The 71,696-nt window shown below is 47.8% G+C and overlaps 1 protein-coding gene across 1 annotated transcript; it reads left to right on the top strand.

The window, feature by feature from the left end:
- Window positions 1-16,005: 16,005 nt before the first annotated feature.
- Window positions 16,006-54,266, top strand: LOC137212397 (heparan sulfate glucosamine 3-O-sulfotransferase 3B1). The gene is made up of 2 exons (XM_067715748.1): window positions 16,006-17,333; window positions 50,574-54,266. Exons 1-2 carry the CDS (start codon window positions 16,777-16,779, stop codon window positions 51,190-51,192), a joined length of 1,176 nt encoding a protein of 391 aa, XP_067571849.1. The 5' UTR covers window positions 16,006-16,776; the 3' UTR covers window positions 51,193-54,266.
- The last annotated feature ends 17,430 nt before the right edge of the window (window positions 54,267-71,696 follow it).

The following is a 71,696-nucleotide window of genomic DNA, read 5'->3' as shown; positions in this document are numbered from 1 at the left end:
AATCATGCATTTAGGAGGCAGACAGATCCAAGTCTGAATTCGGGTCTGCCCCCGGGCAGGGGTCTGTTGCCACCTCTACGAGTTCCCATCTGTGATGCGGTACGATTCCCGCCATTTCCGAAGTTGGTGAGGCAGGCTCGGGGACGGGACTGGAGAAAGTAATTCACGCGCTTTGCTCTGTACTGTGCTGCCCCGCTGAACTGTCTGACGAATGATTTTCCTGAATTGCCCAGCTGTTCTGGCCTCGAGCAGACACAGCCCACGGCTCTGAAGTAGAGCAAGATTGGAAACAGAACGATGATGCTTCCGCGTGTGGGGTACGGGCGTGCGCGCGGTTTGCCCTGCAGGGTGTCTGGCTCTGTTTTCCCACCGCCTCCCTCCTCGCAGGTCCTTTCTGTTTCTGTTTCGACGCCTGAGTTCATCTTCACCCAACAGTGCCTCCTATAGGGGACCCCGGTCTTCTACTCACCCTGCTTCCTCCTGAAATCTGTACTGGGCGTTCAATACGTCATACTTCTGTCCTCGTTTTTCAGGGGTGAGCATGTACAGTTCACGGCGTCAAACAGCATCTGCTACAGCATCTGAACTTGTGTATGGAGGTGAATCGTCGTCCGTTCCACTTTCCTTTCCTCTGCACGTGCCCCTGAGTTCTCCTGGTCCCTCCTTCCTGCAGGAGCTATGACTTAGGGCCAAATCAGCCCTGACTTCCGCCCCATTTGTATCAGCGTCCTAGGGCTGCTGTCACGAGTTGCCACACACCGGGGGGCTTAAAAGCAACAGAGATGTGTTCTCTCGCGGTTCTAAAGGTCTGAAGTCTGAGGTCGGTCGGTATCAAGGGCTGAAATCAGGGTGTCTACAGGAGTAAGCCCCCTCCGAAGCTCCTAGGGGAGAACCCTTCCCTCCTTCCTCCAGCTGCTTGTGGCTCCTGGTGTTCGTTGGTTTATGGCTTCATGACCATCACACTCCAGTCTCGGCCTCCTTTCTCACACAGCCCTCTCCCGTGTGTGCGTGTGTGCGTGTGTGTGTGTGTGACATCTCCCCCACCCCCGACCTCTCTCCTAGAAGGACATGTACATCCTTAGCCAGATCCCACCCAGATAATCCGGGTTAGCCCACCCATCTCAACATCCTTAACTTAGTCACATCTTTTGCTATGTAATAGTCACAGCCTCTGGGGAGTAGGGCCTGGTATCTTTGGGGGACATTTTTCAGTGTCATTATCAGCACCTAAAACTCCAGCCATTCATCTGTTCAATACTTGCTGGATAATCCCTGCCCACAGCCCCTTCCCACGAGAGCTCAGCTCCCCCCGAGACCATCTCAACCCTGTGTTTATCCCTCTTTTTCTCTTCACATCCCCTGCCGTCATCCTCATGGACAACAGCATCCGTTTTTAATGAACTGGTGACTCCCTTTGATCTGACAGCCCTCAGCCTCCCCACCGGCTTGAGCCCCAGCCTCACACCCCACCTCCACCTGCCAGCAGGCCTGCGTCCCTAGGTCCCCTGTTCCCTCCACACGGGTCTGCAGCAGGAGCTGGACGGGACACACGGTTGCTCACCTCGAATCTCTGCAGCGGCCCTCTTCCTTTCCCGGTCTTTTTGTGGACAGCCCCATCGGTGTGTTCGTTGGTATGTGTTTCCTAGAGCTGCTGTAACAAATGAGCACAGACTGGGTGGCTTCAAGCAGCGAAGTTTATCCTCTCGCAGCCCTGGAGGTCCCAGCGTGGGCAGGCCTGGCTGGCTCCCGAGCCTCCGGTGGAGGATGGGCCCCTGGCCTCCTTCAGCTTCTGGGGATCCCTCAGCTCGTGGCAGCAAAACTCCAGGCTCTGCCTCTGTCTTCACTGGCCTCTCTTCCATGTCATCCTCTTCTAAGGACACTTGTCATTGGATTTAGGGCCCGCCCTGATCCAAGACGATCTCAACTCAGAATCCTTACCTTAATTACATCTGTAGAGACCCTTTATTCAAATAGAGTTGCATCACAAATTCCAGGTGGACATACCTTTTGGGAGACCACCACTCAGACCCCTGCACCTCTCCAGCTTCCAAACCTGAAAAACACAGCATGCTGCCGGGCGCGGGGGCCGCTTGCTGTAGCCAACAAAGGGCCAGGTGATGCGGTCTGGGACTCCTGAAGAAATAACTCCCAACTGATGGACCTTGACCAGTGGGGGACAAGAGAAGGAGGAAACCCCCTGCAGTGGTAGATGAACCCCCGTCCCATCCTGTGGACCTCCTTCCACTCTTCTGAAGAAGGCTAGTGAAAAAAAAAGATAAAATCAAATAAAAATAAAGAAGGCTAACGAGCCAGCCTGCCTACCTCTTCCAAGCTCTTCTCCAAGTCGCCCACAAAGTACAGCCTCTCCTCTCTCCTTCCCTGGCCTCACTTCCCGTGGCCGCTGGTCTGCACCCTGTGGGCTTGTGCCTCTCCAGTAGATTGTTAGCATGTTGCTGCTCGCCTCATGCCTTGTTTTCCAGAGGAATGAAGCTGCGACTCTGTACAGCTGTGCCCTGAGTTCCCTTCGAAGGGGCTGGGGTTAGGATGTTAGCTGTGGGCTTTATGTATATAGCCTCTATCATGTTGAAGAAGCTCCTTTCTATTCTTAGTTGATTGTGTGCTTTTTATCATGAAACTATGTGGAATTCTGTCAAATGTTTTTTCTACATCAATTGAGATGATCATGAGTGTTTTTAAAATTTTTTCCTTCATTATATATATATATATATATTTAACATCTTCATTGGAGTGTAATTGCTTTACAATGGTGTGTTAGTTTCTGCTATATAACAAAGTGAATCAGCTCTACATATACATATATCCCCACATCTCTTCCCTCTTGCGTCTTCCTCCCTCCCACCCTCCCTATCCCACCCCTCTAGGTGGTCACAAAGCACCGAGCTGATCTCCCTGTGCTATGCGGCTGCTTCCCACTAGCTATCTATTTTACGTTTGGTAGTGTATATATGTCCATGCCACTCTCTCACTTTGTCCCAGCTTACCCTTCCCCCTCCCTGTGTCCTCAAGTCCATTCTCTAGTAGATCTGCGTCTTTATTCCCGTCCTGCCCCTAGGTTCTTCATGACCATTTTTTTTTTTTTTTTGGATTCCATATATATGTGTTAGCGTACGGTATTTGTTTTTCTCTTTCTGACTTACTTCACTCAGTATGACAGACTCTAGGTCTATCCACCTCACTACAAATAACTCAATTTCGTTTCTTTTTATGGCTGAGTAATATTCCACTGTATATATGTGCCACATCTTCTTTATCCATTCATCTGTCGATGGACACTTAGGTTGCTTCCATGTCCTGGCTATTGTAAATAGAGCTGCAGTGAACATTTTGGTACATGACTCTTTTTGAATTATGGTTTTCTCAGAGTATATGCCCAGCAGTGGGATTGCTGGGTCGTATGGTAGTTCTATCTTTAGTTTTCCTTCATTATATCAATGGAATGTGTTACACTGATTAATTTTCATATTTTGAACCACGCTTGCATTTCAGGAATAAATGCTGCTTGGTCATGGTGTATAATCCTTTCAATATACTGCTAAATTCACTTGCTGTTATTTTATTGAGGATTTTTGCATCAGTATTAATAAGGGATAATTTCACTGCATCCTGTACATTTTGGTGTTTTTTTTTCATTTGTTTCAAGGTATCTTTAAGTTTCCCTTATGATTTAACCTTTGACCCAGTGGTTGTTGAGAATGTGCTGTTTAATTTCTACATATTTGTGAAATTTCCTATTTTGCTTCTACCGTTGATTTCTAGTTTCATTCCATTGTGTCCAGAAAAGATACTTTGCATGAATTCAGTCTTTTAAAATTTATTAAGATTTGTTTTGTGACCTAACATACAGTCTATCCTAAGAATGTTCCACATGCTCTTGAGAAAAATGTGTATTCTGCTGCTGTTGAGTAGGGTATTCTGTATGTCTATTAAGTCCAGTTGGTTTATATTGTTGTTCAAATCCTCTATTTCCATATTTATTGATCATCTGTCTGATGATTCTATCCATTATTGAAAGTGGGGTATTGAAGTCTCCAACTATCACTATATAACCCTCTTTACTTCTGTTGATATTTGCTTTATAAATTTTGGGGGGAGGGTGTCTGTTGTTCAATGCACATATGATTTTAATTGTTATATCATCTTGATGAATTGACCCTTTTATCAATATATAATGTCCTCCTTTGTCTCTTATAACAGTTTTTAAACTTAAAGTCTGTTTTGTCTGATGGTAGTATATCACTATCTCTTTTGGTTTAGCTATTTGCATAGAATATCTTCATTCTTTCACTGTCAACTCATTTGTGTCTTTAGATCTAAAGTGAGGCTCTTCTGGACAACACATAGTTGGATAACGTTTTCTTTATCCACTCTGCCAATATCTGCTTTTTGAAGGTCTAATCCATTTACATTTAATGTAATTACTTATAAGGAAGGACATCTGCCATTTTGCTATTTGTGTTCTGTATGTCTTATAGATTTTTTGGTCCCTCACTTCCTCCGTTGCTACCTTCTTTTATGTTTAGTTGATTTTTTCATAGTGACACACTTTGATTTCTTTCTTACTTACTTTTGTGTATATTTATAGATCTTTTCTTCATGGTTACTATGATACATTTAAAATCTTAAAGTTATAACAATCTAATTTTAATTGCTATCAACTTAACTTCAGTAGCACACACTCTGCTCTTATACAGCTCCTTACCCACCTCTTTAATGTTGTTGTTGTTACAAACTACATCTTTATACACTGTGTGTCCAACATCATATTACTTTGATTTTTATGCCTTTGTCTTTTAAAACATGTAGAAAATAACAATAATACTGGCTCCTATATTTGCCCATGTATTTACTTTTATCAAAGATCTTCATTTGTTTATCCAGCTTTAAGTGGCTCTCCAGCATCCTCTCATTTCAACCTGAAAGAGTCCCTTTATTATTTCTTGTAGGGCAAGCCTGAATTCACCAAAACAAACTTTCTCTGGAATTACCCAATGGGATCTAATTGCTTGAATCATTACTTAGGTAGTACCTGTGTTTATACTCAGGAGTCCTTGAGGCCAAAGACAGATGGAAGGTCATGAAATGCTGCCTTCAAAGGTCAATAATTCCTTCCTGGGTGGGGCAAAGGCTCACCAAGGTCTCTTCTGGATCTCTGCTCCTCTGGTGCCAAGTCTGTGCAGGAATCATTCAGGCTTCCTCGGTTGCTTTAGGAAATAACTGTTTGTTTCTGAGCCACCAGATAGGAGGCCTGGGGAGGGGGAAGAGATTCCTTGTGTACAGCTGTCTCAGTTTCCAACCGAATTCCCCCTGTGTATCCATGTATTAAATTAATCTGTCCTTTTCACTTTTATAATGAATAGATACCTTTATAATATCTACACTTAAAGCTATCAGGATGGTCCTGGAGATTGTGAGCTGTATGAAGGCATGGACTGCATTTCTGTTACTAGCACAGGGCCTAGCCACAGGGGTAGCTCAAGAAAGGACAAATAAATGCATGAATAGATGTGAATCAGCGAAGGCTTTGAGCTAGTGAAAAATCCAGAAACTCACTTACTTTATAATCTAGGGGCTCCAAAGCAGACCACAGACTGACGTTACAGAGTATTTAAGTGGCCATTAAGTAAGCTATTACTCTAATGCAGTAACCCAACGTGCTTAATTACTTTAATTACTTTGAGCAGCAAGAATTCGTTGGCCACCGACTATCAGTCTGGGATGGTGCCTGGCGCCAGGGCAGGGTTGGAGGAGGGTTTACACGAAGTGGGAGAGTTGGTGTATGGATGGTGATGTGTATAAATAGGGGAACATGAGCCATGCGCAGGCGGTCTGGGCGTCTCCCCAAAGGCGGCTGGATTGGGAGGCTCTTGCGTGGTGGGGAGGGCGGCAGTGGGGATCAAGCTCTGTCTGGCCCCTTTTGCTGTGGTTTAGATGACCTTCGCTTTGCTGAAAATCAGTGCTCGCGTCTGTAAACAAGAGTCAGAAGTCCTCTTGCTCTCAGGAGCTCTCTGGAAGGAACAGGGGTTTGTAAAGTTCAGAGGTTGGCAGTTGGATTTCCTCCGTCTGAACTACCTGTGTTTGGCTCAGATATTAATGACCCCCAAGGCCATTCTTAAATTTTATTTCAAACATGTAACTTTTTAAATCTCCTCACATATAAAATGCAGGCAATTTCACATCAAGATCCAGTTTTCTAGCTTTGCTGGGAAAAATCGGGAGATCTGGCAACAGCGCCCCACTAGCCCAGAGTGGCGTCTGCTGCTTTCCTGTTCACTCAGCCTCTCAGTCCTTTCTAACCTGGCCAGGCTTGGTCTAAACTATCGGCCAAGTTTCAGGACGGGTATCTGAACAGGAGCGGTTCACGTGATTCTCATGAGGGAATGCCCGTGGGGGTGGAGGGCGGGAGAGTGCATCTGAGTGTGTTTTCAGCCCCAGAGGTTCGGAAGGTGCCCCCTCTCCGCTTCTTCATCTGAGAATCACGGGCCATCGTGAGCTACAGGACAGAGGAGAGCAGTGGGGCAAGGGAGAGGGCTGTGACACTCATTTATTTACATGTGATGAGGAGAGCTAGCATCCCTTTAATGCCAGCACGGGTCTGGCATTGCTCTCAGCCCTGACAGCATTACCAACCCATTTTACAGACGGAAACTGAGGCACAGAGACATTAGTAACTTTTCAAAGAGCCCTAGGATGGCAGGTGACAGAACCAGACTGCCTTGTCCAGATGAAATCAGAGTTGAGTGAGGTGCACACAACCGAGAACCACGGAAAGTCTTCGAGTGGAAGAGTGACAGGTAGAAATCAGTGTCGGTGAGCGCAGTTAATCAAGGTGGGCAGAGCAGAGCCTGCAGGTTAAACACTCATTGAACTGATGGTCAAACAATTTCCACAAAGAGCTTTTACTCCAGAACAGTGTGTTACTTTCAGCCTACTGGTAACCTCCTCGGGACACAGTCTTAGGGAAACCAAGTAAGAGGCAGCTCTGGGTTTTAAAAACCAACCTCATTTCTTAGGTAGATTCACCTTTGTGCTGTTGCACCTTTCAGATGGATACGGGATTGAAAGTCTGATACTGGCCCCTGGAATTTTGAGAGGTGGGCAGACCGCTGTGGAGACAAAGCCCACCTTCAATGTCATAACTAATTGTCATGGGTGGCCAGTGGAAGTCAGCATCACTATTTTATACTCATACTCTTACTTCACAAAAAGTACCAGGCGTTCCTATTTCAAACAGGTTTCCCAAAGGCTCAAAGTTAAGAAATTCATCAAGCGCTAATGGAAGTCAACAGGAAACCCATCTTCCTCCTAAGGCCAGTTTTTCCAGTAATGCACTTAGCAAAGCCAGGGAAATGGCCGGTGGCGTTTATGACAACGGGAAACTCACTTATCTCTTACTTCAGCCTCTTTGTGGACTGTTGGGAATTGGAGATGAGGAATAGGTTATGGAGGTGATCTCCAGAGGGAGAAAGTGAAAAGTGGAAAAGAAGGGCTGGAAATGGAAGAGGAGAAGGCGTCCATAGTGAAGTGGATGTGACATTAGAGTCCACACGACACTGTAGTCAGTTACTTCCCGCCACTTGAAGAGGGACCGGTTTGAAATACCTGAGAGCTGTACACAGACCTTTGGGAGATAAATTATAAGAAGCACTGGTGCCCCCAGATACCTCTGAAGATTTTCTCTTCAATTAAAACAGGATTCCTCTCTAGCCAATAAGTAAGGAGGATCTGGTTCAAAGGCTCTCAGGCTGCCACCTGCTACTTCAAAAGCGCTTTCAATCCCCTGAGCAATTGACTATAGGACGTTTGCACTCCTGGGTGCCGTTTCTACCATTTTCTAGACATGCTGTCTCTCTCTTTTTTTTTTTTTTTTTTTTTTTTTTTTTTGCGGCACGCGGGCCTCTCACTGTCGTGGCCTCTCCCGTTGCGGAGCACAGGCTCCGGACGCGCAGGCTCAGCGGCCGTGGCTCGCGGGCCCAGCTGCTCCATGGCATGTGGGATCTTCCCGGACCGGGGCACGAACCCGCGTCCCCTGCATCGGCAGGAGGACTCTCAACCACTGCGCCCCCAGGGCAGCCCCATGCTGTCTCTCTCTGCCTGAAGGAAGGAGCAGTCTGTGAAGGTGGGCTTCAGTACAGACCTGATGCATATCTGTCAGCCTTTACGGCTGTGATGGTAGAAGTGGGACAAAAAAACAAAAAAGGTCCTGTTTTGATGGTTGAAAAATACAAATAGGTCAGGATTTTAAGGGCATTGATAAGGAATCTGGATTTGGGTTCTACGTTTAATATTAAACGTTGAAGTGACTGAAAATTCCCCATCTGTGTTGCGGCAGGTACTCTGCCATCCTATAAACAGGGCCTATAAACTACAAAAAGGTTATCCTAGAAACGTGTAAAAGTACTCTAAAGCACGCTAATTATTAGAGAAATGCAAATTAAAAAGAAAAAAACACAGTGAGCTCACCCATTAGGATGGCCGCTATCAGAAAAAATAAAATAACAAGTGTTGACAAGGGTGTGGAAAAAGTGGAACTCTTGTGCCCTGCTGGTAGGAATGTAAAATGGAATAGCTGCCATGGAACACGGGGTGGCGGTTCCTCAAAAAGTGAAACGAGAGAATTACCGTAGGATCCAGGAATTCCTCTTCTGGGTAGATATCCAGAAAAATTGATAGGAGGGTCTTGAAGAAATACGGGTACACCCTTGCTCGTAGCAGCATCATTCATAATAGCCCAAAGGTGGAAGCAACTCCACTGTCCATTGATGGATAAACAGATAAACAAAATGTGGTTTATACAATGGAATATTATCCATCCTTAAAAAGGAAAGAAATTCTGACACATGGTACAACATGGATGACCCTTGAAGACATAATCTGAGTTAAATAAGCCAGACACCAAAGGTCAAATACTGTATGATTCTGCTTAAATAGGTACCTACAGTAGTCAAATTCACAGAAAGACAAAGTAGAATGGTGGTTGCCAGGGGCCGGGGAGGGGGAAGAGGGAGTCATTATTTAATGGGAGCAGAGTTTCGGTTTTGCAAGATGAAACGATTTCAGGAGATCGGCTGCATAGCAGTGTCAATGTAGCTGACACTACTGAACTGTACATTAGGAAATTGTTAAGATGTAAAGCTTACGTTATGTATTTTTACCACAATTCAAAATAAAAAGAGAACAAAACAAAAAAAATACCCTAAGGCAATCTGCTCCAAGGGTTCCATAAAGTGTATCTATTTTCTCTTCCCAAAACAATGGGAATTTGCTGAAATTTTCACCAATAACACCTAGCACCTTTGTAGAAATAACCTCATTCTCACTGAGGTGGAATTTAATCGTTGCCAAACTTGTACAATGTGTCAGGCACGTTATTAGACACCTTATATGCATTTTAATTCAGTCCTTACAGACTAATTCATTTATTCGACAAATACACATTGAAAGCCTACCCGGGGCCCAATGCCAGGTGTTCAGTGATAAACAAAGCAAGTATGTTCTTAGCCAAGGGCGGTGGGGTGTACAGTGATACAGTGAATGAACAAACAAAATAACGACAACAGTTATAAATTACTGAAAGTGCCGGGAAGAAACAAAGTGGAGCTGGGCTCGAAGAAGACCTACTTTTGATAAAATGATCAGACAAGGGCTCTGAAGGTGTGATATTTAAACCGAAAACTAAGGATTAGTAGGAGCCCAGTCATGCAAAAAGGAGGGAAAGAGCCAGTATAAGGAGAGGAATCGGCGTGCGCAAAGGGCACGTGATGGGCGTGGGAGGGGGGACTTGGGATATTGAAGAAGTTGATAAAGGCCGGTGTGGCTGGGCTGTCATGGTCATTGGAGTGTAGAACAAGGTGAGCTGGAAGGTCAGCAGAGCTGCAGCAGGTGGGGTTTGTAAGCTGCGGTAAAGGGTGAGGGTTTGATATGCGTGTTGGGGAAACGCTGGTGGCTTGTGAGCAGTGTCAAGGAAGACCCAATGGTCACCCCAATCTAACGCCGCTTAGACCTCATGGAAAATTCAGACAGAAGCATGTCCACTGGATTTGACCTCCGGGGGAAGCAGGGTGTCTTCGTCAGCTCGAGCTGCCGTGACAAAATCCTATACGCTGGTTGGCTTCAACGACAGACATTGTTTTCTCACCATCCTGGAACTGTGAGAGTTCTGGAACAGGCCGGGAAGTCCAAGATCAAGATGACGGGCGATTCAGTGGCTGGTGAAGATTCTCTCCCTGCCTTGCAGACGGCCACCTGCTGCCATGTCCCCACTTGGTGGGAGTGGGAGTGGGAAGGAGGAAAGGGGGAGTGTGTGTGAGCCCTCTGATGTCTGTTCTTCTTGACAACATGAAATAAAGTATACACTAGTTAATTTTTTTTTAACTTGGAAAGGGTGAAAGCAAATATAAGTGTGTTAATTATTTCTCAAAGCAAGGAGTCAATAAATACTGTCTAGAAGTAAGATATGTAGTTTAGAAAGTTATTTTATTTTCTTCTTAACTTTAGCAGAATCTTTTAGGAAACTGTACTCCCAGGGATAAAGAGACATTTATTACTTCAATAATTCCTTCATTTTCAAATGGAAGTTATCTATAGTTAGCATTTTTAAAAACTCACACACACACACACACACACACACACACACACACACACTGACATGGAATGATCACCCATATCATGGCATTACTATTTACTTAATGCTCCCATTTGAAAAAAAAAAGACACAGTAATATATACTCGTTTACTTGTATTTGCATAAAATGTTTAGCAACAGTGGTTGCCTTTGGAGAGAGAAACTGGAGGATCTGGGTTAGAGAGTCATACTCTACTCTGTATTTCTTACAGATTTTTCAGTGTATGCATAAGCTGTTCATTGTTTAAAAAAAAAAAGATGGGACTTCTCTGGTGGTCCAGTGGGTAAGACTCCGTGTTCCCAATGCAGGGGGCCCAGGTTCCATCCCTGGTCAGGTAACTAGATCCCACATGCATGCCACAACTAAGAGTTCACATGCCGCAACTAAGACCTGATGCAACCGAATAAATAAATATTTTTAGAAAAGAATAACTGGCATTATAAAGTATATACACACTGTGTATATACATATATAGGAGTGTGTTTGGATACTGATTTGAACCATACCATAGGGAGGGAGGGACACAGGTCAGGTCGGGTTCCTGGGCGATGCCCTTGGGACCAACACCTGTAGAAGGAAGAGGAGGGGGAAGGCTTGGGCAGGGGCTGATCCCAGCTGTGACACGGGCCCCTCGTCCTCTGCCAACTGGGCAGGAAGCCCTCAGAGATGCCGGGAGCCTGCTGGGACGACCAGGCCTTTTCTCCCTGCTCCGTCATTGGATGGGGCCCTCCTGGAAAGGGGCGTGACTTCCGGCCCTCAGTCTGGAGGTGCTGACAGCTGGAGGCCGTGTGCTGACAGCACTCCCGCAGCTGGGGCAACACGTCCTTCACTAACGGGGTCTGGCTGGCACATCCGTGTCCACACCGCAGAGACTGGTGTCAGGGACAAGGAGACGGGAGGGGAGAAGGGCTGAGGTCCAGAGCAGTACTGGGGGTCACTGTGTGTCAGGCTGGCCCGCAGCTTCTTCCACTGCAACGAGAGGGAAGAAGGAGGGGTAGGAAGGAGTTGGGTGAGTGCTAATGTGTGTGGATGTCTGGTGGTAGGAAGGTGTAGACAATCCCCGTCAGCATCTACGTTCTCAAAGAGGCTTTGAAATGCTGGAGGGATCAAAGGTAAGAAACACTGTCTCAGGAGCTGGGGAAGTGGGCCTCCTGGGGACATTTAGGAGAGTTGCGCCCTTATGTGCCCGTGGAAGGCTGTGGTGGGGAAGTTGAAGCAGGACCAACCATCCCTAAGGCACCATCTCTTCCCGCAACTCAGCAGCTCAGGCCCAGAAGGTTGAAGGCAGGATTGGCCTTGCATTTCCACGGCCAGGAGAGCTTAGGGGAGGAAGAGGGGGCTGAAGGCTTCTGTAGGAGAGGAGCTCAGGCTCAGAAGAGGTGTGGAACTTATTCAAAGTCACACAGCCGGTAAGTGGTTGGGAACCAGATGAGAGAAAGTAATGCAGCCCTGGCGTACCAAAGTCAGAGTCCTGGCAGGAAAGACAGTGCACACTCCCGCTGGGTAATGTGGCAGCTACTTAAAAGATGCTGGAGGGGAGAACACAGGGAGGGCATGTGCCTTGACGCTGGAAAGGGGAGGTGTCGTCACCCCCCTAGGCCCGCAGAGGCCAGGCGGACAGCCATTCCAGAACCTGGTGACAGCAAGGCTGTGTGGGAGGACTTCCCAGCAGGAGCTGTGTCTTGCCGGACAGGAAGCCACCAGCCTCTGATGACCCAGCGGAGAGGGATCCTGGGGCATAAATACCTGTTCTGCAGTCTCCCCACCACGCCCTGCCCCTTGGCCGAGGGCCAGGGAAGCTGTGGGCCCAGAGCAGGGGGCCACGAGGGCCAGGGAGCCGGAATCAGCACACGACCTTGACTCCTCTGGACACCAGCCACCAAAGCAATCTGGGCACCAAACTTCTTTTATCCATAAGACAAGAGCCATCATCCCTCTTCTGTGATGTGCAGAGGGCTCCTCTTAGACGGCCACGCGCCTGCGACGTCGCGAGGCGATGTGTCCAACTAAGCCCGGTGGGCACACGGTCCCCGAGGTGCAGCTGGAGCGCAGCCTGGGAAAGGGTTTCCTCTCGGCGGAGCCCTCAGGCCACGCGGTGTCAGATCCCGCGTCTGCCTGGCCAGCCTGAGCTGCGGGCCCGGGCAAAGGCCCGCCTCTGGCCGGCAGCTCCCCGGAAGGAGAGGGCGGGTCCGGGGCGCGCCGGGGACAGGTTCCCTCCTCTGGGCGCTAGGGCGCCGCGACCCTCTCCCCACCGCCGCAGCCGTCGGAGCGACCCCTGCGGGCGGGCATCTGGGCGCAGTGGGGCACAGGGCGGAGCGAGCCTGCAGTCGCCAACCCGGGGCCCGCCTCGCTGCGGAGTCGTGGCGGGGGGACACGGGTTTCGGTGACGGGAACCGGGCTCCGGGCCAACAGCTCAGGCAGCCCAGGAAGTGCGACCCTTGCGGCGGGCAGCTGGGGGGCCGGCCCCCGGGGGAGCTGGAGGGTCGGTGGGCGGAGCGGCGGGGGCTCGAGCCCAGAACCAGAGAACCTTCAGGCGTAAGAGATCTTGGGCATCTTTCGGCTCAAGTATCCTACTCTACAGGCGGGGAATTTTAGGGCCAGAGAGTGACCCGACGGGGGTCGTGGGCAGCAGGACCTGGGGGAAGAGGGACAGGAGGTGGCCCGTGAGGCGGCCTGTGCGTTTCTGAGGGAGAGGGGCTGCCTGCCACGTTAACCCGACCGAGGCCCGAGGCGAGCACCCCATTAGGTAAGCGCAACAAGCCAACCGAAAGAAAACATAAACCCTACAGTTGTGCTCAAATTCAATTCGCTCCTCTGCAGGTTTCTCGAGGGCAAAACTTCTGAATAAGTTTATCCAAGGGAACCCTTTCTCCGGGTCTGGGTGGCCGCGTTGTGCTGAAGGCCAGGCTCGGGCGTGGGGCACCCCTGACTGCTGAGCCATGATTGGGGGCAGAGGCTCCAGCTGGGTTCACGGTCAGCCTCGCCACCAACTCCGCACAGGCTGGCCTCGGGTTGCGCCTCCGCAGAACCTGCAGCGGCCCCCACGCCTGGAGATTTCGGGGCGCGTCTCTGGGCTCCAGAGCGCAGCGAGCGGACCAGGCGAGTGGGCGGAAGGGTCAGAGCGCGGGGTCACTGTGCAGGTCCGCTCCGCCCGCCCCGCCCCGCCCCACGTAACGGTCCGCCGGGCGCTGCTCACTGCCGCATCACCGTGCGCGTGAGGCCGCGGAGCCCAGCTCTGCGCGCTGCCGATTGCTGGGCGGTCGGGGCCGAACGCGCTCGGGTGGCCTCGGCGGCGACTTGGCCTGGGGAGCGCTGGGCTCCGCGGAACTCTCCGGGCAATTTCCGATGCCCATGCCTTTGCTTTCTCTCTCTCCTTCCTTTCACCCCCGGAAAAAGAAGTCCTAAATAGAGCCGGCGGACTCGCTCACTCTTTTTTCTTTTACACTGGACTTTACTAACCCGCAGGACAGACACCATTTTTGTTAGGATTATCAAAAAAACAAAAAAATTTAAACCATGGCATTCACACCCAACCAGGCCTGAAGTTAGCCATGTGGGAGCTACAATTCGCCCGAACACGCACAAATCATAAACCACGATTCCCCTCCCCCCAAATCCACAGAAGTCCACAAACTCTAAGCCGCCTCAGGATAGGAGGGACTTCATTTCCCCCCGAGATAATGTGAATTTGAAGAAACCCTTCGGAGACACTAACATTTTCCCTGTCGCTTAAAAAAAAAAAAAAGTCCGTCTAAGCTAACGCTCAGAAATATATTCTCATGGTTTAGAAGTTTAAAATAAACTTATAATAAGTTAATGTAATTAAAAAGCTAACGGTAGATAAATCACTTTCGAAGGAGGAGGGGGGAAGAGGGCTGGAAAGATTTCCCTGCGAATACAAAAGGGGGAGGAGATCCTCCTCCTAAATTATTTTCCCCTCAGCCGTTCTATAAGAAGATGTCTTGGGCTTGAGAGTTACCAGGGGGCCGCGCAGAGCACAGCTGGGCGCGGGGGCCCAGTGGGGGGCCGCAGGGTCACCCAAACGCTCCCGGGTCGCCGCCCCCTCTCTCGATCAGAGATGCTCACGGCCTACGGGCTTCCTCTGTGTGCTCCCGACGGAGGGGAGCCGGGCCCGGGGCGGGACTGCGGGACTCGGGACACTACCTCGAGAGGGGACAGCGGGGGAACAGCGCAGCAGGGTGCCCGGGGCTTTGTGGTTCCGCCGCCCGCGCGGACCGGGAAGGTAGCGGGGTCAGCGCTCAGCCGGGGGCCGCGCGGGGGTCGGGATCGGAAGGAACGTTCTGTCCCGGAACCGCGCGGGGCCAGGCGTGGGAGGCCCGCTGGCCCCTCCGGGTCGCCGGCATCCAGAACTTCCTGAGTGCCACCGGGGTGACTGGAGCACCAGAGCTTCCAACCGGAACGCGGGGCAAGAATGCAGCAGAGTTCGGTCCCCGCCCCGACCGGGAGGGTCACTTTGCGGAGGAAAACCCGGGAGACAGGCTTGGAGTGGACTTGAGGTGCAACTCGGGGATCGATTTGCTCCGAGTTGACGTCTGACTTAGAAAAAAACATCGATGGTAAAAAAAAAACACCACCTAATAATTCATGTAACAGGTCAGCAAACCGAACCGTCTCCTAAATGAAGGCGAATGTTGGCTTTGATATTTATTCATGGGAAGGGAGAACATTTTCTTCACCTAACGTCCTCAACACCCTCATATCCGGACAAAACTTTCTACACGTGACTTTCACACTCACTTTTTGACCAGGAAAATTTCCCCCAGCCTTTAACTCCTTGTTAATTTCTCCCTTCTTTCTCGCGACTTTTCTTTCCTCAGCACTTTCGGAAGCGAGGAAAGAATTTTTCCTGAGGATGGTTTACACCGACCCCAGTTAACCGGCAGCTGGAGAGAGATCAACTCCTGGCAAAGAATAAGAAGGAAAGACTTAAGGCTTCCCTGGTGGCGCAGTGGTTGAGAGTCCGCCAGCCGATGCAGGGGACACGGATTCGTGCCCCGGTCCGGGAAGATCCCACATGCCGCGGAGCGGCTTGGCCCGTGAGCCATGGCCGCTGAGCCTGCGCGTCCGGAGCCTGTGCTCCGCAACGGGAGAGGCCACAACAGTGAGAGGCCCGCGTACCGAAAAAAAAAAAAAAAAAAGTTTGACAGCGATTTCCACTTAAACTTCCTAAACCGGTGCCAGTCCCGGAAGGGCCCCCCCCTCCGAATCCCGGCGTGGGGTGGGCGGGCATCTCCGGCCTGACTCTCGCTCCTCCACCGCCCTCCCTATTTCTAACACACGCACACACCACGATCCCGCCCGCGAAACATCTGGATGGGGACTCGCGTCCCCACACAGGGACAACTGCAGCCAAGGCTGGCTCCTGGGGAGCAAGTGCGGAAGTGCGCGCGGGAGCCGGGGCGCAGCGCTAGGTCTCTGCAGCATCCTTCCTTCCAGCTGCTCCTGTCACCAGCCCCCTGGCTCCGCCCCTCGGAGCCCGCCCCTTGTCTCAGCCAATAGCAACCCCCGACTGCTCTCCACTGCTCCAAACCCTTTCCACACCCCCACGTTCCGTGAGCCGGTTGGCTGTCGAACCCTCAGCGGAGCGGCTGGATTTGCATGGTGCTCCGTGTTTCTGGTAGGTGGAGCGACCCGTCACTCCCGGTGGCCGGGCCCGCCCACTCTGCCTGGGTCCCCGGCTCTCTTCCTGCGCAGTTCTACTTCGCAGCCTCCGCGGGGAAGCGCCGGGGCAGCAGTCAAGGCTCGGTTCGCAGGACCGCGGGAAGGCAGCCCCGGCGAGCGGCCGTGCAGCGCGCACCGTTTGGAGGGGCCCGGGCGCGCGAGTGAGGCGCTCTGCTGGCCCCGAGCGCGGCGTCGCAGCCCCCGACCAGCAGTTGCCGCCACCCGACTTTCGTTCCAGTTGCGGCTCCTCCGGGCAGCATGTCAAAAGCCGCCGCCGCTACAGCTGCCGCCGCCACCTGGGGAAGAGCAGCAGCAGCAGCGGCGGCCGCGGGCGCGCGGGGGCAATAAGCCGAACCACTCGGCGTACAGGGTACTCTCTCCGCGCTCACGGCTCCGGCGGGACCCGCGCCATGTGCTGAGCCATGCCCCTCGCCGCGCCCGCGGGCAGCGCATGGGGCAGCGCCTGAGCGGCAGCCGATCCTGCCTCGATGTCCCCGGCCGGCTTCTGCCGCAGCCGCCGCCGCCCCCGCCACCGGTGAGAAGGAAGCTCGCACTGCTCTTCGCCATGCTCTGCATCTGGCTCTACATGTTCCTGTACTCGTGCTCCGGCTCGTGCGCCGCCGCGCCCGGGTTGCTGCTGCTGCTGGGCTCGGGGTCCCGCGCCGCCCTCGCCCCGCCGGCCCTGGCCTCAGGTCGCGACGGACCTCCCTCGAGGCTGCCGTTCCCAGCGGCGCCAGCCACCCAGTTGGCTCCTGGCGGGGAGACGGCCGAGGGCGCCGCGAGCCAGGAAGAGCAGAGTACCGAGGCGCCGGACTCCCCCAGCCCCATCTCTAGCTTCTTCAGCGGGTCGGGCAGCAAGCAGCTGCCGCAGGCCATCATCATCGGCGTGAAGAAGGGCGGCACGCGGGCGCTGCTCGAGTTCCTGCGCGTGCACCCCGACGTGCGCGCCGTGGGCGCCGAGCCCCACTTCTTCGACCGCAGCTACGACAAGGGCCTCGCCTGGTACCGGTGAGTTTCCCCGGCAGGGCCAGGGCTGGGGCCTGGGGCGCCAGCCGCGATCCCGACGGGCAGAGGAGGGAGACGTGGCATGTGCTGGTGGAAGTGACAAGGGTACAGCTTCGGACCACCGGGGTCCGGGAGGGGCCGAGCAACGACCGCGCGGTGCTGGCCTGCAGCGCGGTACGTACGGGGTGCGCTGGGCTCCGCTCTCACCACAGTCCGGAGAAACTTCTCGAGGAGCTCTGGGGGCTCAGCGGCCCACGGTGCCCAAAGATTAATCGGGCGATCTCTCCTTAAAGAAGGAGGGCAGTGACTGCGACGGTGTTCAGGGGAGCGCGCGACCCTCTAACTGTGGCCGCGGCCCAGACGAATCCAGCCAGCGTCGCTCGCATTTTATTTTTCCTCTCGGATCCGGGACGGTCTGCGCCCCGCCGGTCGCCGTCTCCGCCCCAGACCAACTTCTAGAGCAGCTTCTGCTGCCCAGATGGGGATAGGGTGAGAGCAACGCCGTCCTGCGGAGGCCAAGGGGAGTCTGTTCACCTTCCGAAGGGGGTCGGACCGGCTTGCGGCCGGGCAGCCTGGGCTCCGGAGGGTGAGCCAGCGGGCGCGTGGCGCGTGGAGCGGTGCTGGTCCCTGTCGGGCAAAGGCGCGCACTGCAGCCGGCGGGAGGCGCGCGGCTTTGAAGGCTTAGCGGCGCCTGGGGCTCGGCCCTCCCGTTTCCGCCTCCCAGGCCGGGGTGCTGAGAGAGCCAGGGCAGGGAGGCGTGTCTCCGCGGGCCCTTGACACTAAAGGGTGCAAAGAATATTCGGGGCCCATTGATTGAGAAATGTGGGTTGCCCAGAGGTCGGGGCTTCTGTAAAGTCGGTTCTACAGTCGGGTTGTGGGTTCGGTTCCAAAGGGACAGCGGCCCCTCGGGGTCATAATCACGACCCCTGCTCAAGGCTTCCCGCAGTCTTTGGGGTGAGCTGTGGGGTCGCTCGAGTTTCCGGTGAGGCGCGGGTGGGCCCGCGGTCCAGACTCGGGCCTTGGGAAATCCCGTCGCCAACCAGGGGCCAGGCCACCGGCCCCCACCCCTTCTCCCCGGTCACCATCTCCGAGCCCCGCAAACGTGACTTCCTCTAGCCCCCGGCACCCCTCCAGGCCCAGTTAGCCTCCAAGAGGGTGGAGACTTCGGAAAACAAAAGGGGAGAGTCGAACCAAACCCCATTCCCTGCCCGCAGCCCCTCTTTGGGGACCGGGAGAGCTTGGAGGATAAAAGGGGGCTGACCGAGCGGATTAAAACCGCTCTCTTCCCAGCCTCGCCCTCCCCCTCCCTTTTGTCCTAATGTTTTTATTATTGTCAGGAGTTGCCCAAGTCTCGAGGTTTAGCCAGCTGTGACAGTCACCCTTCCCACTGTCCCCGGGCCCTCGACACCGGTTGTTGCGAATTCGAGCTCTGGAGCCCGAGCCTGGGTCCACGTCCCGGCCCTGGCAGCTGGCTTGTCGCGCGGGCCTCACTGCTCTCACCTGTGCAATGGGCGGCCCGGTTCTCCGACGCGCGGGTCAGGTGCCTGCCTGGCTGGCAGATGGGGCCCTCTCTAATTGCCAGCTATTGTCATCGATCGTATTGTTGTCATTTCTGCCACCACCAATCCTCCTCCTCGGATGACGATGCCGGGGGCCGGGACGTCAGGCTGTAACTAGCGCCCGTCCAGGTAGAACCCACCGGAGGCCGGAGGCAGCCGGGGATTTTCCGAGATCAGACGTAGTGGGGGCCGGCCTGGGAGGAACTGGCAGGAAAAGAACTGAATCCTTAATGTCGGGCGGTTCTAGAAGCACCTGGGTTGGGCAGTGGAAGTCACCACAGGCAGATTCGCGCAGTCTCTTAGGCGGCCGCCCTCCACCTGCCACGTTCCTTCTGATCGACTCAACAACGCAGAATAAAGAACGAAGTCGCCCTGGAAAGGCTAGCGGCGCGCCTGCAGCGGGGAGCGCAGCCCGGGAGCTTCGGGCGGGCGGGAGCGGCGCCCGGGGCCGCTCGCATCGCGGCCCGCGAGGCGGCTGGGCTTGGGGGTGCTGGGGCTTGACCGGGCCGCGGGGAGCGGGAAGTGCATCCTCCTCCCGAGCCGCCTCCCTACCCTGATGATCCGGACTGTCTGGGCCCGGAGGCCCAGGGCCCGCGGCGGTGACCCCGCGGAGCGCGCGGCTGGAGGAGCGAACTGCAGACGCAGCGTCTCGCCCGCAGAGCTGCGATCCCGGGCAGCTCCAGCCGCGCCGGGCGTGGCCGCAGGGTTAGTGGTTTTTTGTTTTTGTTTTAAGGAAAAAAGAATAAAAGAATCTTTTCAATGCCATCTGCTTAATTACAACTTTTAAAATAATTTAGAATATTCTGGATGTCTGGGCAAATGTGTGGACTTAATTATTTTGAAGGCGGCCGTTTTAACTTGAAAAACAGACACACCGGAGAAGAAGCCTGACCCAGAAGGCTTTTCCTAAAATCCGGTGTCTAGGGAGCACCCTTCGCCCTCCTCCCCCCTCCCCCCCCCCAGAGTTCAGTCCGCGGGGCCCAGCCCAGCTGCTCGCCAGAGGTGCGCTGCTCGGCTTCATCTGTGCAATCAGGCAGCAGATTGGAGAAGGGTATAAATAGTAATTAGCCAGAGTTGCAGTTCAGAAACAAGTAGTTAAAGCAAGTCCTCGACGCTAGAAAATAGGAGACAGGAGAGACATCTTGAAGGCGTTAAACAACTACGGGCACGGATGGTTGAATCCGAGGGTCAGCGTCGTCGTCGGCTGGAGAATGAGATCTTGCCTATGTCTGAACGAGTGATTAGTAAATTTCATCGACTGATACACAGCCCGGCTCCGGGCCTAACCAGTAACCCAGGGCCTGAGCGGATTTGCTTGAAGTCTCCCCAGTTGATTGTAGTTCCTTCCACGTGGCAGAACTAGACGCCATCAGCCCCAAAGGGACGGATCGCGGTGGGATGGAGCCTATCGTGGTGGCCACGCGGAGCTGACCCGCCACTGGCCAGAGGGTGGGCGGTTTGCCGCTGCCTTCCCCCGCTGCAAAAATCAGACGGTCCATCAGCCCTGGAACCCGTGTTTGTTTTAGTCTGGGACGAAAACTCTTCCGGGTTTACTTTTCCAGTTCATCATCCAGCTCACTCTTGAATCAGGCCTCCCAAACTGAGCAGGTACTTACGAGGACCCCACGGAGTGGCTTATGAGGACTTCCGTTTAAACTGGCCCTTACCTTCTGTTGCAGGGGGTGATGGTGTCTGAGAAACGACAAACAGGTTCAGGAGAACCTCACACATACCAAGATGGAGAAACACCCACCCGGTACATTTAGGCATTCAACATTGATTTAAACTCTGAATGGTCTAAAATGAAGTATATACATTTCTTTAATAAGTTTCTCTTTTTGATTTGGCTTAAGTTTGGTAGATTTTCACAAATTTAATGACCTCAGTTTGAGATTTACTTTAGCCAAATATTGTGGAATTACTATTTTTTTGTATAGAAATATTCCTTAGACTTTACAGTGGCAGAAACTCCTTTCCCACTTTGACTCTCCTTTCCATTTTTGGTTGTACAAACTAAGCTGACACTTTAATGCTGTGGCCACATGAAAAAAAGGTGCTGTGTGTGTGTGTGTGTGTGTGTGTGTGTGTGTGTGGTTTAATCATCTTGGTAGCTAACACTTACTGAGTGTTTTCTCTATGTGCCAGGCACTGTTTCAAGTTTTACAGGATTAGCAGATTTAATCCTCATTACCATCCTGTGAAGTAGGTACTTTTACAGATGAAGAAGCACAGGCCCAGAGAGGTTAAGCTACTGGCCCAGGATCTCACAGCTAGAAAGTGGCAAAGCTGATACACCAACCCAGGCAGTCCTGCTCCAGAGGTCACTCTGGGCCATTCTCCCTTGCTTAAATGACAGAACGTGATGTTGGTCATAAATGATGAATTCAAAACTGAGTTGTTGGGGTTTCTTTGTTTTTTGGGTTTTTTTTTTTTTTTTGAGTTTTCTATTGCACCTCCAGTGATCTCAGTGAAGGTTGCTCACTTTGTCATTTACTTTAAAAGAAGACCAGCTCCAGAACAGGATAGTGAGGGCATCCAAAGTTAGTTTATAACCAGAGTGAGGATAATTACATCACTGTGGCAGTTTCCTTTCTCTGCCTGCACAGGACAGTGAGAATCAATGGAGTCATTAAAATGACAAAAATATCCTCAAGTATAAAGGCTGAGAAAACATGGCAAGGGTCCCCACCGAGAGGAAATTTATTCTCTTCTATGTGTCCTTTTTAAGGCTGGGAGACATGGGAGAATACAGGGTTAAATGAGATGTTCCAAAAGCTCTTGGAATGAATTTATTCATTTAAAAAAGTACAGTGCTTCAAATCAAGACTGAAAACTTGTATTTATTAACCAGAAGACAATTACAAAAATTACAACTAACACTTGGATAGAGCTCTTTAGAATTAGAATCTGAAACCCAGTGACTTTAGAAATCTCTGTCTCAAAAGAGAACTTTCCCTACATTTTAAATTTAACAAATGCTGAGAAAACTAATTTCTCCCCTCTTTTCCTACTCTATTTCTAAAAACTTGGTGGCAAAGACTGTTTCAGTCTTCCCTAAGGGAAATTTAAGATAAGATCTGATTGGGGATAATCCTTTTTGAAGTAATTGCATTTTTTCAGTCCAGGAGTTTAAATCAAGTATGCAGCTCACTTCAGGCTGCTGGGTGAAGATCAAAAATCTACATTTATATGCAACAATTTGAAATACAAACCATCATGTTACAAAGCTGTCAAGATTTATTAGCAAGACAGTGTACCATGTGTTGGACTCTGTTTTCAATTAGGCATCTAAATTAGACCATAAAATGGTTGATTAATCTTTTACAAGTTGAGGGGAAAATATAACATAAATTAACCTAATCATAAGTGTTTTCCCAGATGCTCTGAGTTAATAAAATCGTCAATATTAAATAGCAACCTATTTGTTTTAGGTGAATAAAACGCTGAAGTGCATGAATTAAATTACACTTATCTTCCAGATGATATGCTATTATTGAACAGGTCTCTAAAAATCAGGTTGCAGCCCATGTCTTAAAAATATATATATCAAAATAGAATACTGCAATTTGACTAAGCTACTAAACTAGATTTTTTTTTTAATGGAGCCTGATTATTGAAAATTTACAATTTAATATAGACTAATATTTATAAAGGATATTTTTCCCAGCTAAAGTTGTATTACTTGCCATTTTAAAGTGAGCTGTCACGGCTTCTGTTTTTTTCTGGTTTGGTGTGTTTATCTTTTGTCTGAAGAAAAGCTTTGAGATAGTTTGAAAAATCAATATGTCCCAAAAACCTCATTTCAAATATCTATGCTGATGTACCTTTTGGTTGAAAACGTAGAACGTAAGGTTTTCTGATTATATAAGATAAGCCTTTGAATCACTAAAATTATTTAGAATTAAAAGCACACCAGGAATTTAAAAAAAAAAAAAAAAAGATTCACCAGTCGGTTATTGTTATGAATCAGGGAAGTGGCATTTATTTAAAGCTTCAGGACTGAAATACGTGACCAAGGCTGCCTGCTCACCGCTTTCTATGTCAGTAGTTTTTCAATACTTTATGCTCTCAATTCTATGAACATGGAAATTAAGTTGATTGACAGAAACACAAAAAGTCCACTCTAAAGGCACAGCATAATGAGCGCTTCCTTTGCTGTGAATAGACTTAGTTTCCAGATAGGGTGCTACCTCTCTCTTTTAACAGTCAGTGATTTCAGACAGTAAGGGAAATTTCAGTGCTAGGCTGTCGGGATAGTCAGGAATCCCAGCAAAATGAATTCCCCAAGTATGTGGCATATTTTCAAGAGTAATGAGTACAATATGCTGCCTACCTCAAATGAAAACATTTACCATGACTGAAAAGAAATAAGATACTGATATCTTTGAAAACTATTCGGGAGTAGAGCATGAAACATTAAAAAAATATATATTTAAAAGATTACCTTGTTAGAGCTCTCCTGTTCCTCTCAAACTATACCTAAATAAAACTAACATCAAATAAAACTGGTATTAGCATATGTTCCTTTCTGATTTTAGATTTGGGGAAAAGTTTAGGATGCGAGGAGCAATTACTAGCCTACTAATATGATAATAAATACTTTTCATTCCAGCCAAGAGACTGTGTGAAAATACTGCTAGTGCTAATAATATCCCCGATTAATTTTCTCTGTACATAGATAAGGGTGACATTGGTTTCCTTTATATTATATCTGAAAGTATTCCTTTAAATATACATCTGTGACTTGAAAAATATTAAAAATAGCCTAAGTTACTGGGGCATTAAGAAAATGTGCTTCATTTTGTCATGGATGAAGCATTTTAAAATAGCAAAGTTGGAATGCAGTTTGTTGCCTCCCAAAGAGAGCTGCTTTTAAAAATTACGAGTCCAGATCTGGGGAGAGGGAGCTGGTATAAAGAGTACTGCCAGCAAGGCATTCATATTTTCTACCTGCATTTTAAAAGTATGTATGTGTGTATACACATACGTATTCACTGTGACTTTAAATTGATACATTTGTTACAGAACAGATAAACTCTTGGCATAAAATATTTTTGCCCCTAAGTACCTATAGCAAATGTGTTAAAATAAGACTCTGGTTTTGTAAATTGCGTTTCAGCCCAAGCTAGACTGTTTTGTGCCAAGGGGTCACTTTTAAACCCCTTTGACTAGATTGTGAATGATTCCATGTGCGTTCAGCAAGCAACTTGGGGGCATATGATTCAGAATCCCTGTTTTTTCCCCGGATCTTTGCCCCACAATACTTAACAGGGTTACACTTACTTAGAAACCCACAAAATGCTGAAAGATGGTTCTGGGCAATACGAAGCTTGGGGCAACAAATGGAGAGTGAAAAAAAACCGCACGTACATAGTGGGAAGAGAAGTAGAAGAAGCAGATTTTTCACGCACACTCGATTTAATGAATGGGGGCAGGAGGGAGGCACTGGTGACAGAAGTGTCCAACATGGCCCAGCAGGCGCGACGGGCCACGTGTCTGCTCTCTGGCAGCCAGAGGGGCGTCCGCGCGGACTCCCGGCTCTGTAAGGGTGGGCCACGCGCAGCCGAGGGCGCGGGACGTGCTCCGCGGCGGGCATGCCTCGGGGACCAGTCAGCACGGCCCCTGGGTCGCGTGGGACCCCCGCATCTGGTCCGAGGAGGCAGATGGCGGTGCCGCCTCGTGTCGGGGGCGGGGCCAGCGGCCTGGCTGCCCCTCCGCTCCGCGGGTCGCCAGCCGCGACCACGTGACCAGCCGAGCCCCGCGCTCCCGCCTCACCTGTTGGGCGCAGCTGGGCCTAGCATCCCGCGCTCGCAGAGGGTGATGCCGGCGGTCCCGGCCCCGCGCTGATTGGCCCTAGCAGCTGTCAGGAGACCAATGGCAGCCCGTCTGCATGATGGCCCCGCCCAGAGGGGCGGGCAGAGGGGCGCGCCCCGCCGGGGCCAGGCCCGGCTTCCCAGCTGCTGCGCATCCTGTCCGGTAGGCGAGCGGATGCTGAAACGCTCTCCAAGGCCGGCTTATCTGCTGCTCTCTGTGTCTCTTCTCTGAACATTTGCCTCTGTTGGGTGGAGCGGTGAGGACGGAGTCAGACTTTCCCGTCCCTGCAACCGTGGCGTCGGACGTGGGTCTGAATGAATGAATTCTTCAGAGCCGGACTTGGAAGCTTTGTCTTTTTAGGGCCATAGTTTGGGCGCGGAAGAGGGTGGGGTCGGTTTTCAACCGGCACGTTTCTTTTCTTTCTCCCCCTCCGCCCCTTAGCCCCCCTCCTCACCTTTTTCTCTTTTGGGGAAAGAAATATATAATCCTCAATTCACCCACTTCTATAAAGGGTACTTAAAATGCGATTCAGCAAATTCAATAGATAACCAAAAATAAGTTAGTTCCCATAATGTGACCCGTTAAGTGACGGGATGAAGAGAAAAAGTGGGAAAGAGTCCGACGGATCGGAGAGGAGGGAAAGGAAAAGCAAATAATTCTCAGCCCCCTTCCGATTCCTGAATCTCCGCTCGACTGAGACCAGGGGCCCGTCCCTCCGCAGCCCACCCCCGCTGCTCCCCTAGGGTCCTCGAAGACACGCACTCCCGGGGCGCCCGCCCTCCTTCCCTCTGCCCCTACCCAGAGTGGTAACGCATGGCTCCCCGGGCAACCTGGAAGCCGCCTTTCTGCTCCCCCAGCTTGGGGGAGGGGGCACTGACCAGCTGACCCTCCCCTAGTGCTGTCCAGGCAGAATCCCAGCTCGAAAATGCCTCTTCTCGGGGTGGGCTTTACAGGGTGGCGTTGAGAATTCTGCTGTGTATTTGGATGAGGCAGCCTTGTCCTCCGGAAGTTTTTTCGGAGGTGCAGGAGATGACCTGTCTTAAAAGGGCAGGAAGCTCACTTAAGATATTGCTTATTGCTGCAGGAGATGTTGAAGAAATGCAGGATTTGGTCCACATGGTCATTAAAGTAGTCTCCCTGGAGGAGAAGACACACCCAGCCAACAATTAGAGAACAGTAACCTCCAGATCACTCCCGGTGCCTGCCGCACCCCCCAGCGGGAAGGCGTCTCCCTCCCCATCCTCCCCTCTGGCTGGAAACCCGTCCTGGCTCAGCCCAACCATTCCTCTCACGTGTGCTGGTCCTTGGGTCCCTGATGCCCTCCATCTGACTGTTCCAGCCTCCAGACAGTATATGTTGGTGCTGCCAGTTAACACAGATACACAAAGAAATAAACATCCTGTCCCACCGAAGAGCTTTTACAGATAGATGCCCAAATGTGTGTGGTAGAGGGTAGGAGAGCAAGGTAGAGAGGTCTCATCACTTTGTCATTGATTTGAAATACTTGATGGAGGAAGGGAAAGGTGACCGTTTGAAGTCTCTTTCTGTAGTCGAAGTCATTCTTATAAGTCGTGTTGACCTTTTTTTTTTTAACCTATTCCAGCAAGGATTTGTTGAGCACTTAGCTTTTAAAAATATATAGAGTTTATTTTTTTAGAGCACTTTTAGATTCACAGCAAAATCGAAAAGACAGAGTTCCCATATACATCCTGCTTCTCACAGATACGGCTTCCCTGCTCTCAACCTAAAGCCCCAGAGCCACACACTTGTTTTTGTCTTTTTGATGAACCTGATGAACCTTTTTGATGAACCCATTGATGAACCTACACTGCTCATCACTGTCGTCCAAAATCCATAGTTTACATCAGGGTTCACGCTTGATGTTACACATTTTATGGCTTTTGACGAATATATAATGACACGTATCCATCATTATAGTGTCATACAGAAAGTATCATTGCCCTAAAAATGCCCTGTTTGAGCATTTACTTTTAGCAAGGGCTCTCCCGGGCAGCACTTGAGGTCCCAAGGAGGTTCAAGAGATGTGAACTTGTCCTTGAGGTGCCCCGTTAGTCGGTGAACTATACAGACTTCAAAGAGGTCTCAAAGCAAGCTCGGCATTGGCTAAAAATAACCATTAGTCCTCCTGAACCACTATTACATCTAAAAACCATTTTAAGGAGATGAGAGTACGTGTGATAAAACATTCAATAGTCAAAATTAAGAAATGTGATTTTGTATTTTATTTTCCGGGAACCTTCCAGAGAGAGCTAAGGAGAAGAGGGAAGGAGAGGGAATGTCAGTCACTAGGTGATGTAATAGGAAAAAAGATAGCTCCGCCTTAGCGATTGAGGCCTGTTGTGTGCAGGCCAGTGGCCAGCGTGCATTTCATCTTAGCAGTGATATTTCCTGTGTGATTTTCCACATTCTGCAGAGGAGGAAAGGGGACCTCACAGAGATGGCCAAGGTCATACAGCTGTATCTGTAGGTGGCTTAGCGTCCTGAACCCAGTGCCTCCCTGAGGGCCCTTCAAACTCTACAACATGGAGCTTCTCTCCGTGGCTGAAATGTGACAAGATGTTCCTTCCGGACCAGTTTAAGCCATGTCTTTTGTTGTTTCTTTCCTCCCCTCAAACACAGACTTTTCCATATAAAATATCCCCAAGATTATATTTTTTTCTCTCTTTTTCTGTCCCAACTTACACTCAGTGTCTGCCCCGTCTCTGTTGCAAAGATGTCTGCATTGAGGCTGGTAGTTTTCATGCCCGTCACCCCTGCACCGACCCGGGGCTCTGGCATCATGCCTGGAGCCCTTCCTCGCGCGATGAGATCTGTATATTTGATGCCCCTTTTCTGACCTCAGCTCCCTCCATCTCCTCGTCTGCCAGCCCATCTCTCCTCTCACCTGTCCCTGGAAGCCGCCCCGCCATGAGCAGGGCACTCAGATTCTTAGTTCTCAAGATGATACCGAAACCCTCTCCACTCACTTCGTATGGTCTCTTCATCTGCTGTGTCATCTGACACCCTAAACACCCTCTCCCCCCGCTGTGCAGACACCCACTTTGGTAGTGTCCACAGCAGCTTGCAGGAGAAGGTCTTATCCCAGAGCAGCCCTGGCCCACTGAGTTCCTACCCTCGCCCAGAACTCGGACCTTATAGCTCGCCAGCCCTGCTGGTCACCAGCCCTGACCCATGCCAGGAGCCCCGTGTGCTCTGGTCCTTATGAATGATGTCCTCTAACTTCAGGCATCGGTTAACATGTCTCTCCACACACGAGGGGAAACTCCAGAGAAATCGCAGCATCTGTAGGACTTCCACTGGTTCAATCACCTGTCCGTGTGGCCTTAATTTCTACTTTGCCCAAGACTTCCCTCCATCATTTCCAGGAAGTGCTGTATTCTGTCTTTTCTATATTATTTGAAGAAAATACAGACATCATATTATTTTACCTATATATCTGGCCTATATATATATATATATTTTTAGTAAAATTTTATTCACATGCCTATAAAAAAAGTGTACCAATCAGAAGTGTGCACCCTGATGAAGTTTCACAGCCTGCATCCCCGTGTAACAGGCGTTCCAGAGTCCCCAGAGCCACGCCTAAGATCCCTTCCGAATACCGTCCCTGTCCCAAGGATAACCACTGTCCTACCTTTTACCACCACGGATTGGTTTGCCTGTTGTTGGACTTAATATAAATGAAATCCTTGACTGAATATTTTTAGGGTGTTAAAAACATGCAAATTTATTGCCAATATTGACAGATTTGCAGATTTCATACAAATCAGATTTTCTGGGTTTTTCTTAATTTGTGTTTTGTATTGGAGTATAGTTGATTAACAATGTTGTGTTAGTTTCAGGCATACGGCAAAGTGATTCAGTTATATACGTGTATCTATTCTTTTTAAAAATTCTTTTCCCATTTAAGTTATTACAGAGTATTGAACAGAGTTCCCTGTGCTCTATAGTAGGTCCTTGGATTTTAAATATAGCAGGGTGTACCTGTGAATCCCAAACTCCCTAACTATCCCTCCTCCCTGCCACCCACCCGCCACCCCGATTTTCTTTTTTTGATCAGGGATCTGACAGTTCTAGGCCCGCCTTTCTCATGGCAGCAGCTGGCTGGAGCTGGAGAACAGCTGTGTCTGTGACCGGAGGCATCTTCTCTTCCTTGGACACAGTTTCCACTGTTCCTTATTGTCTCACACTTGGCCTGCTTCGCTCATTTGTCACCTGCCTGGTCCAGCTCAATGCCAGACAGTGGGGAGCTACAACCTGTCCCCCCTTCCTTCACGTATGTGCTGTTTCAGGTTTGAATTTCCTCATGGACATTCTCATCCGATGCTGGCATTAGCCTTTTTTCTACTTAGTTTTCGTTTTACACCTCTGTAGGGATCCTGGGAGAGGATGCGTGGAGGTCAGTTGGCTGGGTGCCAGTTAGAATCAGAATCACCATCATCAATGATTTTTAATGGATGCTTCTCCCATTTAAAATTTTTTTTTAGTTCTTTAACAGACTTTCCTTCCTTGTGGCCTCTTGTCGACAACCCTTAGGGTCAGCTCCTTGCTATGGACACTCTGTGACCTGGAGCAAGTCACTTTATCTCTTTGGTGTCAACACCCATACTGATCTATCCCCTGCCCAGTGAGTTCCTTGATCAGGGCCTTGGATTTCGTAGCCACGTCAAAGGACTTATAATAGCTTTAAACACGTACTCTCAGGCCTTATCTTTATCTCCTCGAGGACCCTTGGCAGGTGGTCCACAGATCACACTTTGAGAAGCACTGCCTCAAGTTTCTTCAGTGAAAGAAAGTTCTGAAAGTTTAATAGGTGATGTAGAAAAAATGGTTCCATGTTAGCACAGTAAAGGCCCTGATAAGTACTGTAACCAAAGAAAAACCCCCAAATCTGTTTAATTATGTTGAACCTAGCGTTTCCCCCGAGTACAGAATCCTCTTTTCATTCAGTGCCAACTGATAACCTGAGGAGGGGTGTTTGTCGAATGCCGGTGTGGGGCACGTTATCAGAACAGGTCTCCAAGGTCACTTGCAGTTCAAGAGTTTGACCCCTGACCCTGGGCTCTGTCTGTCCACCTTTACCCCTTGGAACAGGCTGCCCCTTCTTTTTTTTTTTGGCTGCTCGGCATGTGGAATCTTAGTTCCCGGACTAGGGATTGAATCCTCGTCCCCTGCAGTGGAAGCGCAGAGTCTTAACCACTGGACCACCAGGGAAGTCCCAGCCACCCCTTCTTATTGGGAGTTAGCTTCCTTACTTGTGCCACTGGGACATTATCTCAAATGTATTGTGTCTGCACCCCCTTTGCTCCTGGGATGATGGGTGAGAATTTCAAGCTGGGTCTTGCTACAAGCTTCTTTAGCTGGGTTTCCAGCAGGCTAATTGCTGGTTCAGCTTTCCAAGAAGATTATTATGTCTCTTTTCAAAAGTAAGCGCTCGTCACTGTGCTGTTTATACGGAGCAGGATGTCTGATGATGCTGGATGAAGGGGCAAAGCTGTTTTGCACCCTGCCTGGTCCAGGGTCGCCCCTGTGGTCCGCATGCGTGTTACAACACACCAGGCTGACTGCTCGCCCTGCACGGGATCCTGAGAAGTAACAGCAGGGCCACGAAGAAACATTGGCAGCCTTGAGCTGCAAACAAAGCCAATCGCTTTTTTCTTTTCTTAAACATGCATTTCCCCCTGTTTGTGTCGGGGCCAAGGGGGGACACTTAAAAGTGTTCTTTAGTTTTACAGCACCGGAAACGAAGGAAACTTTCAGATTAGGTGTCGCTGGGAAAGGAGATGAGTGGAACCTTTTACAGAGAGAGATGGGGGATTAGTTTACCTGTTTGTACAAAACTTAAGTTACAGGAGGATCTGGATTTCCCCTCCACGCACTCTGCTTGCTCGAACGATCTTGTTATCTCCTGACACACTTAGCAAGGACCCTTCCTCGTATTTGGCGAAATCCGAACTCCTGTTTGTGCGGCCCTCTCACCTCGCTTCTGGGTCTAGAGGTGTGTCTGGCTAAGGTGTTTCCCACGATCTGGAGGTGGACAGTTTCACACCAGAGTGGGGTCCTGGATGGTGTACTCTCGACTAGTTTTTCATTCTTATCACACTTCCTCTCCTATAAAGTTACGTAGCTTTTACCAGGACACTTAATACCCACCTTCTCTTCCTACGGGGCCTGTGAACATCAGGCAGTAACGACGCAGCCTTCTCGCCAAGTCGTGACCAGAGCGTCTAGATGGCGGTCCTAATGGGATACCGTGGAGTCTACCGTTCCTTCCTCCATGATTTAATTTCATCCACCAGACAGTCTGGAACAACTAGGATGGGCCAAGCAGTATGAAAGCACTTGGGAGAATCAGATGTTAACCCGTTGTCAGACGCCACAGAGAGCTCACGATCTTCCTCAAGGGGCCATAGTGAGAGAGAATATAGAACAAAGTGAGAAATACCATGGGAGCAGAGGAGAGGTCACTGTTGAGCTGGGCTTTGACGTATGGATAGGAGTTGGCTGGCTGATTGTCCCAGAAAGCTGATAAAAGGATTCAGGGCAGAGCAGCTCTGTGGGAAAGGCCCAGAGCAAGGCCTGGCCAAGTGATGGGGACATGCGGGGGGATGGGGAGAGGGCCCAGGAGGGCAGCTCGGAGGTGGAATGTTATGTTGAGGATGGGTCTTCAGCTCACTGGAAGATTTTTGGGGCAGCAGAGCCTCCCATACTGAAGAAATTGAGACGTGACATGAATTATGCATTTGAATCATATGAATGTATTTTTGAGGAAAAGGAACTGCTTCAGTCTTTCTAAGGCAGAGAAAGCAAGAAAATGTATAGATGGTTTTCTGGGGTGATCAACACCCAGCCCCACTGCATGGTTTCTATGAGGCTCTTGGAATTCCAGGACAAGCATGTGTCCCCATGGTGCTCAGGAGAAGGGACAGGCCACGCCTCCTCACTCGTGACAGAACCCACACACCCCTCTTCCCTGTTGCCTCTCTGGGTGACTTGAATGACTGTCCCACAGGACTCTGGGGGAAAGAGGGCCCTTCTTCCCAGGTCCCAACTGGGCTGGTAAGAACCAAATGGCCACAGCCTGCAGGCAGGGCCGCCCACCACCTCCTCGGGTCCCTAGTTCTGCTTGGGGTCGGGGAGAGCCCTGTCATTCCTCTGGGCGGGGGGGACTTCTGAGCGAGCATAGGAAGCCAGGGGAGAGAGATGCCACGTGGCCCCCACTCCCTGGGGCTGACCCTGGCTGCTGTCTGAGAATCCTGGGCAAGTTGAGAGAAGCACACTGGGTTCCTGGTTGCCAGCATCCCCAGAGCTGTTTAGTTTTAGTCCCATCACGCACCGCGGAGGAACTCAGTTAAGCTTGGGAGCCTCCCATGTTAGCTTATAGAAGAGGTGGCACTTACTGATCAGTCCCGGCTTAGAACTGCATCTCCCTTGGATCCAGGGCTGCTTCTGTTTAGAAGAAACAGATCCGAGAGGCCGAGGGGTGAGCTCAGGAGAGCCCGACTAAGAGCTCCTGGTTAGGGGGCTGCCAGTGTGAGCGGGGGTGGGCCCTGTGCACTGGCCCTGTCTCTCCCCATCTGTCCCCTCTGGTGGAATGTTCTGTCACTCGCATTTTTAGGGTTGTCTTCTTCCAGTCCCAGCTGGAAACAGAAGCACGGAACAGGCTCGTGGTTTTTTGTGCTCTGTTAGAGGAGCATTTGCCAGGGAGAAATGTGTACCAGCTTCTTCGAGCCTTCAGCTTGCATTCATTTGAAGGCCTCTGATTAAAGCCACCTCATCTTACCCCAGATGGTGTCTTTGGGAGATGTTGGTTGGGGGGGATGGGAAGTGCAAGGGCATGGCACCTATGGGCGTGTGTCCTCTGTGGTTGCTCAGCCCCCAGCTGTGTTGGGGGACGGGTCCCAGGAACTGGGGCTGTGGACCCAGCACTAGTGGACCCAGCAGTCTGGGCTGCAGGTAAAGATGCTCCCCACGTGACTGCACCATTCAGTTTCAGCGGTGTGCTTGGGTTAGTCAGTCCCACTTATTTTTATTGCACGTGACCTCCGTAGAGAATTTTCCAGCTGCTGGTTGCTTGCCAGTTACATTCTAATTTAGATTTGGTGCTGTTTTGCCTTCATAGTAAAATCCTTTGTCTTTTCTCTACTCAGTGGAGTCTATCAAGAGGATAACCTGGGGGAAACAGACATTATGGACACCCCTGGGGATTGTGTCCATTGGAAACCAGCAGTGGGGACAGAGAATTGGGACGAATCCAGTTGATTTCACTTAGCTCGTGGTGTCCCTGGATTACAATGGCCAATGATGTCAGTTTTGCTTCTTATAGTTACATATTGATTTTGTCAATTAATTGAGCAGCTGCTCTGTGCCAGGCTCTGGGGATGCAGAGATTTATTCATTTCACGATTATTATTGAGTGCCTATTTTATGAACACTGATCCTGCCCTCCTGACACTTACATTCTACTAGGGAGATGGGCAGGAGACTGATACACAAACAAACTAATAAAAATAGAAATTCTCCTGCAGTGATCAGAACCACGAAGAGAAATAAAACAGACAGAGGGGATGGAGAGTTGTGGGAGAGAGGGTGATGGGAGAAAAGGGCTATTTTAGGGCTTTTTAAAGAGGTGATGTTGGGTAGAGACCGAAAGGAAGAGAAAGGGCATCTGGGGGGCCCGGGGATGGGATCACGTCCCTGTGAGAAGTCACTGTGATCAGAGATCAAAGAAAGAGGGCAGGTTAGGGGCAGAGAAGAAGCTGTGTGTGTTCTTAGTGTAAAGGGGTGCCAGTTGGGGGTTCCGTAAATGAGGGCGGGGACAGGGCCTGGCCTACACCATGGATATTGACCACAGAGCTCGTGAGTGAAGTCGGGGGTTGAGATGGCTAAATAAAGTCGTGCGGTGCGTGATACAGGTAAAAAGAGAAGGATGCTCAAGGCAAAGAAATATTGCAGAGGAAGGAGCGATTAAATCTGTCGAAGTGGGGAAGGATCTTTCCTGGAAAGGTTTCAGAGAAGAGGTAACGCAGAACAAGGTTTTGACGGATGAATAGAAGTTCGTGTACAGACCATGTGAGGAAGGGGGAGTCTTCTTGGCAGAAGGAACACATGTGAAAAGCCAAGGAGGTTTATGTGAAAAAGTGTCGTGGACGCAGGGAAGGACCAGCAGGGGAGAAAGGAAGGCAAGTGGGACAGCGTCAGGGGGACTGAGGGCTTTGGTGAGTGAGCCTTTAACATCATGACTTCAAAGGGTAACTAGTATGGTTCATTATGCGTCTTTCCTCTCTCTCTCAAGCATTTCAACTTGGAAACGGTATTTACGAAGTGCCACTGACTAGTGTGAAATAGGAATTGCTTTTGCTGGTGATCAGAGAATATGCCCCACCCCCCAGAAAAACAGGCAAAGGCTGGGATCCTCTTGGGATGTGCTCGGGGACCCACATCCTCTAAGCTGGGTGCTTTCTGCTTGCCTGGATGGAGCCCGTCATTAGGGTAGAGCCCAATGCCGTGTAATTAGAAATTCCACTTCTCAGCTCGAGGACCTGCGCAGCAACAGCCCCTCGGATGCTGGGTTCCGACAACCTTAGAAGCTGCTCGGGGCTTGGCTGCCACAGCCAACTGGCAAGCCTGGTAATTACAAGGTGGTTTTGCAAGCACACACCTGTTCTGAAGGTGCGTGTAGGGCCTGCTGCCTCCTCACTGGAGCGTATGCCTCTGCACAGACCATCCCCAGGGATGCCGGGTGCACATGTGTGTTTATCCCCTGCCCCCATTCCCTCTCTTCACCCTCCCCCTCCTTTCTTTCTAATCTGAACATTTCTTACTGTCTCTTTCTGAATACCACATTTCTTACCATTTTGTCTCGTGAGGCCACCTCTCTGGCTGTCTTACTAGGAGTGACCCCAGTGGACTGTGCTTTTCTCTGAAAACCAGAACCAGGAAAGTCTCACCCCTTGGGCTGTGCTGTGCTTCCTACCGGTTCAGAAGAGCCACTGCACAGAAGGGCCCAGCTTGGAGGATGGAAGGATGCTGCGTGACGGGGTGGGGTTTTTCCCCAGGATCGCGCATCAGATATTTTCCACTTGACGTTCCTGGTTTACAGCCAGGCTAATTTAATTTCCAGCTGACGGGCGACTCCCCGCATGATGGTAATCTCAAATAGTTAATGGGCTAGAACAGGAGGCAGCCTATCGTGTTGATTCTTGGGGGCTCTGCTCGGTGGCTTCCCAAGACTTACTTATCAGCCTGTTCTTCTTGGTTGGAGTGGATTGTCCCGCCTGGCACAGCTTTTGTGTCTCACTGCTTCTAACGATGGATTGAGTCATGACTTCTGCCCTCTGGACGTTTAGAACCAGCTCGCTTTGCCTTCTACACACCTGGTTTGTTGAAAGGGAAGAAGGAGGGCAGAGCGGGTATAGCCTCGGGTCAGCTCCTCTGTCCGAGATACCTGAAAACACCTTGTGAGAAATTTTGATTCTTTCCATGGCCTCAGCAGGGTGGTAACAAAGCCTTTTGGGCGAGCCGTATAGAGCCGCCCTGGTCTGTGATGTTGGTCCTATAGGATGGGAGGGCGAGTGCTTTTTCTCCTGCAGGACACTGGAGTTTCGAGAGATTTCTTTACGAGACAGATACAGTTGAAAAAAATCAGGGCTAGGGCTTCCCTGGTGACGCAGTGGTTGGGAGTCCGCCTGCCGATGCGGGGGACGCGGGTTTGTGCCCCGGTCTGGGAAGATCCCACGTATCATTTGTTTCGGTAGGGTTGGGTGAAAAATGAACTCCTAAAATAAAGGCTAAAGGGCAGAAGTGCAGGGAACCAGTGAGACATTTAACTTTCACTTTCTAAATTCTCTCTCTCCATATATATATGTTTATATATATATTTATGTTTATTCCATTATAATTTTTACCCTTATAATTCCCCATTTATTTATTTATTTATTTATTCGGTACGCGGGCCTCTCACTGTTGTGGCCTCTCCCGTTGCGGAGCACAGGCTCCGGACGCGCAGGCTCAGCGGCCATGGCTCACGGGCCCAGCCGCTCCGCGGCATGTGGGATCCTCCCGGACCGGGGCACGAACCCACGTCCCCTGCATCGGCAGGCGGACTCTCAACCACTGCGCCACCAGGGAAGCCCCTATTTTTTTTTTTTATTGTCTGAAAAAGAGGGGAGATGAACGCCTCTTTAGAAGGGGGTTAGGATAATAGATGGGTCAGATGGGTCTGGGGACATGGTTGCTGTATTTGAGCATTTTAATCCTGGAGGTTCTTAGAACTGCTGAGAGCCGGGATGAACGTGACGTTGGGAGTTGAACCTTCTGAAGCCCGAGTCCTTGCTTTGTCTTGGCTGGATACTTGGGGCAACTCCATCTAACCGCCCTCAGCCTCACTCTCCTGGCTCTAAAGTGGAGCAGACGCCCCACGGAGAGCCTGGGCGCCCAGTCCTTTCTGGTGGATGAGGTGCCGCGCGCGGGTCTTAGAGTTGACCTCATAACAGCCAAAGGAGAGAGAGACGCATCTTCTGATCACAAGGAGGTCTAGTCACTCTTGCCTGGAGGCAGACTGGCTTCCCTGTTGAGCATCACAGTGGGCCGTGTCTTTGTGGCTTTACAGGACCACGTGCAGACCACTGTCATGCCAGCTCATCATATCGACGTCACTAAAACACAGAGGCGTATCCCATTTGGAGGTAGTTCAGGCAAAGCATTGTGGGGGTGAGCGAAGCTTGGGGGTCCTAACTGTGATGCTGACCTCACAGGTGGATGGAGAACACGTGTCCACCGTGCTGAGTACGCTGACTGCCTAACACACCACCTCGTCTGGGCTTCTGATGGTCGAGCAGCTGGCTGGTGGCTGGCGCCTCGCTGACGAGCCTTCTCGGGGCTCTCCACCTGGGCCCGTGGATGGCCCCCGCGGGTCTGTAATCTCCCTGAACCTGGGTACTGAGGCTCATATGCGTGTCACACACGTGCACTCCAGCACCCAGCTCTTTTCCCAAATCCTCTGTAACCCCTAAAAGTGGAAGCGCCCTGCTCTGAGGGCACAGCTCTGGGACTTGCAGCCTGTCAGTGAGGGTAACATTCTGGCATGATCATTAACAAGCCCCATTTCTGTTCTGAGTAAGAGGAAAACCCTCTCTCTTCAGAGGAAGCAGGGCCCTGGGAAAGGGGGTCCTTCCTTGGACAGACACTGTTGGTCTCGTAAAGAAATCTCTTGGAATTCCAGATTCATGGGGACAGCTTAAGGAGATGCGGTATATATGCAGTGGAACATTACTCAGCCACGAAGAAGAAGGAAATCCCGCCATTTGCGGCAACATGGATGGACCAGAGGGCGTTATGCTGAGTGAAATAAGTCAGAGAGAGAAAGACAAATACTTATGGTATCACTTATATGTGGAATCTAAAAAATAAAACAAACTAGTGAATATAACAAAACAGAAGCAGACACAGAGAACAAACTAGTGGTTCCCAGTGGGGAGAGGGGAGGGGGGAGGGGCAAGATAGGAGAAGGGGATGAAGAGGTACAAGCTACTATGTATAAAATAATCTACAAGGATATACTGTACAACACAGGAAATCTAGCCAATATTTTTTTTTTTTTTTTTTTTTTTTTGCTGTACGCAGGCCCCTCACTGTTGTGGCCTCTCCCGTTGTGGAGCACAGGCTCCAGACGCGCAGGCTCAGTGGCCATGGCTCACGGGCCCAGCCGCTCCACGGCATGTGGGATCTTCCCAGACCGGGGCACGAACCCGTGTACCCTGTATCGGCAGGCGGACTCTCAACCACTGCACCACCAGGGAAGCCCTAGCCAATATTTTATAATAACTTTAAGTGGAGTATAATCTATGAAAATACTGAATCACTATGTTGTACACCTATAACTTATATAATATTATAAATCAACTATACTTCCATTAAAAAAAAAAAGAAAAAGAATAAAAGAAGATGGTTGGGGCATCAGCTCTGGGCACCTTTATACAGTGAGTTGATTCCACGCCTCTTTTTGTTAGCTGGTCGTCCTACCTGCTTCCACGTGAGAAGTTAATCGATGTGCACTCAGCCAGCCCAGGGAAACAATGTCTTTGAAGGGGTTGGGGGGTTGATTAATTTCCCAAACGTGCTAATGGGGCAGCCGAGAGAGTGTCTCTTGTTCTCTCCTTTAGCGGGTGTTTGCTCACGGGCTTAGGGCTGCGTGTTCCCAGCCCGGGATTTGGAAGTGAATTCATTTGGGAAAGTAGCAGCTTAAAGGTCTTTATTTGGTTTTGTGGGTGAATGGAGAACAGCGCTGAGCATCTCAGGGAGAGGTGGCCATTGTTCGCGGCCCCCGGCCTCCGGCTGGCCTCCCAGGAAAGCTACCCCACCCCAGGCTGACCTGCCTGGACCCAGAAAACCTTTTCTAGCTTAGAAACTGGGGTGATGCTCACCTGCTCTCCATTTCTGCTTTTTACATACGGACACAAAAACCTAAACCCTCATTTGTTTATAACGTTTCTGGGATGAACACCGACCTTGTGTTCTGAGTCTCACCCTGAACACTGTGTGGGAAGCTACAGTTTCTGTGGATGAACTCAGAACGCCGAAGGACTCCGCCCTCAGTACATCTTGCTTAAAAACTGAAGGTCTTTCCTCATCTCAAACCTGTTACCAACGTTCTTTTTTCCTTCCGTCTGCGTGTCTTCGAATCAGCCGTTCTGTGGTTTTCACCCCAACACCGCTTTCCCACTCAGATCTGAGGAACTGCATTTATTGTGTATCTGCCCTTCTTGAACACATACTCCAGGTGGCTTGTGAATGATACCGAAAGGGCCACAAACACATAAAATGTGAGAGTAAGACAGGAGAATCGATAGCGGGGCCATAAAATGGAGCCAGGAACTGGCCTGAGAAATGTCTCTCAAATGACAGTGGACATGACCCTCAGCTCCATGACAGCCTTCACAGGCAGACACACCTCAGTTACACAAATCACTCAAACAAGCTGTTTGCTCAAAAGAAAGTATGGCTGTTCTTGGTACTAAGTTGGGGACGGGGTTATATAAAGAGGATGCTGTGGGGTAACAGCCACTGGCGTGGATAGCACTCTTATTTTTTTTGTTTAATTTATTTTACTGAAGTATAGTTGATGTACAACGTTCTGTTAATTTCTGCGGTATAGCAAAGTGACTCAGCTGTACATATCTATACATTCTTTTTCATATTCTTTTCTACTATGGTTTATCACAGGATATGGAATATAGGTCCCTGTGCTCTACAGTAGGACTTGTTATTTATCCATTCTATATATAGTAGTTTGCATCTGCTAATCCCAACCTCCCACTCCATCCCCCTCCCCTTGGCAACCACAAATCTGTTCTCTATGTCTGTGAGTCTGTTTCTGTTTCGTAGATAAGTTCATTTGTGTCATATTTCAGAGTCCACAGATTAGTGATATCATATGGTATTTGTCTTTCTTTCTGCCTTACTTCACTTAGTATGATAATCTCTAGGTCCATCCATGTTGCTGCAAATGACTTGTTTTATGGCCGAGTCCATTGTCTATTATGTACCACATCTTCTTTTGGATAGCACTCGTAAAAAGCACATGGCTAATCCAGCCTTTTTGGTAAAGGGTAATTTTCTAAAAGCAAAAGGTAAAATCAGGACTCTCATCCAGTTATAATGTTAAGGTTTATATTTCTTTAATGAGCACGTTCAGGATTTTATTTTACTTATTACTGGGTTGGCCAAAAAGTTGGTTCGGGTTTTTCCATACGATGTTACAGAAAAAACGGAATGAACTTTTTGGCCGACCCAATATTAGTGAGAACCAGACAGATGTTACCATTGGTCCAAAGGAGAAGTCAAAAGAACTTAAGTTTCCTTGACATAAAGGAGCATTGAGATGAATTACAAATAGGTGGAAACTGGCTTTTTCCATGTAGTGGGAGGTGGAAAAGGAAACCCACAGAAGTTCCACCAGAAAGCACTTATTTGCATGCCAATGGTCCAGACTTACATTGCCTTTTGCTATGTCGTTGCCTATAATTTACAGAGTTGCAGAATATCTCAAAGGCAATAAAAAGGCTAGCTCCAGATAACACACGGCACAGTTTTCCACTGGAGACATCCAGTAATCTTTTCTGCCTATTCCAAATGTCTTTACATCTTCTTGTATCAGTCCTCAGTAGCCTCATGGAATTTATCACCAGCTAAAAGCCCAGGTCTGTTTAAAATATGCTGCTGGGAAGCACAGTCTCCCCCACTCCTGATACGTCTTGAAGCCACTCACCTCCCACGTTTGATGTGGCTTCTCATTGCCTCTGAGATCAAATCCAAATTCTGTCTGGCGTTTGTTCGTTTATTCATTTACCCTTCATTCATCTAAGAGCCATGTATTTTGGCCACAGTGCAAATAAGGCAGAGCCCAGTCCTCAACCCCCTCGAAGTCTATAATAGCAGCTAGAGAAAGGTTATGCTAACGTTTGTGCGTGTGCGCGCGCACACGCATATGTGTATTTGCAGGGAGGGTGGTGGTCCTAAGAGGGGAGCAGAATTGCTAGCCCAGCCTGGGGAAGGAATGAGTGCCATAGGAATGTACTAGAAGGAGGAGGGCTCTGCTTGCCCATGGCTGGGATGAAGGGTGAAAAAGGAAGGTGGGGGACATAGCATGTCCTTAGGGAAAAGCAGGGAGACACCTGGGCAGGGAGCTTGAATGTCATGTTGAACATCATGAGAGCAGAGGGGAAAGGGGACCACTCCAGCCTGCTTTCCAATCTTTCTTGCCTTTTTTCTCACCATTCCACAAACAAACAAACAAACTTCAGTCCAAGCCCAGTGTTTCAATCACTGTCTTATGTTCTTACACTCGGGTATCTTCTGTTCTTGATATCTTCACTTCCACCCGCCCTTGGGACCAGCTCAAGGAAGCTTTAGATGTCCCAAAGGACACGATGTCTGGGCGCTTCTTTTCCACATTTCAATGCAATATGTATTGGCAAACTTCCTGGATGTGGAATTTCTCTCTAAATACACAGTAAGCCCCTGGAGGGCAAGAATCATCCCCGTGAATGATAGCTACGTGCCATTTCACTGATTCCTTAACCATCCGTGAGAGAGACTATGTCCACATTCCTGGTCCGTTTTCTTTTTGAGACCCAGGGGAGAGACATGTGGGGTATCTCACCCCACCATCATTTGATGAATGCAAATGAATTTTAATAATTTAAGCAAAATAATAAGTAAAATGACAATGAATAGACATCAGCTCGTTAGAGTCATTTCTTTTTTCTTACTGTTGTTAAAGCGACCACTTATCATTTTGAGCGAAAGTGGTTTATTACCGGCCCCAAGAGGTGGTGCATCCAAAGTTCTAAAGTAAGAGGTGCTCATGGCTGGCTTCTGTTCCACAGGTCAAATAAGGAACTTGTTCTTTGCTGTAGCTCAGCACTCAAGGTCAAGACCTTCTTTATGTGTTCGGCCTCGTAATGTAAATGTGTCACCTAATATAATGGGTAGGATGATACATAAATGTTGCTCTAGAATTAACTCCTTTGAGCATTGGGATCCTGAGATGCTCACCATTTTCAAACCTGGCCCACATGGTAATTTATGATCCCAGATTGCCCCCAGTTCTCTTTACATATTTGCATTGTGACCTCTAGTCATTGGCTCTAAGCACTGCTAGTTCACTTCCTTTCATTCATTCATTTATGTGTTCATCCAGCAGATTATTTTCCAGTGCTTCCTATGCTGGGTGTTTTGCTGGGTTTTGTTCTTGTATTTCTTTTGAAGATAAAAATCTTTACAATTCACCGTCCATATAAATACAAAACAAAACATGGCGGGCCATAAGAGTCAACCAAACATTTTGTTCTTAGAAATAGTCATTAGGGCTTAAAAATAGTTACAGGGTTAGTTTTTCACTGGGGCTAATGCAGGGTAAAAGGCTAATCTTGCTTGTAATTCTTAGCAGCCCTCTCACTACCCATTTGGTTATTTGATCTCCCTGGTGCTTACAGTTTTGTTCCCTTGTGCGAGTTGTGGAGTCGGGGGGAGGGAACGCTTTGTCTCAAGCACAGAAGAATCGCTGGAAATTTTAAGACTCACCGTCTATCAGGAAGTTCTCATAGAATTTGAACAATCTTGATGAGACGTGCTCAAGTAATACAGAACACTTGAGCAGAGCTTCAGCCGCCAAGACTTTCCATCTGTCCTATCTTTGGACATGAAACACACAAGCAAGTTGGACTTTATATAGTAATCTGTTACAGATGCACTGAGTGTTTATTTAAAAAATGGTGACCTGTGATAATGAATGGATGCGACTTTCTCCTCCTGAAAACTGGCTCTGGAAAGCTTCCGTACTTCACAAGCTGAGAATCCCCAAAAGAGTAGGAGAGAGGGCACTTTGATGGGTGTCTTTATTTTATTTTTTAAATAATTTTATTTATTTATTTTGGCCGCGTTGGGTCTTCGTTGCTGCGCACGGGCTTTCTCTAGTTGTGGTGGGCGCGGGCTACTCTTCCTTGTGGTGCGCGGGCTTCTCATCGTAGTGGCTTCTCTTGTTGCAGAGCACGGGCTCTAGCCGCACGGGCTTCAGTAGTTGTGGCACGCAGGCTCAGTAGTTGTCGTTCGCAGGCTCCAGAGTGCAGTCTCAGTAGTTGTGGCGCACGGGCTTAGTTGCTACGCGGCATGTGGGATCTTCCCGGACCAGGGCTTGAACCTGTGTCCCCTGCATTGGGAGGCGGATTCTTAACCACTGCACCACCGGGGAAGTCCTGATGGGTGTCTTCAGAGTTTCCATCGGCCTTGCCATGTCACTTCCTTTCTCTAGACACCTTCCGATCAGCTTCAAGCACTAGGTCAGACCAACTGGGAAGAAATAATTGCTACTGATTATCGGCGTGCAAATAAGAAACTGAAGGGTTTTCTTTGTCAGCAGTGTCTCCAGGTTTATACACTCCCAAGGATGTTCTCTAGAAAGCACCTCTTTTCTTCTCTAAAATGTTCTCGAGCTATTTAAAGCCTGTGATAAGGGAAGTTGTTTTGCTCTCATTTCCCTTCAGTTTAGCTTAAACTTACGTCTGGGGTTTTTATTGACCTAATTTACTTTATACTTTCTATCAACTTTTCAGTTGATAACCATAAAGTAGAGTTCTCTTTGTAAAGTCGAAGGGGAGCAGGGAGAGGGATGGGGCCATTGTCTTGGACTTAAGTCGAGGATTGACTGGGATTTCTCTCTCATCCCAAACTCCTACTGTCCCTGCAGTCAGGAGGCGGGAAGGGAATGGATTATATCAACCCTTCATTCTGTGAATCTGGTTTCCGCAGTTGGGTTGTTTCTTTTCAGCAGCCAGGGATGGACCCCTGCCCCTAAACGGGCTGTTTTACTTCAGGTAAACCTCATTCTCTGCCATGGAAAGAAAGTAAGAAAGAGAGAGAGAGAGAGAGAGAGAAGGAGGAAGGAAGGAAGGAGAGAAGGAAAGAAGGAAAGAGAGAAAGAAGGAAGGAAGCAAAGAGAGAGAGAGAGAAAGAAAGAACCCTCCAAAGTAGGATGCGTTCAATGAAACACTGCCTCATTTCCTGCTCCCCTTTGGCTTGGATCATCACATCCGTTCAGTGATGTCAACCCAAGAAGGGGAGTTTGGTTTTTCTTGGTCTCCAAGGTCCTACCAGGGAACTAAGAAGGAAGGTCCAAACATGGGATCCTTCCTAGCACAAGTGAAGAATTTCAGGAAACGGAGACTCTTTCAAATATTTGTTTTACAGGAGACTTTGAATTTAAGAACCAATGTGGAATTTCTTTTTCCTTAGCAATATTTCCCTAGAAATATCCCTACTATTTGGAGCCATAAGTCAAAGGAGATAATAAAGAGGGGACATAAGTGGGGTTCATTCCACCTTACCCATAGGAAGTGTTTTGCTGCTTTAAGAGCTTATTCACATATGAACTACATTTGAATCTCATTTTTTTTAAAGCAGGACAAATATCTCCATTTTACAAATGCAGAGAGACAGCTCAGAGATGTTAGGCAACTTGCCTGAAGACACACAGCCTGACCTTGAACCCTACTTTCCTTTCTATTCCACCAGGCACCAGGTTGCCTAACGAGTGAGTGCCTAGTTTTAGGACACCCTTGACATTGACTTCCACCTGAATTGCACTCTTGGGGTTGATCTGTACCCCCAAGGTACACTTTGAAGTACACTTTGTACCAATTCAATCATCGAATATTTATATAGGTTCTCCTTTACCAACTTGTGCCAACCTATGGCTGGCTGGAGGAGCAGGGGGTGGCATGAGGGTGGGGAGGAAGAGATGGAGATTGTAAGGGTCCCCGTATAGAATTTTAGAGCCTAAGAACCCCCTTTTAAACCAATCCATTTTTTTAATATTTATTTTGTTTATTATTTTTTATTTTTTGGCTGCGTCAAGTCTTAGTTGTGATATGCAGGCTCTTTTGTTGTGGCGCGCGGTCGCCTCTCTAGTTGTGGGCCGCAGAGCGCGTGGGCTCTGTAGTTTTTAGCACTCGGGCTCTCTAGTTGAGGCGTGAGAGCTCAGTAGTTGTGGCGCATGGGCTCAGTTGCCTCGTGGCACGTGGGATCTTAGTTCCCCGACCAGGGATCGAACCCCTGTCCCCTGCATTGGAAGGTGGATTCTTTACCACTGCACCACCAGGGAAGTCCCCCAGTCCATTAATTTTTATACACAGGAAACTGAGCCCAAAGCTTTGAGTGCTTCGTCCGAGGTCTTAGGCTCTTGTCAGTGGCAGGGCAGGAACCAGAGCCCAGGGCTTCGTGTGCCCAGTGCCCACTGGGCTTTCGCTGTGCCAGGAAGTCCCTCCCCTTGCCCTGGGAGAAGCGGGGGTGGGGGGGTGGGGGGCGGTGCTTCCCTGGTGGGGAAGTGATTTTCATCCACGCTCTGTTGACGGGCGGTGTGGAATGGCTCAGAAGCTCTGGAGTAAGGGCCTGTTTACAAACATTTGCACCTCGTTGCCCAGGGCCCAGGATAGGCAGACTTTCTTGGGATGAAGCAGGGAGCTGGGAGAGGATTTACCGGAGCCTGTGACACACACCAGTCAGTGTAACAGCCTGAGGGCTGGCCCTTTGTTGCCTGGGAGGTAACCCAGGCAGAGCTGGGGCTCCCACCGCCCCAGGGAAAAGGAGCCGGTTCCAGACGGGAAGCCCGCACTGATGAGAGTTCATCTCTGATGAGCAGGTCAGGTCTACAGAGAAGAATCTGCCGAAGCAGGAAGGGGCAGAGCTGCTTCAGCGGCAGCCTTTCCGCCTCTGCATCTGGTGCCCTACTCTCCCCTTTCTGGGTCCCCTGCTCTGCCCTGTCTGCCCAATGGCAGGGCTGATTTTACTTTTACTTTCGAGAGATTGTGCTTCCCGGAAAACTTCTTTCTATTGATGAAAAAAATTTTTTTCTTTTTCTTTTTTTTTTCAGGAAACGGGACACAGATTACTCTGATTTCACATGATTTGTGCCCGCACACAGTGAGGTCCGATAAACACGAGCAACGCCCCACAGAGCGCAGACACAAAAGGCTATTAGCTTTTAATTGAAACCCTCCCTCCACCCCCCCCCAGCCCCCCAGCCCCTTCGAGGAACAGGAACTCAGGCCTTTGTGAGGCAGGGTCTATAACAGAGGACTCTGCCAAAATGAAAGGAATCTTGAGTTGACCCAGAGGAGTGAGATGCTCTTTTGAGCCCCACCCCCTTATGGCATTCAAAGGCTTTTCATTTTCTGAGCAGTATTGAAATTCTAGGACAATGGAGGCCAAATCCTTGCAGTGGGGTTGGGGGCTGGGCAGGGAGAAAGGAGAGAGGGTTGGCCAAGGAGGGGACCCGGGGGAGTCCATCCTTTGTTATTTTTCTTCTTTCCTACCCATTACCTTAAAAAAAGAAAAAAAAAAAGAAAAAGAAAGAAAGAAAGTAAAAAGACCCAGTAAACTTTATAATGAATAATGACATCACTTCCGGGAGCCCAGCTGCTCCTGGGGACCGGAGAGACACGGAGAGCAAGACTATTTACAATTTCATTTTAAATTATTTGAAACCCTCCCAGAGGAGTTCTTTGATATGCAAACATCTCACCCAAATGGAGATAATTATTTATGGAGATGTGGCCCTTTGAAGGGGAGCTCCGATCTGGTGGGCTCAGAGACTTCCTACAAAGGAAGAAGGTTCCAGATAAGAAGGGGCTGAGCTGATCCCCATCTTCCTCCCTCCCCCCCCCACTCCTCCCCTGGGAAGAAAACTGCTTTAAAGAAGAAACTTCCCAGGGTTACAACTTACAGCTCGAGTTACAAGTCTCAGGAGCTGCCGGTGTCTCCTTGTCCACAGTCAAGTTTACAGGAAGAGCTCCTTTCTCATCCCTGGGTGTCTCATCTTTCTGTCGGGATGGAAGCTACAAGGCTGGACCTTTGTCTTTGCCCCCCTCCCCTCCCCCCGAAGTCCACTGTAATTTATAAGGTCACAAGGTAGAAAGACACTGCCCCGGGGAAGAGTTTGGGGTGGATGTTCAGGGCTGGTAGATGGGACTTCAGAAGAGGTGACAGCCGTGTGACATCGGTGGTATCGTGGTGAGCACAGCCGCCTTCAGAAGAGGTGACACCAGCTTCCCGCACACTTGTCACTACAGAAACCCCTCTGATTAAGTCTCTAATGACCCTGGGGACTCCAGAGCACCCGCTAGCTTCTGGGGACATGTGCCCTCTCCTCGCCCCCGACCCTGCCAGTGTCTGTCACCTCCGGGACTGTCGGCAGCTTTGCAGTTTGCTCCTTGGCAATGTCCCCTCCCTGTGACCCCCCAGCTGCCCTTCTGCCCTTCTCAAGTTAGCCAACTGAGTGCTTCCCTGGCCTCTGTGATGGGGAGATTGACGCACTCAACTAACCTCAGCCTAACTGCCTTCCTTGGGGACCAGGCAGGGTAGGCCAGGCCTCTGGAGGAGGAAAGGATGAGGGAGGGGCTTGGGCAGCCGAGCAGTCAGATCCCAGGAACCCAAGGGCATCCTTTCATAAAAGAAGACTTGTTATTTTTTGTTCGTTGTCTGAGTTTTTCTGGCATGTATTTTCAAGGCAGGAAGTTGGCTGTTTAGTCCCTGATCTTGCCTGTCACAGGTTAAGATGTGCTACCTTTGACAGCCCTCAGTGTTTCCTGGGAGGAAAGGGTTTTCTTTTTTCCTGAGTTGTCACAGGTGCCGTGATCCCAGCATCCCAGGGAGAGCCCTCGACTGGAGCCGCAGAGGAAGGTGAGGGTTAGGAAAGGACCCCGGTGAGCGTGCTGCACCTGCACTTGAGGCCCGGGCTGAGGGTGCAAGGGTGTGCGACCCCGTTCTTCCCAAGGAGGAAACCATCCTTCACAGACAGGAAGCCAAGGAGAGAAGGGATCGCAGCGTGGTCGGGGTTGCTGTTCTTTTTTTTTAAAAACAGATTTTATTTATTTATTTTTTAGAGCAGTTTTAGGGTCACAGCAAAATCAAGCAGAAAGATCAAAGTTCCAGAAACCGAGCACTGGCGCGTGAATTTGGGGTTCAACCACATTCCTATAGGTCTCCTGCTCCCCGCGAAGCACAGCCTTCCCCCATCAGAGTGGTCCACTGGTTACGATGAGCTTACACTGACACATCAGTCATCATCGCCCCAAGTCCATAGTTTTCATACAGCAGGGCCCACCCTTGGAGATGTCCGTTCTGTGGGCTTGACAAACGCATAATGACACGTATCCGTCATGACGGTATCACTCGGTATTTTCACTGCCCTAAAAATCTTCTGTGCTCTACCTGTTCAGCCCCACCTCTCCCTGCATCTCTGGGGATCCCAGCGTTTTTGAGCTTTGTTGCTGATACTTGCGGGTTTATCAGCTGCTCAAAAAACAGGGGGCGGGCATCCTTATTCCCCATGTGGATTTCGGACTGTGGAGGTTTATTTATTTAGTTGTTTCCAGGGTGGGGAGGAGAGGTGTAACCTTCCTAGAAATCCTGATTCTTCTGTGTGTAAAGGTTTCTCCTGGCTGCTCTGTTGTTTTTTGAATTCTCAGGGGCCGGACGTGGGCTTTGGGAGCAGCTAAAAGTGATGCAGCCTTTCGGCTTCCTGGCCGGTTACCAACCTGACCCCACAGTGGGATCGTCCTCAGAGCAGTTTGTCAGAAGGCGACCTCCTCTTCGGTGCTAATTCACAGACCAGGAGGCTGAGGCCTGGAAAGGCAGGCATGTGGCCAGGGATGTTCACCCTCATGAAAACTTGTAGCTTCTTTTTTTTTTTTTAAGCAACAGTAAATAGATCTGTGATGTCAAAATGTCTAAGTCTCTATTGACCATTTTCTCTTTTCAATCAAGATTTTCCTCCCAAGGGTATCCAAACAAGGATTTGGGCAGCCTCGGGCTATTTGTAAGGGGATTTGCCTTGTGGAAGGTGCTTGCTTTAAGCTCTTCGTTGGAAAGGGGCAGCACAAGGGGAAGATTTGGGAGTGATAGAACCGGTGATGCTGGTTGTTAAAGATTTCTATGTATGTGTCCGAAGTCATGCAACTGGACACCAAGAATGATTGTTCACTGTATGTAGGATAACAAGTAGATCTTTAGAATTAAGAAAAAAGATTGCTGTTGGAGGTCAGGAAACGTGCGGGTATTTTTTTTTTTATTGGGGTAAAGTTGATTCGCGACATTGCGTTAGTTTCAGGTTACAGCACAGTGACTCGCTTATACATATATCTGTATCTGTCTATCTATATTCTTTTTCAGATTCTTTTCCCTTATAGGTTATTACAAAATATTGAGTAGAGTTCCCTGTGCTCTGCACTAGGTCCTTGTTGGTTATCTATTTTATTTACAATAGTGTGCATAGGTGGGGTATTTCTGTAACCAAGCAAGAGGTCATTCTCCCCCAGGAGAGGGAAACAGGGGACCGGATGTTTCCCTGACTCTTCCTAGTTTTGCTCAATCCAAGGGGGAGATGGGCCCACCCCGACCCAATGTGGTTTGCCGCTTGTCCCTTCTCTGAAGTTCAAGTTCATTGACTTCCATCATCTGCTTTGTGTCAATGTCTTGGCCTCTGTTCGGCTGTAGTGCGTTGGGTTACATCCATTTCAACAACCTTCCTCTTTATTGTTGTGTAATTTGCCAGTTCAAACAATAAGTTCACTTGCTGGACCCTGGGAGGAGGCGTGCCATCTGAAGAAAGAAAAGAGGCAGAAAAAGAAAATTAAGGCAACGTTTGCTACTGGAGAACATCAGAATTATAAGGCTTTTAGAACTTCTCTGGTTCATTCAAAGTTCCTACGCGTTTAGACCCTCTGAAGACAGACCCCAAACCCACTCCATCTGCCCTGGCCCTGGAGAACTTGGCGGGTCGGGTTTCCCTCAGTCATAGCGGTATAACACTTGGATTCTGAATATTAAACCCTTTCTTGTAGAGTCAGTCTAGGTACAAATGGCTGAACACTGGAAACAGCTCGGACTTGATCAAACTCGATCTGCTTTTGAGTGAAATGCAAAATAAGTTGCGAGCCGGGCCCCTCTGTAATCCTTCGTCACGTTAGCCTGATGACACGGCTACGTTTGTCTAAGTGGTTAATGGGCAAAGTGGGTCAATCCAGCTTTAGCTTAAGCCGGGGGCAGCTGCAGGGCTGCAAGGCAGTCCTTCGGGGAGAAGCATGCTTCCTCTAACTAGCTGTGAAGGAGGAGCCCGTTGCCCTTTCTGCCTCTTGCAATAGAGTTTATATCATCATTTCCATAAATGTCTCCCTAGAGGGATTTTGGTCTCAGTAGATTAGGGATGGCTTGAAGCTGGAAGTTCAGAATGTCCTACTGAGAGGTAGATATTTGGTCAAAAATGATGTGGAAATTGTCTTTTTTCCAATTTCTGGGCCCAGGTTGGAATCAATCAGAAATCTCTATCCCGTAGCAAATGGAAGATTGTACATCTGTGACCGCTACTTAGTGTCCGATTAGGTAACACATCGCCTTCCGATGTACACACACCAACGTGTACACATGCATGTTCAGCATGGTCCTACTGTGTGCTATAAACTGTGTGCTGAACACGGTCCTAATGATCATAATAATGGAGTAGTAGCCGCAGCTAGTGAATATCGAATATATAATGTATGCCAGGCACGTTCAAAGCATATTATGATCATTAATTGTCTTAATCCTCATTAAACTCCCATAAGGTTGGTGTTATCGTCTTTATTCTTACAGCTGAGGAGAGAAGGCCAGAAAGTAAGTTGCTGAAAATGAGACACCTTATAAGTGGCCGAGCTGGGATTTGAACCCAGGCGGTCTGATGTCCAAGCCCACAGTGCTTAAATGTTAAGCTAAATGCTTTCATTTTACAAACCCCGCAACAACCAAATGCAGTGGGTGGAAATCATTCTCGTTTCACATATTCGGAGGCTGGAACTCAGGGAGCAAATCAGGCACGGTCTTACATCATTGATGCCTCTGATTTTTAGTGCTAATCACCACACAGAACTGCTTTTTGGTCCAAATGTCATGTCCTATCTTTCCTGTAGGTTATAGCAGTTTTGCCTACGTAGTTATGTTTAAATTATGCTAAGAAAGATATCATACAAGTCTCCCTGCCTATGCCAGGCACTTTTCTAAGCTGTTGAGGTGTATGAATACGTTTAATCATCACAACAACCGTAGGAGATCGGTAGTGTTATTATTTCCCATTAAGTACATCCGCGAGGAGCCAGGGGTGCACAGCCTTGCGTCTGTGCGACTTCTCCGCGATCACGGTCACACATCTAGTAAGCGGAGCAGTTAGTACCTCAACTCAGGCTCCGGGTCTGTAAGACCCTCCCTCTGCTGGGAAGGAGCTCAGTTTTCAGGCCCTAACGTGCCTTTCTGCTCCGCGCAGGGACCTGATGCCGAGGACCCTGGAGGGGCAGATCACCATGGAGAAGACGCCCAGCTACTTCGTGACGCGCGAGGCGCCCGCGCGCATCTCGGCCATGTCCAAGGACACCAAGCTCCTGGTGGTGGTGCGGGACCCGGTGACCAGGGCCGTCTCGGACTACACGCAGACGCTGTCCAAGCGGCCCGACATCCCCAGCTTCGAGAGCCTGGCCTTCAGGAACCGGACGGCGGGCCTCGTGGACCGGGCGTGGAGCGCCATCCAGATCGGCCTGTACGCCGAGCACCTGGAGCGCTGGCTGCGCCACTTCCCCGCCCGCCAGCTGCTCTTCGTGAGCGGCGAGCGGCTGGTGCGCGACCCGGCCGGCGAGCTGGGCCGCGTGCAGGACTTCCTGGGCCTCAAGCGCATCATCTCCGACAAGCACTTCTACTTCAACCAGACCAAGGGCTTCCCCTGCCTCAAGAAGGCCGAGGGCAGCGGCCGCCCTCACTGCCTGGGCAAGACCAAGGGCAGACCCCACCCCGAGATCGACGGCCAGGTCCTGCGGCGGCTGCGCGACTTCTACCGGCCGTTCAACCGCAAGTTCTACCAGATGACGGGCCACGACTTCGGCTGGGACTGATGAGACCCTCCCGCCCCGCCCCCCTCCCCACCCGGGGCTTAGGAAATATTGAGAGAGATTATATGTATGTAAAATGTACAGAAATCTATTTTATAATAATTTATTTTTAATTCATAAGCAATTAACTCACTAAGCTGCCTAGCCACGCTCTTTAGAGTCACGTAATCTGTTCACATTCCAAAGTGTTTCTAAGATTTTCTTCTCGTCTTCACAATGGATGGTGCTTCCTTTTTTTTTTTTTTTTTTCTTTCTTTCTACCCATTGTATTTAAAAAGAAGAAAAGCACAACTTGAGATTTTCGTTGTTACGGGTATGCAGCCTTCGATCGCTGTCTGGATGCACTTGCCCACCTCCTCATACGGAAGCTTCCATCTCCCCTCCTGCCTGGGCACCTCTGGGAGCTCCGAGCTGCCAGACCTTCACACAGCAGCTTCCTCGCGGACGTGCTGACACATCCGAGGGCGTAGACTCCAAACCACAGCGCTAGCTTTTCCCCCCAAGTCCGCTCAGCACGCGGGGGAATCACTACCTTGCCAGGGACATCCACGTCCTTTTAGAGTCTGCCTGTCAGGGCCCTTGACTTTACCTTTTGATTCTGAAGGATGCCCCTGCCTCATCTTCTGCCCCATCCCTGGTTCAATAACTGGCTTGAAGCGTAGGCTAATATCCGTCCCCACTTCTGCAGGTCCCGCGTCTGAGATGCTCGGGCGCTGCTTTACAAATAAAGACGATCCCTTCTAGTTTGCACGCGAGTGCATCGTGTTCCGTTCTCCAGGACGGCTCTGCTTTGACACACCAAAGAATCCCCTAGGCTAGCAGAACCCCCGGATCGAGCCAAGGGTGTCGAGACCTGAAGGGGCCGGGTTCATCCCACGCCATCTGAGTCTACCAAGGTGCCTCTAGGTGCAGAGCCAGCCCCTGTTTGATGTCTGGAACTCCCCTCCCTGGAATTCCTAGCTCATCTCAGACAACACGGTCTGTAGCCCACAGGCAAACAGCGAGAACCAGGAGAGGCTCTTGTAGAGAGACTGGGAACGCTGGCCCGTGTTGCCTGTAAGCGCTCGAGCCTGTGCCGCTGTCCCTTGTTTTAGCCAGGACCTGGCAGAAGGGGTACCAGCACTGTTGCTGCTGATGCAGAATTCTCTCCCCTACCTCTTCGTGGAGGGGGCACTGGAGGGGTCATTTGTGATGACCAGCTAGTGGCAGTTGGGTAACCGTATAGCAATATCAAAGAATTGTCATTTGTGTTATACTTTCACTAAGGAATATATGGGAAGATAGTGTCAAAATGGTTGGGTTGTGATATTTACAAAGGACACTTTGGTATGTTCTATGGGATAACTTGCTCGCCAGTGAAACAAAACACTGGTCTTTAAGGGATGTCTTATTGATAATCTGGTCTGTCTTTGCCCACAAGTTTTAGCCCCGACGTAGCTAGTTCGTGCTTAGCTGCAAAGCTAAGGTATAGGAGGATGGACGCACGGGGACTGGAGGCGGGAGCTCTGTGCATTCCTGAGATGCTGTGTGCATTTCATAGCTTTGTTACTGCCTCTACCAAGCCGTGTAGACCTGCACTTAGGGGAATGCCCATGATCATGGCATGGCTCTTCCCTCTTGCTGCTTGGGTGTCAAAGACATCTTCAGAAGGGTGCTAATTGATCGTGCATTTCTCCTATCAGAAGGCTCATTAGAAGTAACACTGGGAACACCTCTTTTCCATTATAGCATAACATCGCTTAAAGTCAAAGCCAGTCCCCACCTGCCACCTGATCCTGCCCTGTCCGCTTTCTGTCCACTCTCGTGCTCTGACACGGTGCGTGATGTCAGCTTGCAAAAAAAGTTCAGAGAAGGGTTTGCCACGAAGCAGTGGGGAAATGCACGTGAACTTTTCTCTCCCCTCCAGGGCCCTGCTTGCCTTTCTAAGCTGGACCATTTTCGATTAAGTTGTTTATTCCCTGCCTTAAAACTAAAACAGGAAATCCTCAGAGAGAAGGAGGGTCATTTAGTCATGAACACTGAAGTGAGTCAAGATTCTATTCTGGGTCAAATCCTTGAATCCAAACAGATGTCGATAATTAGCACTGAAGGACTAGAGCGCGTTTTTCTGTGGAAGACAAATAAATCAGACTTCCTGTGCATCTCTTCCGAGGAGTCTGACGGCTTACAGTTCCTGACGGCTCCTGACTCAGCATCGGCCCCAAGGTTACACCCCATCGCATGATACTTATTACAGGGCACACGTGTCTTCCTCCTGGAGAAGTCTGCACGGCCACCGACTTAACCTTTTAGCTGCTAGAAGACAAACACCATTTCTGGTTTGGCAATTTGTCCTAACGCGTTCTGGTTTTCTTCCGCATTACAGGAGAAGCTCTGATATTCATGGGGTACTTTATTCCGCTCAGTTTGTTTAAAAACAAACAAAAAGGTTAACAAAATATTTGGAGGTTGTTGTTGTTCCTGTCGAGCCCACGCTGTCTTTGAGGTGTTCGTACTTGGTAAGTGGTACCTGGAAGGGTGTTTAGGTATAGTAACTGCATCATAAACGTTTAATTGGAAGATGAAGGAAGAAAAGTTGTCTTCTTCATGGGATCCTCCTACGAAGTCATTTTGAGTGACAGGTACATTGTAGGCCTTTGGAGAAATGCAGTTTCAGATCCCACCAGGATATTTTCATGAGAAAGGAAAATGGAAGGTTCCGCTAAAGTAGAAACGCATAGTGTCTAAAAGGCTGACATGGAAGTCAATGTCCTTTTTCTTTTCAGTTGATCAAGAAAGATGGTCAGTAAAACTTCAAGGTGTGGTTAGATTTTTTTTCTCACTTTTGTAACATTAATTTATGACTGAGTTTCATTCAGCCCAGTAATCTGGAACACTGCACATTCTAGCAGTGTGTCCTCTATAACCTGGATGTTAGAATAACCAATATGTACAAAAAGAAAAAAAAATTAAATCAAGTATTTTGTCCTATGTATAACACAAATTAATTTTACACAGAGAAAGATGTTTCTAGGAAAATGAAATTCTGGTAATTCATACTATTTCTTTTTATGAACAAATAAAATATATTTTACCAACTTGTGGGTAACTCTGTGTTTTATTATATGTTGTGGATGGGTAAGGAGATGGTATTTGATTGAATAACTAATCGCATGCGTGCACACACACACAGAGGTATTCCAAAGGCACGCCGATCTTTCATATTTTAAAAGATTTGATCCAAAATCCAAATAGTCTGCAAGTATTTGGGGTAGATTTTTTGTAAATGACTCTGAAGGCTGCAAGATCAGTGAACGGGCTCCTGCCCGCTGGAGACTGTCCATGGGACCCCAAGAACACCAAGTGCTACAACTTCAGTGCCTCAGGGTCTGGCCAGGGTGGGTGTGAGGGGCTGTCCTGCGTGGACATGTGTCGCACTATGGGTGCCTTGTAGCAGGGCATTGTTGCCTGGGTGATTTGGGGAAAGGTAGCTTTCCCTTCTCACATTTTCAGTGTGTTCTCACGTCCGTCATTTGGAGTTCCTTGTCTTTGGGACGGAGTGGAAAAGGGTTTGGACAAGAGGGCATTTCCGTATCTGTTTTCTCTTGACATAGCACACCACCTGCTCCGTTACGGATTATTATTTACTACTTTAAACGTATGATTCATTCTTTTCCCTAATTTTTTTTCAATTTTCAATTGAGATGCATTTTCATTTGGTACACCTCTGGTTGCGTCTTAAAGTAGCCGACACTAAGTTGATACATGAAGGCTCAAACCCAAGAGTTCTGACTTCTTTCCTTTTCTTTTTTATAAACCACTTGATTGAGGTGGGATTGACATACAAAAAGTGTACCTATTTCGTGTATACCACTGGATGAGTTTGGTACTAATTATACACCCATGAAACCAATGCCACCATCAATGCCATAACCATATGCATCACCTTCAAAAGTTTCCTCCCACCATTTTTAATTACTTTTTTTGTGGTAAGAACATTTTACACAAGATCCACCCACTCAGCAAAATTTTAAGTATTCAACATAGTTTTGTTAACTATAGACACTGGGGTGTATGGTAGGTGTCTAGGACTTAATTCATTCTATATAACTGAAACTTTCATTCAGTTTAAAAAGGAAACATATTACAGTTTTAGGTAAAGAGCCATTATCTCTTGCCATAAAGAGGAGGTAATAATAAAAAACGTAAATACAGTGAAAACAAAGAGACGCTAGTAATTTCTAGTTATGTATAACTCAAGCCACGTTGGCCATAAGCTATCCACTGCTCCCGGCAAAGGTCACTCCTGTTGAAGCCTAGCACGCACCTGAGATACGCATCTTGCCATGAAGGCTGGAAGCGACTTGAAGAGGAAATGATTGCTCATGCTTTTTGGTGTTGAGTCCAGCCTAGCATTTTGGAAAGGCAGTGAAAAGAATGCCCCTCCAAATAGGAAGATTCCTGCTGGTCGGTCTAGAGACAAGTCACCTGTTGACACCTTGGTTTCAAAAGCCTGCAGTTTATAGAACGTGTTCTTTCAAACCTAGGAGTGTGCCACTAGGTGATATATGTGTGGGCCTTGAGTGCTGACCTGACTTTGCACCTCATCCCATCAGTTTTTTGCTTTTTCTACAGAAAGGTAATCAAATGGACCTCAAATCTACTCATTAATCTGATGGTACAGTTTAGAGCAGTACTTCTCAAGCTTGGGCAAATACTCGAATGACTGAGAGAGGTCTTAAACACTACTGAAGCTCTAACACACCTTAGACCAATTACGTTAGAATCTCTAGGGGATGAGGCCCCGACACTGGTGTATTTATAAAGCTCCCCCAGCATGGACCTTGAGGGCATTATGCTTAGTGAAATAAGTCAGACAGAGAAAGACAAATATTGTGTCATCTCACATATACATGGAATCTAAAAATGGCAAACGCAGAGGAACAGAGCAGAATGCTGGTTGCCAGGGGCTGGGAGATGGTAGAAATGGGGAGATATTGGTCAAAGGGTACAAACTTCCAGTTATAAGTGAAAAGTGTGGGTATCGGGGACTTCCCTGGTGGTCCAGTGGTTAAGACACCACGCTTCCACTGCAGGGGGCACGGGTTCAATCCCTGGTCAGGGGAACTAAGATCCCGCGGCATGGCCAAAACATAGAAAAAAAAAGAAGTTTGGGTATCTAACATATAGCACAGTGATTATAGCTTATAATACTGTACTGAGTATTTGAAAGTTGCTAAGACAGCGGATCTTAAAGGTTCTTACCGCAGAAAAAAATGGTAATTATGACACAGGATAGAGGTGGTAGCTAATACAATGGTGGTCATCAATTTGCAGTTTATTTTATTTTATTATTTTTTATTTATTTATTGTTTTGGCCGTGCCACACTGCATGACATTCAGGATCTTAGTTCCCTGACCAGGGATTGAACCCGTGCCCCCTGCAGTGGGAGCGCAGAGTCCTAACCACTGGACTGCCAGGGAAGTCCCTAATTTGCGATTTATAAACCTATCCAATCAAGATGTTGTACACCTTAAACTTACACCGTGTTATGTGTCATTTATATTTCAGTAAAGCTGAAAAAATTAAATAATAAAATGAAATTAAACAGAAAGCTCCCCAAGTGATTCTAACATGTAGCCAAGATTGAGAGCCTTGGTTCTCCAAGAGTGTGTCCTGGACCATGTCAGCATCCCCTGGGAAGTTGATAGGATAGACATGTAAATCCTCAGGCCCCATCTCAGACCTACTGAGTCAGAAACTCCGCATTTCAGAAGCTTTCCAGATGATTGTGATTCCTGCTAAAGGTTGAGAACCACCGTGTTAGGGCATAGACTTCATTTCCTTTCAAAACTGGAGAGCTTGGATTCCTATTCAGGCACCTTTTCCCCTGTCCCGTGCTCTTTACCAAGTCCATTACTAAGCAGTCACCCCTTATAACTCTGGATCTCCTTTAAGGGAATGTCGATCTCACAGCATTGCACACAGTGGCCATGGCTGTTGGGCTTCCCTCACTCTGCCGGGTCTTATTGTATCGGGCAGCCCTCAAGCTATCATCGCTAACATGTTCCTGAAACTGCCTAAAAGGGGGATGATAGACTTATATATCATAAGGGCTTTTTAAAAGAGAGCTAGAATCCTTTAAAGCCCTAATGCAACTTCCCTTCTCGATTCAATGTTCAATAATGTATTTCCAGCACTTTGTGTAGGATCCATAATTATTTCTCCTATCCTTCACAACCGAATACACAACTGACTCCCTCAAGGGCACTGATGGGCCATTCAAGGTGGAAGATTCCTCCGGGGGTCACGTTCTCAGTTATAAAAAGCTCATCTAGGGCTTCCCTGGTGGCGCAGTGGTTGGGAGTCCGCCTGCCGATGCAGGGGACGCGGGTTCGTGCCCCGGTCCGGGAAGATCCCACATGCCGCGGAGCGGCTGGGCCCGTGAGCCATGGCCGCTGAGCCTGCGCGTCCGGAGCCTGTGCTCCGCAGCGGGAGAGGCCACAGCAGGGAGAGGCCCGCGTACCAAAAAACATAAATAAATAAATAAAAAGCTCATCTAAACCAACAATCACTAGCATCTAGTTTTATTTTTTCATTCCCACTCTTGTTTATTATTCCTGGGGGTGAAAGATGATGAAGTACTCCCGAGATAGCACAAGATCTGCTGTAGTAACATATCTGTGGGCTCAAGCCTGCATTCCTCCTTTGAGAGCTTGGGATAGTCTGTTCCCATCCAACAGTCTGTTTTTCTGGGAACTGAAAGGGGGTTGAGGTCCCCAGGGTGCAGTGTCCTGAGAGAGGTGAGTAGAACGCACTGAGGAGCCTTCCTTCAGCCTTCATACTTGTGTAGGTGCTAGAGACTCGTTTATATCTTTAAAGATAAAGATGAAGCTGTTTACCCTTCCTCCATGGAATCCTGGCCTCAAAACATCTAGACCTTGCGTGCTTTCTCTTTTGATATATTTAGCAGAAGAAGGAGCCATGGAGGACACCACATCTCCGTGGGAAGCAGTCAGCAATAGAAGACTCCGGAAACTCTTGGGAAGGGGAGTCGTCTCATAGGAGGGACGTTCAGAGACTTGTTTGGGATACGCTATTCCGTGTGACTTGAAGCAAGAAGAAGCTGGGGGCAGAGATGAGTTCATGCATTCAGTAAATATTTACTGAGTGCCTACCACTGCTCGGGACACAACCTAAATAAGACACATGTCTTGCCTCAAGTAATTCCTGGGGGAGGTGAAGATGCAACGCAGCGTGACAAGGGGGCCATGCGGAGGAGCTGTGGGAAAGAAGGAGAGCAGGGACCAGCCTGATTTGGGGTGGGGGAAAGGAAGGGTCAAACCCATCCATCCAGTAGGATGCAGCCAGGTGATTGCCTGGAGGGTGGTTGGGAGGCAGAGGGAGAGAACCATGGCAAAGATCCAGATGGGTAGGAATCCGGCCAGTTGGGAACTGCAGGCTGATCAGTGGGGACGTGCATGGAGTGTGTGGGAGAGGGGCGAGAGAGTTCCAGAGGGACCAGCAGAAGATGGGACCGCAGGCAAGTTCACCGCAGTCCAGCTACTTCTGAGCCGCAGAGCCACAGATTCCTCCAGCCGGCTGCCTACCGGACACCTATCTGGATGTCTCCCTGAGCATCTCAGATAAAAACATGCCCCCAGCTAAACTCTAGGTTCTCTTTCCTAAATCTCCTCCCCTCATCTCACCTGCTCAAAAGCAAAAACAGTGCATCCCTGGGGCCGAGAGCTGCTCCCTCCTTTGTGGCCAGCTCACAGGATAGACCACGTTCCTGGCTCTGCTCTCGCCCATGGCCTTGTGGGTTGGCCTACTTTGAAGCTCTCCTACAGATTAGGAAATCCTTTCAAACTCCTCACGGGCCATTAACATCTTTCCTTCTTTCAGGGTGTTCTTTGAACGGACTGCCCTGTTTTAGAGGCAAGAAACATAAATACGTCCCTGAAAAAATAAATTTTGACTTGAAGAGTTTGTAAAATCCAATTCTTTATCATCTTGATCATCTGAGTCCCTAAGTTGGTGAAATAACATTTCAAAACTGTCAGAAAGAAAAAAAAGTGGTCTGGATACACAGTGATTGATTTGAAGGGCCTGACAGCTCTAGTACTTAGCTTGGAATTTATGAATCAAAAGCTTTAAAACTTAACCCAAGAAAGTTTTTTTAAGTACTACTATTTCCACCTAATTAAGGACTGTCATACAAATATGATTTATTCACAGTTATCATTCATGTATAGTGTGGAATTATCCAAGTTTTTAAAAAAATTTCTAATGACTTTTGTGCATTAACTCAATCAAGAGACTTTATTAAAATATTATCTTTCCCCTCCTGGATAAAGAAATTAATGCCTACTTATTACATGAAATTTAGAAACGATAGAAAAATGTAATGAGAACATAAAAATCACTTGATTCCTACCACCTGGAGTTCAGCGTGGTGAACACCTAAAGGATCATATATTCAATTTTTTCTCTGCATAGTTGTATATAAATTTATGTGTGTATAACATAAAGACAATAAAAATATATAATTTTGTATCCTGCTTTATTTATTTAACAGAATATTTTTACTTAGTAAACATGCCCCTCACAATATGCTTTATTAGAAAACATAATTTTTAGTGACCTCAAGGTAGTTCATCTTATGGACTTATCATAATTTGCCTTTTTCCTGTTATTGGAATTTGTGCCTGTTTCTAATTTTTTACTGTTATAAATAACGCTTCAATGAAAATGTTGTACATAAATACTTATCCATTTTGGATTATTTCCTTAGTCTAGATATAAACAGGATTAGTAAGTGAATACAGAATCAAAGGTTATGACCTTTATAAAGACTTCAAAGAATTGCTTTCTCTCTTTTATAGCCATAGTTATACGGGAAAAATGGTTCTTCTGCAGTATCAGGTGGAAAAGAGTAGGATGTGAAATTGTATCTTCATCGTTACCTCAGTTATTTAAAACACATTAAAATGTGTGTCATACAAGAATATATATTGGAGTGATTGCCTCTGAGTAGTCAATTATTTCATTCACTTCTTTAGACTTTTTTTTTTTGTGTGTATGGTATGCAGGCTTCTCACTGCTGTGGCCTCTCCCGTTGCGGAGCACAGGATCCGGACGCGCAGGCTCAGCGGCCATGGCTCACGGGCCCAGCCGCTCCGCGGCACGTGGGATCTTCCCGGACCGGGGCACGAACCCGTGTCCCCTGCGTCGGCAGGTTGACTCTCAACCACTGCGCCACCAGGGAAGCCCTACTTCTTTAGACTTTTAAACGTTTTTGTGGACAGTCTTTCTGCCCCCCGCCCCCCATGACATATTTTTACGGGCCACCTGTGTTCACCTCTATCCGTGCACTGCTTTCTCTTGTTTTAAATTCTTGATTTACTTTTTTTCTTTCTTTTTTCAAGATGGTTATTTTTATATATGAAAGGTATGCACGCCAATGAATTCTTCAAGGCTTCTAACCTAAATGACGTCCCCCTGAGTCACCTGCCTCTTTCCACGCCTCAGAAGGCAACTCCGTTTCAACTCGTTCTGTGGATTTTTTTACATTGTATTCTCCTTCAAAGTCTTCTGATGACAGATTACTCCACGATCGAAGGTTATTAGTAGACACACAATTAGTGCTGAAGCCTTAAAGTTTTCTTCACATTATTCACGTCAAAATAAAGGTTCAAGTTAAGTTAAAATGAGCTTTCCTCAAGCTGGGTGCACGGACAGGATTAGATCAATCCATGATTCAGAACCATTTAATTTTAAAGAGAAAAGTACAAATTATAAGTACAATTACAATTACTTAAGTTATATGTAATTACTAAAGAATTTTAAAGCATACTGCCTTTTAAAAGGTTTTAATTAATAAGTTTATTCAGAATATATTTATTGATGACCAACGATATTCTGACAGTGGGGGATTGAGATGTGGTCCTTGACCTCATGCAGGTGACACTCTGTTGAGAGGTGAAATGATTCTGGTACCCATTCTGGTGTGTGGTGTGGGTTTTCCAGCACCACCAAGGAGATGGCATCATGTCCACAGGTGAGGGCTCAGTCCTATTAGGCTGTCCTACCTCTTGCTCCAGATGCCAATCACAAGTCCAGGTTGTCCCCTGGGCTTCTGACCAACTGGCTAGAAATGGGAGGTTCCCATGAACCCCCTCCTTGGATTCACTTAAATGTCTGGAGCAGCTCACAGAACTCAGAGAAGGATTCTACTTACTAAATTTCCTGTTTATTATAAAAGGATATTGCTTCCCATAGGAACTGCCGGATGGAAGAGAGGCACAGGGCAAGACATGGGAAAAGGATGCATGTGTGGGGTTAGTGCCCTTGTAAAGGAGATGCCACAGAGCTGCTCGGCTCTTCCACCGGGTGAGGACACAGCAAGAAGTCCATGACTTGGAAGACGGCCCTCTCCTGATCACTCTGGCACCCTGATCTCAAACTTCCACCTCCAGAACTTTGAGAAGTAAATTTCTGTTGTTTAAAAGCTACCCAGGCTGTGGTATTTTGTTATAGCTGCCCGAATGGACCCAGACAGCTTGTCAGTTGCATCGCCGGAGACACTCACCTGGTCCCTGGAAGCACTGAGTTTCTAAGCCCTAGTGTGGAGGTGTGTGCTTAAATATTCTTTTTTAAAAAATGAGTGGTAAAATGTACATAAAATTTACCATTTTAAAGTGTATGTTCAGGGGTATTAGATTCATTCACATTGTTGTGCGGCCATCACCACCGTCCATCTCCAGAACTTTTCTCATCGACCTAAACTGAAACTCTGTCCCCATTAAACACTAATTCCCCATCTCCTTTTCCCCTGGCCCTTGGCAACCTCCATCCTCCTTTCTGTCTCTATGGTTTGGACTCCTCTAGGGACCTTGTAAAGTGGAATCATACAGTATGTGTCCTTTTGTGACCAGCTTACCTCGCTTAGCACCCATCCTCCAAGTTTATCCATGTTAAAGCAAGTTACAATCTTCTTTCATTGGCAGAATAGTATTCCATTTTGTGTATGGACCACATTTTGTTGAGTCATTCATCTGTCGATGGACACTGGGGTAGCTTATGCTTTTTGGCCACTATGAACATGGGAGTGAAATATCTGAGTCCCTGCTTTCAATTCTTTGGGGTATCTACCCTTAAATATTCTCCTGTGTAAGTTCACATAGGGAAATTCTCCCCCCCGCACCGGGGTTTGTATGCATGTTTGGCTCCCAGCTTGTAGGTACAGGCTAACACAAGGATCTTTTCTCCTAATGAATCTCAAGGGTGCACCCTGTTACAAGCTACAGGGCAGTAACGGGAACAGAATTTCATGGTTGATCTCCACCGCCTCCCCACTAAATGGTTGTAAAAATGGGGGAGTGTGTGAGTGAGAGATTATTGTTACCTTAATTATTTTTGAGTCTGAGAAATTAATCAGTGTCCCAGTGATTGTTTACATTTGGCCATATAAGAACTGATCCCAGCTCGGCCGGCTTGTCCAGCTGTTCACAGATGTTGACATCTAGGAGGCTCATGAAAAGGGGTGCTGAAGGTATTTTCCTAATGATGTGTAACTAGTCAAAAATGACCTATGTGATTTCTACCCCAAATTTAGTTTAATCCATGACCTTTCTTTACTCAGACAGGAGGGAGATCAAAAATATACTGTGACTACTGTAGTCCTTTGAAAATGGTGGCTTTCTTCCTGGTTGAAATGGTTATTTCTGTCACCAGGAAAAATATGGCTACAATACTATGGCCTGGATTTTGGGGGGACCTGCTTTATTTAGTAATACAAATAACTTACACATAGCATCAAATCATTCTATGAAAATGAGAGGCAATTTTGTCCTTAAATTTCTTTGTATCGATTCTTTTTACCAAAGGCTTGTTTATATTAACAACTTCACACTCTTTGGGAGAAAAGGATTTGCCAGACACTGTTAATCCCAAACCAGGCACAGTGAGAATTTATTTGCTCATCCATCTATTCAATAAATATTTACTGAAAACCTACTATGAGCCAAGTGTCTCCATTGGGCTCACTTCAGAGCAGAACCTGAGGCAAGGATGCGGTGCAGGTGGTTTATCTGTGAGGTCACCCCCCGGAAGTGGGAGTGGGGGAGGGGCATGCAGTGAAAGGCGGGGCTCAGTCATGCTGTGGGCACCCGAGAAAGAAAAGTCCATGTACAGGCCAGGAGGGTGGGGCATTTATCCAACCAACCCCTTATTGGTTGAGAGTTACCCCTGGGGGCATTAATTTGTTTGCATACCTCCAGCAAACTCCTAAATAAAAAGAAGCAGTTTCTTGAGATGGGGAGCTGTCAGCTTGCAGGAACCTGGGCCCTGGTGATGTGGGGTCGGCCACTGGCAGTGTCTGCTGTGCCACCTCGGCTTCCTGCTAGAGATACAGCAATGCACAAAACAGGTACCCTCTCTGCTCTCATTTTTGGGGGAGGGGAGGACAGACACTAGACAAACACAAATTCTGGTTATAATTGTAATAAATGCCTATAAGAGTTTAGGATAAATGCTTCATGGGGTGACTGACCCCATCTGGGGATGAAGATTATTTCAAATTCCAAATAAATGGAGTCTGAGTATACGATTTCTTGAGTATTTATTTATATACTATAAGAAAAGTTTGAAATTTGGTGTTGTAATTCCTATCGGTTTTTGTCATCATCCTGAGAGTTATGCAGGATACCAGGTGAGAAGCTCACGCTGGAACTTTTGGTGGCAGCCTGATTGTGGCTAGATTGCTCTGACTGGACTGGCTGAGCAGTTATGATGGAATGGTTTACACGTGGATACGTTTAAAAATATTATTTATTTTCTAATGATAGGAATGATATAAGTTTACTAGAGACAATAAGGAAACCTATAGAGGATGTATTATGCATAATAGTGATTATTATATATAGTATATATATTTATTATAAGTAAGCATAGTGATTTTATATATTTTATTTTTCATAAATAATAGCAATTAAATATGTTATATATATTATAAATAATAACACTCTCAAGAAAGATGCCTTGTTTAAGGGTAATTTCCCTCCAATCCTTTTTATTCACATGGATTTGCTAAGTCCTTGAGTCATCAATTTAATATTTAGTTTCCCTTATCCTTGGATATTCCTGAAAATGCATTGCATGTAGTGTTGTAAAACTACAGAAGTGCAGGATTGAATCACATACTAACTGAGGGAATGAGTCTCGCCGACCAACCCATGAGCAGGCCCATTTTACTAGAAAAGTTCTGTTCTCTGTAAAGTTGGGGAAACACAAAATTTCCAGATAATTTCCACAAAATTTCTATGATGTGTGAATATCATAGATGTGTCATCTGTGAATGTCAAGATCACATGTGTGTGTATTTCTCATACATTTAGTTGAAATTATACCAACTGTGCAGTAACATCCTATTTTATTTAACACTATTTTGGGAGCATTATTACAATTTTTTCATCATGATAATTCTGATGGCCAAATGATATTCTATAGCATGAATATATCATAATTGGCTTTTATGTCCAATTCTACTATTGGAATGTAAGTTGCTTCTAGGTCTGTGTGACTTTAATCAATACTGCAGTGAATATCTTGAGGATTAACCTGTGTCTGAATTTTTGAAATTTTCTTGGTATAGATATCTAAAATTGCAATTTCTCGGTCAAAGAGAATGAATATTTTTAAGGTTTCTAATAAATGTTGTCAAATTGCCTTCCAGAATAATTGAAATGTGGGTGTAAATTTTTAAAAAAATGACTCAACTCTTCAATTACATTGATGAATCTGTTCTGTCAAAATAATCAATCTGGTTGTGTATTCAGAGCTTTTAGATGCCTTTGCTTTCATTGTAAAAGGAATTTTACAATGAAAGTAAAATCTTCTATTTTTCCTTTTTGGGGATTAAGTCTCAATTTTTTAGATCACTGATACGTAAGCCTTGTTTGTGAGTCTATATGGGAACATGTGTACATATGTGCACATATGCACGTGGCCAATGGAATTCTGGACTTTTCCTCGACTTTTTGCCCTCCACTGTTATTATATTTTTCTTTGATGGTTTTTTAAAACCACGACTTTAGAGGTGGTTTCAGGATGACCTATTCATTTCCTCACTGAGATAATTTTTAAAGACCTAACATACCACCCAAAGCATGGAAGCCTTCAGGAGAAATTTGCTTTTGCTTTCTAGAAGAGGTTTACAGAGTGTTTTTAAAACCCCAGAGAAGATGAAGTTGTGTTTTATTCATGAAATAAAAACGGCCCGTTGACAACACGAGATTGGAAACCCCGTTTCTTTGGTAGCAATTTTTCTCACTCTCAGATCAGGAGGGGAGGACGGAGGCCTTGAACCCCTTTGCTCTTTCCCATTTATTTACCCAATCTATCAGCTTGACCGTTGGAACCAATGAGTCGATTAGGTCAAATGGTTGACCAATGCAAGTTAAACAAGTTACTCGCTTTAAAAAAATAAAAAAATAAAAGCAACCTCTTTTCTTGTTAACCACTCAATTGACCACATGAAATGTCCTGTCCTTCTGCGTTTGTGTGGTGTTGACAGCCAGTTGAGGCGATCAGGACAGAGCGGAGATGAGGACAAAAGAGCCTGATAACACTTGAAGTTTGGGCTGACGGAGGGGTCAGGGGCCACAAAAGCAAACTGAGATCAAGGATACACAGAGAGCTGGGGACAAGGCCCATGCAAACCCGCGGTCACCGCGAGAGTGGCTGGGCTGCAGAGCCCGGTGGGCCGGCTGGGTACACAGTCACCCCACGGGGAAGGCTGCTGGCTGAGGCCACGGCCTGCCCATCCCAGCTGAACTTCGTCCCCCTCCACCCTGGTGAGAACCAGCCCTCCCTGAGTTCTGCCTGGGGACCCTGTAGGTGCAGAAAACTGAAAGCAGCTGGCAGGGAGGAATGTGGGGCGGAGGCAGGGCGCTGAGGTTGATTTGGGAAAGAATGAGCTTTACTGCTCCGCGTCCAGCCCACGCCATGCTTTAGGGCCAGTTTGATTCTTCCTGAGAAAAGATGCCGGGTGCCGGGAGCGGGGGTCTCAGTGTGTGAGAGCTGCTCTTCCATGTTCACCCAAATCTGAGGGGAACCAGGGAAAGAAAAAAATAAGTTAACTGAAGACTCAACTTTGGACATCTGCTTCTTTTTTTTTTTTTAATTTCTTTTATTGAAGTACAGTTGATGTACAATGTTGTGTTAATTTCTGCTGCATGGAGAAGTGATTAGTTATACATACATATACATTGTTTTCGTATTCTTTTCCATCATGGTTTATCACAGGATGTTGAATACAGTTCCCTGTGCTATACAGTAGGACCTTGTTGTTTATCCATCTATATATACTAGTTTGCATCTGCTAATCCCAACCTCCCAGTTCATCCCTCCCACACCCCTCTCCCCCTTGGCAACCACAGGTCTGTTCTCTATGACATGCACTTTAAATCGTGTCCTAGCTCGGGTTTCTCAGAAGCAGTTCCCCAGGCGAAAGTTTTGTGTAAGTAATTTATTGGGGAGGTGATCCTAGGAAACACCGGATGGGAGGAGGGCAATTGAGATGTGGAAGGAAAACAAAAGTCAAGGTGCACTATTGAGCAGATTCCCACGGTGGGCACCAGCGCTCAGTGTCTCTGGGGACCCCCAGGAGACAGTACAGAGAGAACTCCAGAGTTGCCCCACCCAAGAGGAAGGAGAACAGAGCTATTCACCTGGCAAGTCTTGCCAGCCAGGGGTGGAGGATTTTCTGGGAGCCGATACCTCCCTGGCTCACCCTCACTCTGGCGAAGGGGGCTCCCAGTGGCCAGGCAGAGGCCAAAGGTAGGGAGTCAGGGTGTAGGCAGTGGGAGATGTTCCAGGCAGCACTCGTGGCCACGGGGGGTACTAAGGGACACAGGAGGCGCTCCCAGGGCGGGTGTCACAAAACCCAAGTGTGTGTGCTCAGCCTACTAAACTACTGTTTAGTAGTTTCTTACGGTTAGTTACAATGTGGAATCTGAAATCATATCAATGAACTTTTTGTGACCTGTTGCATTAAAGTTTAGTAGCCTGGCTTGCACTTTGAATGAATCTTTAACCAATGCATGATTCTTAAAATAGTATGCATGGGTCATTCAGAAGATATTGGTTCAGTGAGTTATGCAGATCTTCCAAAAAGTAATTCATTTTTAATACAGTATAAAACAGTCGCGTTAACTAATATCACAGCTGACATCATCAGAAAAATCTTTAAAATATTGCAACACTGTCAAGTTCACTGTGACAGATACACATCTTCTAAAATTCTAATTTTCAATGGAAACCTTTGTGTTTTATTATCGGGAACTGACACTGTCAATTGTTTTCCTTGAAGTGACAGACTCACTTTGTTCATTTTAAAGAACATGTCTGCTAAATACCCAAGTCTGAACCACTATAGCTTATCATTTCTCAAGTAATAACGAATTCCATAGAGGTGCTGGGGGAGGGGAGAGAATTAGTTCAGTGTGCAACTCAAGCAACTGCCCAGGTACTTTCCTTGGAGACGGCTGTTGTCCTTTAGGACCCAGCAGAAGTGTTTTTCTGTACTTTCCATTTTGTTACACAGAATATGAAAAACCCAGGCTTTCAAGGCAGTCAGGACTTAATAAAATTAATCACCATTGCTGTTTTATCACAGACACTTTTCTTTTTTTTACAAATTTTGATTTTTAATTTATTTATTTTTGGCTGTGCTGGGTCTTCGTTGTTGCACGCGGGCTTTCTGCAGTTGCAGCGAGCGGGGGCTACTCTTCATTGCGGTGCGTGGGCGTCTCATTTCGGTGACTTCTTTTGTTGCAGAGCACGGGCTCTAGGTGTGCGGGCTTCAGTACTCGTGGCACGTGGGCTCAGTAGTTGTGGCTCGTGGGCTCCAGAGCTCAGGCTCAGTAGTTGTGGCACACGGGCTTAGTTGCTCCACGGCATGTGGGATCTTCCCGGACCAGGGCTCGAACCTGTGTCCCCTGCATCGGCAGGCGGATTCTTAACCACTGCGCCGCCAGGGAAGCCCTTATCAAGGAGAGTCTTAAGCAACACTGCCTTGTTTCACTGTGTTGGCGGTGAACAACACAATGTTTACTAAGTCACATTTGACCACTGGCCCTGTTTGTGCTGGGGCTTCAGCAGGTTTACCCCCCTTGCTTTTGCACCATCAGTGCAATGGTCATCACAGTGAAAAAGGCAAATAACAGCTTAGTGTTTGGGGATTTGGAGAATAGTTTGGATTTCACAGACTTCCTGAAGGCTGTCTGTGGGATATCCGGGCGTGCGGGCGGTCCACTGAGAACCACTGTGTTAAATAAAACACTGCTTGGCCGAACATTTAAATGCATACTAAACACATATATGTAGTATGCATCTCCTTTATTTGTTTACAAAATTATTTTTGCTCTTCAAAAGTATCACAGACCTATAGTAGAAAATTAACTAAAGCAACTATATGACAGTTAAAATCGCCAGTAACCTCATCATCCACAAAACAACTCATTAATAGTTTGCTATTTGTGCTTTCAGATAAATACCTATATCTCTCACTATGTATTTATCTACTTATATACCTTTATAAAAATGGAATTATATTAAACAAGCTATTATATAATCTGCCTCGTTCGTGTAACAATAAGGCATAAATATTTTTCTATACCATTAAACATTCTTATATAAATATAAATACAAATACAAAACGGGTGGTTGGTATCACATCCTATGGTTACATCAAGATTTATTTTAACCAAACCCAACTGTTGCAAATGTACCTGGTTTCCTATTGCTTTGCTATTATAAAAATTCTCCAGCCACCATTCTTGTGCCTGAAGTGTTAGATATATTATACATTTATATTTTCTCCCTGACTGTTAATTCTTAGAAGTGGAGTTGGTAGATATGGAATCTTCATGTTTTAAAAATAATAATGGATTTTGTCTAATTGTCTTCCAGAAGCTTGTCTCCACCAGGTCTCCTTGCCCGACGCTGTTCTATCACCTCTGACCTGCAGCATAGTCTCCTTGGCCCTGTGTTGAAGTGTTTGTCTCTGCTCTGTTCAGTTGTGTAACACTCATCCAGCCCCTTAATACACACACACGCACACACACACATGCACACACCACGTGCCAGGGCCCCCAGTCTTCCACTCACTGTGAAACCTGGGATCTGGCTGAGGAATAAGGTCCTGGGTCAGGAGAACTGAGCTCAACCCCCTGGAAGAAAGTTAAACCCACACCAACCTCCTCTACCATTTTCAGGCTTGAACCTTGGAATGCATTCGATGCTGGCGGAGACAGAATGGAGTTCACTAAGGTCCACTGTTTTCACATAACATAGAATGGACCATTTTAACCTTTTTTTTTTTTTTTTTTTTTTTTTTGCGGTACGCAGGCCTCTCACTGTCGTGGCCTCTCCTGTTGCGGAGCACAGGCTCCGGACGCGCAGGCTCAGTGGTCATGGCTCACGGGCCCAGCCGCTCCGCGGCACGTGGGATCCTCCCAGACCGGGACACGAACCCGCGTCCCCTGCATCGGCAGGCAGGCTCTCAACCACCGCGCCACCAGGGAAGCCGTCTCCGTGAATTTGACTCTTCCGGGTGCCTCATATAAGTGGAATCATCTGTATTTGTCTTTTTGTCACTGAGTTCTTTCACTCACCTTAACTGACCCACCGATTTTGACAACCTGCTTTTATGAGCCCCTATCTGACAGCACCAGGATGGTTTGATTTGAGTGTGTTTGCAAGAGGATAGCATGAGGATTTCCACGTCCCTGAGCAAATTTGATCAGGAGAGGGGAAATATAAACGGAGTTCTTGTCCTTGAGGGGGATCATTTGTCTAAATGCATTTTCAGAAGAAGCAGCCCAGCATTATTATTGACGAGGCTTTGTTGAATGTCTATTGATTTAAACAACAAAACCAGTATTTCAGGCATGTATTCTCTTGACATTTCTGTGATGAGAAGCACACCATTCTGGACCAGGAAGATTTCAGAATTACTGGGACCGCATTGTCTTTACTCCTCTAAACCGGAAGGACTCCTCATTCTGAAGACCAGTCTGGACCTACTGTTCTTTTTCTGATGGAAAAAGATGGAATGTTACTGAGTTGGGTTTATCTTTGTGGAAGTTCAGATGTAGTACAAGCATTCACACCCCAAAGCCCCATGTCAATGGCGTTCCAATCCTTTATTCGAGTTAATTTAAGCTATCAACAAAGTCCTCAGCAACATGGATGGACCTAGAGGTTGTCATATAGAGTGAAGTAAGTCAGACAGAGAAGGACAAATATCATATATCGCATATGTGTGGAATCTAAAAAAATGGTACAAATGCAAACTTATCTACAAAACAGAAATAGAGTCACAGATGTAGAAAACCATCTTACGATTCCCTAGGGGGAAGGGGGGAGGCATAAACTGGGAGATTGGAATTGACATATACACACTACTATACATAAAATAGATAGCTAATAAGGACCTACTGTACAGCACAAGGACCTCTACTCAATACTATGTAATGACCTATATGGGGAAAGAATCTAAAAAAGAGTGGCTAGATGTGTATGTATAACTGATTCACTTTGCTGTCCACCTGAGACTAGCACAACATTGTACATCCACTCTGCTCCAATAAAAATTAAAACAAAACAAAACAGAGTCTAAAGAATGCAGACACAGGGCTGCAGAGTAGGCTGTGTGGAGGCTGAAGGCTGTCTATGTCAAAGAGGGCTTACTCTAATAGTAGATTCTGATTTCTTCCGAGGGCTTGCTTTGTGGAAGGCACCTGGTTATTGAGTGTATTAGCTAATTTCATTTGACAAAAATGCTATCTTGCAAATAAAGAAACAGAGGACAGAGGGGTTAAAAACTTCCTAAAATTGCAGTTAGTTGTAGAGCAGGATTGGAATTCAGGCAACCAAGTTCCAGACTTGAGGGGTTTAATAAGCTCATCCTACGATCCCTGACCTTAGTATTTATTAGACTGATGTATTGAAGAAAAAACTTTTTAAGAGTGACGTAACCATTGTATTTACAAATGTTCATAAAATATAAAGAGCTGGAAGTGATATTCTTTGCGATTATGTAAACATACAATGAAAGTTCTTCTTAATAAATGGTTTTTGAAAATGTTTTGGCAGGGGCCCTGCCAGCAAAAACATTTGAAAACTCTGTTTAGTTTACAAATGATTTTGGAAAAGGATGATAAGAATAATCTAATTTGATTAGAAATGAGAAAAGACGAAAAGTTATTTAAATCTAATTGATGAGGGCTTCCCTGGTGGCGCAGTGGTTGAGAGTCCGCCTGCCAATGCAGGGGACACGGGTTCGTGCCCCGGTCCGGGAGGATCCCACATGCCGCGCGGAACAGCTAGGCCCGTGAGCCATGGCCGCTGAGCCTGCGCGTCCGGAGCCTGTGCTCCGCAACGGGAGAGGCCACAACAGTGAGAGGCCCACGTACCGCAAAAAAAAAAAAAAAAAATCTAATTGATGAAAAACAAGACTTTA

This window comes from Pseudorca crassidens, chromosome 19 (genome assembly GCF_039906515.1).
Source record: "Pseudorca crassidens isolate mPseCra1 chromosome 19, mPseCra1.hap1, whole genome shotgun sequence".
NCBI lineage: Eukaryota > Metazoa > Chordata > Mammalia > Artiodactyla > Delphinidae > Pseudorca > Pseudorca crassidens.
This window is presented reverse-complemented; position numbering and strand designations above follow the sequence as displayed.

Coding starts and splice junctions, on each gene's coding strand:
- LOC137212397 (XM_067715748.1), top strand. CDS start 16,777: ATGGGGCAGCGCCTGAGCGGCAGCCGATCCTGCCTCGATGTCCCCGGC. Junction 17,334..50,573: donor AAGGGCCTCGCCTGGTACCG/GTGAGTTTCCCC, acceptor TGCTCCGCGCAG/GGACCTGATGCCGAGGACCC.